General features: G+C 41.7%; 1 long non-coding RNA gene across 1 annotated transcript; it reads right to left on the bottom strand.

Moving 5' to 3' along the window:
* Positions 1 to 43409: 43409 nt before the first annotated feature.
* Positions 43410 to 58450, bottom strand: LOC120987185. The gene is made up of 3 exons (XR_005775948.1): positions 58439 to 58450; positions 49454 to 49461; positions 43410 to 43554 (listed from the first exon to the last, which is right to left on the bottom strand). It is a non-coding gene; the product is annotated as an uncharacterized LOC120987185 (long non-coding RNA).
* Between the last annotated feature and the right edge of the window lie 13639 nt (positions 58451 to 72089).

Here is a 72089-nt window from a genome sequence, read left to right as displayed (position 1 = left end):
GGCCCATCCCAAAAAGGGAGTGGCCTCAAGAAAATACAAAGCATCAATATAAACATAAACAAACATAATAGAATAACAATAATCGCTAGGATAAGAGAACTGCCTTACATGTTGTAGTCTAATCCTGTAGTAGATAATTAAATAGTTGACGCCTGAAAAAAATAAACAGTAAATCAGTCCAGATCAAAAAATATTACAAATGCATAATCTCATATTCCCTATTTAGGCCTTCCTGGATGCAGTGTATCCAGCATGTGGATCCAAAAGGCTTCTCTTTGTGGGAGGATTTTCTTAATATCACCCCCTCTGCGTGGTCTAATCACCTGTTCCAGTACCTGGAACTTTAGCTGGGCTATGGCGTGTCTGCATTTATCAAAGTGATTTGGTATAGGTAACAAGTTTTTTGTCCTGATAGTTGACTTATGTTTATTAATTCTGTCTCTCACTGCCTGCATTGTCTCTCCAATGTATAGCAGACCACAAGGGCATTTAATGAGATAGATAACGTTAGAAGATTCACATGTAAAGAAACCCTTTACTTCAAATGAACGTCCATTATGTGGATGATAAAATATAGGGCCCTTGATGATGTGCGAACATTGGAGACAATGCAGGCAGGCAGGGGCGTAGCTATAGGGGGTGCAGAGGTAGCAGTCGCTACCCGGCCCAGGAGCCTGAGGGGGCCAAAAGGTATTATAGAAAGTGCATGCTGGTCAAGTTACACTTGAAGGGGTTAGGTCAAGAATTTGACATGGGAGGAGTGCTGTTTCAATTTTTGCCTCAGGGAGCACAAAGGCTATGTGCTCCCCTGCTCCTGGCCACAAATCACTGAGGGAAGGGGGGCCCAAGCTGAACTCTCGCACCAGGGCCCATGAGCCTTCAGCTACGCCCCGCCTGGGAACGTGCCTTTGCGTGGTGTTGACAATACACTCTGGCGTAATATACGTTGGGTGCCCCCTATATCTGCATTAACTAGCATATCCCTATAGCTAGGGTTCTTTCTATTGCAAATTAAAGGTGGGCTTTTGAACTCCAAAACCTCCGGATAGGCTTTACCCAATAAATGCCAGTGTTTTCTGACAATATCATCAATCTGTTTATTAAAAGGGTGGAATTTATGTATAAATGCTACCCTAGCGGTGTCTAGGGTGAATTGTCATTTCAGATTGGTCAGCACCACTACTGGCTAGGATATGTGGGGGATATCCTCGTTCCTTAAATCTTATGGTCATTTCTTCAAGTCTCTGGTTCTGTATAGACGGATCCGAGACAATCCGTTTCACTCGCTGATATTGGGATTTAGGTATTGATTTCTTTAGAGAGGGGTGATGTGCACTCATATAGTGCAAGATGCTATTTCTATCTGATTCCATCCTGTAAAGATCAGTGGATAGCTGACCCTCTTGGTTTTTCATAACCATCATATCCAAAAATCTAACCCTGTCCCTGTCACATGACATGGTGAACTGTAAACCTTCACAACATGTATTTAAGTAGTCAATGAAAGTCAACAGGGTCTCACGTGGCCCCGCCCATATGCAAAAAATATCATCAATGAACCTTTTCCAAATATAAGGACTATACTCTAACTTATTATTCAATTATTTAATTATTCATTATTCATTATTTCTTTATTTTCCTTGTATTATCTCTGCAAACCCCGCCCCCCGAACATGCGTTCCACCAAGCGTTCCACCGGGAGGAAGTGCACCGGATCGCTCCATCACTCCACATTAATACTTGTCTTCGGCCATGTCCCCATAGCTCGCACTTCCTAACTATAAGCGCTCCACTAGATTATACCCTAACTGATCTGACTGCATTTTATTATTATTTTTTTATTTCTTTATTATCTCCGGTCTCATTTGATCACTCTATTTCCGCCCTTTGGAACGCAGTCTGCGTTCCACCGACCGGAAGTGACACCCCACCACTTCCGGTTTCGGTCTTTTTTGCGCCAAATTCTTAATTGATCTGTGTATTTATAGACCTGACATGCCAAAAGTACCACTGTATCATACTTGCTCCTGATGAAGGGGAAACCTTGATCCCCGAAACGCGTTGAGCCATATATTATACAATAAAGGGGATTTGATCAGAAGCGCTGTGCCTCGCTGCCATCATTCACTGAGATTCTACACACGATCCTGGCCAGGGGGGAACCATCACTGGTGTTATGTGCTTATCCTGCTGACGACCCCCCAGTGAAGTAAGTGCCTCACTGGATGTTTCCCATCCATTTTATTTCTTGTTTTTAACCTCTTGTTTTTAATCTCCTGCTGATACCGTAGCGGGAAGTGAACTTTATCTGTCTATCGGTTTCAATCTACCTTGTACTTTTTAATCTACCATGTACTTTTATTTCACTTTATATTGTGTACTACTGTACCACCAAGACATTACATTCTCTACCCACTCCTAGCTTGGTTTGGCGCTTTCGTATGTTTCTCCATCTCCCTTGGTCAGTTGAACTCCGTTCAATTGACCTCCCCCCCTTGTGTATCTCATTTTTACATAGAGTGCCTTCATTGGACACTTCCTTAGCTGCCTTCCTTGCGTTACTCGGACCTACTGTACCACCACTGTCTGTGCCTACTTTCACACACTCTGGGGATTTTTCCAAATCCTTGAGTGGCTGAATAAACTTCCCTTTTTTCCATTTTTTTCTTCCTAATGATTTTGGCAGAGCTATATGTAGGCCTTATACTACACCATTACCATTTACCTGCTGCTGTCTGTCCTGATGAGTTTGGTCGAGCTATGTGTAGGCCCTATACTATACCATTACCATTTACATGCTGCTGTCTGTCCTGATGATTTGGGCCGAGCTATGTGTAGGCCTTATAAAACACCATTACCATTTACCTGCTGCTGCTGTCTGTCCTGATCCTGATGAGTTTGACCCTGGACTAAAGAGACCTTACTGCAACCTTATCGTTAAAAATGACACGAAAACAAAACAATATTAAAAAACGGAAGCACACGTTAGAACTGACAAAAAATATTTATTTACAAACATGGCTCTAAGGCAACTTTTTTAGTTGGTCATAAAGGTCCAACATCTCCTGCATTTGTTTGCGGTGCAGCACCTCCAACTTCCACATCTGCTTCCAAATCTGCTTCCACATCTCGTGCATGCCGGCTTCGTGCTCCTGCTGCATCTGTCTAAATATATATTTTTTCATTAATCATTACTGATTAATATAAAAATTACTTGCAATTCAGATTAAGAGATATGGATACAGAATTATATTGCTATGTGCACATTTACCCTCCTGGCGGGGGCTGGTGATAACCTCCTCCTCTTCATCGTCATCATGAGCTGGGGGTGGGAATCTGGCTGCTGGGGGGGTCCAGCTTCTTCCACCTCCACCTCTTCACCCACATCAGGTGGGGGTGGCGCATCATGCTGCTGGGAGGGTCCGGCCTGCTCTCCCTCCTCTCCCTCCTCCACGGTGGACAACACCACCACCTCCAGATCCTCTGTCGAAGGCCTGCGGCGGACGGAGGGAACAGGAACCCCTGTAATCACACAATGTTCAGAATTTAGACAAACAACTCAGAACTCATAACAAATGCAAATTAAGTGGGGGAAGTATCTAATGTAATGATGGACGGGGCCTTTTACTGGAATACAGAATGATGATTGCAGTTTATGTATATATACACACACATACAGTATATATATTTATGTGTGTGTGAAACGCACAAAATCAGCCGGTTCCATCATATATCTGTACCTCGCTGTGCATATAAATTCATACATATATACTCATGGCGAGGTAGAGATTTGCATAACTGGATATATACATTACAGCGTGTTGGCGAGAGATACAAAAGTGAATGTAAGCATTGTACCTGGGCATATTCTGTCACGGATCTCTCTGATCCGCTCAGAGTTCCTCCTCTTAAGATCAGACTATTTCTTTAGTAAGGCCATCTTAGTGTGCCTGCCATTGAACTTCCTCCATAGCTCAAAATGGATCCCCCTCACGATCCTCTGCTTCTCAGACTGCACCCAGGTCCTGTCATAGCCTCGCTTCAACATGTGCTGCAGGATAAAGACGAAAGCATATGATCCAATTATTTTTAATACAAGTAATGAAAATAATGTCCTTAACAAAATATTAGATTTAATGTTACCGTTATAAGATCAGATTCTATTGTGATTGTATGTATGTGGAGTCTGAGCAATCGGATATTGGTCAGCTGAGCAGAGATGTACCTGTCTAGTGAAGTGACGGTACAGTATGGGGTGTAAAGCTGGTTCGCCTCCCTGTGGTGCACCCTGGGTAACTCTAAATGAACCAGCAAATACTGGCGGTCAGACAAAGAAAGCTTCTCCTGAGTCCTGATCAACAGGACACAAACTCTAATCTATAGAGTGTGTGTGTGTGTGTGTGGTATATAGTGTGCAGCAGGAAAATAGATGTGCAATGTGCATGTGAGAGATATTTCTCTGCTGTCCATACATACATGCTACAGACATAGTGCTGTGATGTCACAACAATACTTAGTGCATCAATCAGTAATATCTACTGAGACCTGATAAAATGTGAAGTTGTATGTATTGCGAAAAAACATTCGCATCATTAGCGATGATTTTCACAAACGCGAATATTTTAAAACACTCTATCTGCATATAAAGCGATTGTTCTGACATGCATGTGAAATGTAATCAAATGCACTGCTGTAATGTCAAATACCTTACAGTGGATCAGGAGTTATTACTCACTGTCGCGAAAATTGCTGCCAATCATGTTTTCTAATATCAAACTTCGAGTAGTTTGAAAACAGTTGGTAAACTAGGCCACACCCATTTTGCGCATGCGCAATACGCGATTATTACATTGCCGATTTTCACAATGAAGAAAATAATGAATGGAGATCGCGAATTCTTGAATACGCAAATATATTACGAATAATCGCGAATTGGGTGAAATATCACAAATTCTAATATAGCCCCTGCCGCTCATCACTCATAGCGTGGCCGCAGAGGAAATGAAAGCTGGCTGTGGTTACAGTGCAGATGCTGCGACCTGTTGGAATTCAGGAAAGCAGAGATAGTATAAAGATACTGCAGGAGTTGTTCCTTGCAACCATGCTGATTTATCAACTCTTTAGAAACTTGAGTCATTCTCAACGTTGGTGGACTGTAGCTGGCCTGAAGAAGCTATAATGGAGCCAAAGTGGATCTTCTGTATCAGTTGAACATATTTGATTTGGAGCTACTCCTAAAGGCTTATCTAAGTGGTCTCTAATGAAGGACGAACATTGGACGGGACGTTTCGCGAAATTTGCCATTCATCTGACAGAAAAGGCCTTTTATGCCACTGTATATACATAAGACAAGAACCATTCTTTGTTCTGGGTGGTGATGGATATGTGTGGGCTGGCATGAGGAAATTCAATTACACGTGGTCGTCACAGGTGTCGAATTCCTCCGAGATCCATACCTCATTAATTTTTTGAAATGTGAGGTCATCCACACTGTCATGAGCTAGGCGAGTGTGCTTATCGGTCACGATGCCCCCTGCTGCACTGAACGTCCTTTCGGACAAGACACTCGATGAGGGGCAAGCAAAGAGTTCCATGGCAAATCGTGCCAGCCCTGGCTACAGGTCAAGCCTGCACACCCAGTAGTCCAGGGGTTCCTCGCTTTTCAGAGTGTCCGCATCGGCCGTTAACCAGATGTAGTCGGACACCTGTCGGACTCGGCGTTCTGTGTGGCTGGATCCGGAGGGTGGCTGTCAATGGGTTGGCGGCAAGAGCCAATACATCTTCAAACCGCCCTCTTCTTGCAGGCGCGGTAGGATTGGTACCCGCACCTGTTTCGCTGTGGGTGGAAATTCCTCTGCCAGCGCCCACAACAGCAGAATGCAGCATATCTCGCAGCAAGGCATGGAAATGCTGCATTCTGCCAGCCCTCTGTGATGCTGGCAACAAGTCCGCCATTTTGTGTTTGTACGTATGTAGGTACGTTGCCACCCAGTACTGGTTCTTGCCCTTTATGATTTTTATATGGGGGTCCCTTTTCAAACACCGGAGCATGAAGACCCCCATTTTCACTAAATTGGAAGCGGTGGAGCACCCTGGCTCCTGCTCATCACCCAGGAGAATGTCATCCTCGGTCTTCTCCCTCAAGCCACGGACAACACCAGGCATCCCCGAAAAGTTTAAAGTCCCCCTCAAAGCCTACTCTTCTTGCTCCTCCTCCTCCCCCCCCCCCCAACCACCATCCTCCTCTGACTCCTCTTCAGACTCCCGCTGACTTGTCTCAAAAGGAGTAGCCCCCCTTGGAATTAATTCAGCATTGCGACTTCCTCATCTTCCAGCTCCTGCTCATCAACGGCTTGATCAATGACACAACGCAATGCACGCTCCAGAAAGAAGGTGTAAGGTACGATGTCACTGATGGCGCCCTGGCTGTGACTGACCAGTTTGGTGATCTCATCAAATGGCTGCAGAAGTCTGCATGCGTCGCGCCACTGGCACGGTGAAAACAAACCAAACTCCCCAGAATCTATCCTGCTGCAGAGTTCGTATAGGTAGTCGTTAACGGCACGTTGCTGCTGGAGCAGCCTATCAAGTATATACAAGGTGGAGTTCCAGCGCATTGGGCTGTCACAAATCAGACGTCTAATGGGCAGGTGGTGCCGCCGCTGAACATTAGCAAGGCTAGCCATGGCCGTGTAAGATCTTGGCCTGCGCAAGACGTCCTGGACCCCGGGGTATTTGGCAACAAATCACTGCACTACTAAGTTCAGGACATGTGCCTGTCAAGCATGTAACCCGTGGCACCCGTGTGGAAGCCAAGAGCCACACCGGTCCTGCGCTGCTTTCACCTCTGCGGTCACCAGGCCGATCAGTGGCTAACTGTACTCAATTTGACAGTTGGTAAAGTGGTGTGCGACAATGGTGCCAATCTGCTGAGCGCGCTGAAATAGGGCAAAATGAGAAGGCTGCAATATCTCTGTCTGAGCTTAGCAACATCCCTAGCAACCAATAGGAAAGTTGCCTACCCCTTACTATATAGGAGGAGTTCTGAGAGAGAGAGCAGTGACATTGCTGTGCTCTGTGCTTTCATCTGGATCCTATTCCTTATCCAATTACATTAGATAGTTAGTTACCTCATATATATTACAGACAGTTAGTGGGAGATAGTCAGTGTAGGCTAGATACTGATATAGTGTAGCTGATAGGTTCCAGTGCAGGGTGTTAGGTAGTGTGATAGGAATTACTGTTTCTCTTCTGTCCATACATACATGCTACAGACATAGTGCTAGAATGAATTCCAGAATTCGCGAATTTATTGTGAATATTATGCAAAAAATTTGTGAAATATCGCAAAAATGAATATTGTCTACGCCGCTCATCACTAATGCCCTATAATTTATGCTGTAAATCGCTACAGCTTGCACAGTAAATTTAAATACAATTGAATGTGTTTGCAGAGAATAATTGTATTAATGGCAGAATAACTTTTTCTTATTCTACTTAAAAGATTTAATATATATTGAATGCAGGGGCGTAGCTAAAGGCTCATAGGCCCTGGTCTAACAGTTCAGCTTGGGCCCCCCCTTCCCTCAGTGCTTTGCGGCCAGTGGCAGGGAAGTATATAGCCTTCATGCTGACTGAGGAAATAATTTAAACGGCGCGACATCCCCCAACCCTCCCCCGCCATGCCAAATTCTTCCCTCCAGCCAGAGGTGTAACTTGACCTGCATGCGCATTCTATAATCCCAGTGTCTTCTTATGTGGCACAAGGGTCTTTAGTCCCTCTTAGGCTCCTGGGACCAGTAGCGACTGCCACCTCTGCACCCCCTATAGCAATGCCTCTGATTGGATGTAAAATTGTATGTACTAATGATTTAAAAATATACCCAGAAGAAAAAAGATAAAAAAGAAAAAACATCACAGAGCAACATTACTGGAGTACAGTGAGAAAATATACAAATATAAACTAATCCCACATCCACTGGGTAAGGATCTGATTGGTCAGGGTCTGACTGCTGGGACCATCATCAGTTATGAGATTGGAGGTCCCAATTTCCCAAATGAGTGGAGCAGTGGTCAAGCTTGCACTTATTAATTCTCTATAGGATGGACCGATGCAGACATCATTAAACTCAGCTATCTCTGTAAATTTCATAGAGAATAGGATTTTTTTTGGGGGGGGGACTTATTACACAATAAATACACAAATACTGGTGCCAGAATGTACAGAATTTGTATATTTTCAATATGTTCATGCAAGTCCCATTTTGTGGCTTTTTGACTTTTTTAGTCGCTTTCACCACTTTACAAAATGGGGCTTCACTTGACCTGACAAATTTACACCAGAAACAGCTGTAACTTATAATGCAAATCTATCTCATAACAAGCATACATTTACTGTACTTTTCTGGTGCACAGAGTGAGAGAAGGTGCACCACTTAAAGGGGTTGTCTCACCTGGAACATTGTTGGCACATCACTAGGATATGCCACCAATGTCAGAAAGAGATAGGTACGGCTCCCAGACGTGGAACCCTCATCTGTCTCTAGAACAAAGATTCCAAAGAGAACAATATTGCACCTCGCATGCTCGACCTCCCTCTATTCATTTGTATGGGAGTGACAAAAATAGCCAGGCACTTTCCAGCAGTTCCATAGAAGCGAATTGGACTGGGAATGGGACTTCTAAAAATAGCCAAGCATGCCACTCGGAAATTTCCGCGCCCCCCATAGCAATGAAGGGAGGGCTGCCGGGCATGCGCAGTGGGCTTTCCCAAATTTTGGGACTCCCATTTTATAGATAGGTGTGGGACCTGAACCTATCTGACATTGGTAGCATATCCTAGCAATTTTCCACCAATGTTTCAGGTGAGACATCCCCTTTAATACATTTAGTGCATCTTACTCCAGTGCACTTCTGATTAAAGGGGTTTTGCATGCCATATATATATTGATGACCTATCTTCCGAATAGTAAATGAAAAAAGGTAACGGCAGCATCTCCAGTGAATTCTTTATTGGACGGACTTCACAGAAATTGTACCATGAAAACAGACAGCAACATTTTGGCTACATCATAGCCTTTGTCAAGGCTTGACAAAGGCTATGATGTAGCCGAAACATTGCTGTCTGTTTTGATGTTACACTTTCTGTGAAGTCCGTCCAATAAAGAATTCACTGGAGATGCTGCCGTTACCTTTTTTCATTTACTGTTCGGTGGACTGCTGAGGATCTGCGGTCGCGGTTCGGCTGTTGCATTCTGGTGTGGTCATCTGTGTCCGTGGGTGCTGCTCTACAACTGCTATTTCTACTATCTTCCGAATAGGTCATCAATATCTGATTAGCGAGGGTCCACACCCCTGCCGATGAGCTGTTTTAAGAGTTCCATGTGATCACTGCTTCCTGTTCATTACACTGCACGTCGTCTCGAAAGTGCAGTTTAATGACAAGTACTTGCTCCATTCACTTGAATGAAGCCACTACTTATAATTAAGCTGAGCTGCTGCCCCAAAGGAGATGATGCGTAGTGTAATGAAGAGAAAGCAGCATTCGCAGTGAGTGCCGCCTCCTCTTCAAGCAGCTGATGGGTGGGGGCACCGGGTGTCGGACCCCGCCGCTCTGATATTGATGACCTATTCTAGTCATAGGTTGGTCATATATATATATATGGCCTGCACGAGCCTTTTAGGATTTGCATACCAAATGACAGTTTAATTAAATTCCCCCTATATCTGACAAATAATGGCATATCATGGTTAATAATTTGTAGACTAAATATAGAAAACACATTTAAAAGGGTTCTTTCAAGAGGTCAGCCCCTCCTCACTACAAAGCTGTGCCAGGGAACAAGTTGGGTGGGGCCATTCACTTTTTGCAGTGGTAATGAAGTATCACACATACGCTTTCAAATTATTAGGCAATCATGTAATTGTGCAAACTCTGTCATAGCAGGATAGATTCTTTATAGTAGCAACTGGCTATGACTCATAAAAAAGGGCCTAGTGGAGGACCCCTCTATGATTTCCACACGCCCCAATAGGCAGTATGGTTAATGGATTATTCACATAGGATAACCCCTTTAAAATGTTGTTATTTTGGGAAATGTACACAGTAGGACAATCTTCTCACCATATATAATTTAGAAGCTAATTATTCAGCTCTCATGAAGTAGACATATGGATTAACAAGTGTTGCATTGATCTAGTTTAACTACTATATGTACACAGTCACTTACAGCACAGCATTAGAGAGATAAGAAGAAAAACTACAAAAGAAGACAGACGTGTTACTATATTGTTCAACATTGCTTACTGGCTTTTTGTTCGATTATGGAAATGCACTTTCCAATTCCTAATACTGACATTTGTAGCAACAGTCAGAATCGGCTCATACTTTTATCTCAGAGGAACAGAAAACTAGAAATGAGAGCAGAAATCAGTGAGAAAAAAAAATTAAGTAATGGTCCTTTTTTCTGTAAAAAATTTGAAAGTAGGACAATTTCTTTGTAAGGGGGTAATTTTGAACAGCCCTTTGTTGTGCATCTGAGGGCACATGAGGCACTAGCTTAGCTAACTAGACATACTGTACATAATATGTTGCCATGTTGTGTTGTGCACTGTAAACATGCCTTTTTTTATAGGTGTTATACCTTTACCAGGAGTGTTAACCAACACAAGCTCCATAACTAGGTGAAGCCAAGTATATTAGGAGGCATTATGACTCACTTTAAGATATGTTCTGCAGTGAGCCTAACTTAAAGCGTGCCTGAGTCAAAATAAAGTTTGCAAAATGGCTGTGCTTCTTTGTACAATCATAAATGTGAAGGGACAGTTGTTTGGGCTTCCCTATTTTTTCAGCCATATTAGTCCCTGTTTTATCTGCACATCTAGAAGCATTTCACTCAGAAGTAGGGGGCATATCTTTGTCAGTAGTGTACTGCTGTGACGTCCTTTCCTTTCCACTATGTTTGTTTTCAGCTATTATCTCTATTAAACAAAATTGTGTTAAAGTATAGTGACTCTTTAAGCTGGCCATACACATTAGGTAAATAGTCGAACATGCCAATTTCAGCTGGACCACACAATCATGTAATGTGCATGGGAGTAACACAACTCTACCATTACAGAAGATGTTAAAAGAGATAATGATCAGGAAGTTGGATATCAATTATATGATCCTTTTTTTCCGTGAGGCAAAAAGCTGCAGTTAGAGGTGTCTGAGAGCAACTTTCTCTTGGCTCCCTATTTCCAACACATACATGCTCGGCCAAGCAAAGTACACATGATATAGTAGCTGTTGGTTGTATGAGCATGGGTTACACAAGCAAGGGAGGTAATTACCACAGTGATGTCACAGTGCAGGTATGTAAAACACAGTGATGTCACAGTGCAGGTATGTAAAACACAGTGATGTCACAGTACATGGATAATAAACACAGTGATGTTACATTACAGTATAATGCACACTGTGATGTCACAATGCAGGAATAATAAACAAAGTGATCTCACAGTACAGGAATAATAAATAGTGTGGAGCAAGCACCAAAGTGCTTGTGTGCTCTGGCCGAACACATCGGTATGCTCGTGTGTTCTACCGAGCACCCGAGCACAATGGAAATCAATGGGAGAACCCCAGGCACCCCCTGCTTGGAAGAGAAGAGAGTATCTGGTTCACAAAAAAAAGTTAGAAATCGATTGAAATCCCCTCAAAATGGTTTGGAAGCAGCATTAAGGGGATAGCTGCATGCGACTTAGACGCCTATTATGTACAACATGCAATAGACAACTACACAAAGGCTATATGCCAAAAGTCAGGTATGTGCAAGCCATCAATCAATCCATGAGACAGATAACAGCCAGCATACCTTACAATGGCAGCCATGTGCACTCTGAGATATTCCAAACCAACTCTCATCTGACTGAGAACCAGTAAACCTGTCACAGGGTTCCAAAGGTCCCCCATTTCCCGCAGACAGGTTGCTTAGCTTTGGGAATGAGGATCTGTGTTTGACCTCATTCCCAGGGCAGCTTTACTAGCTGGGTGGTTCCCTGCTCCTAGTCTGCCTTGAGCGCCGAGCTGATCACTCGGTGCTCGACTGGTTGGTCTGTCGGTCATGTGACGCTGGCCACGTCACATGACCCTCACTCCCCACTATAAATACAGGCAGCCTGCTGGCTACAGGTTGCCTGTTAATTTCTAGGTTCCTGGCTATTTGTTGGACTACTGAATACTTACCTGATCCTGTTCCCTGACAATCCTCTGCCTGCTCCTCCTGTACTGCGCATCCGTCCTGGTATTGTGACCTCGGCTCCCACCTGACTACTCTCTTAGGACTCCTCTTGTACTTCACTGCTCTCCTGGTATTTGACCCCGGCTTCTCCTGACTATTCTTTGCTTAATCCTTTGTACTGCGTAGCTTTCTTGGTTCTGACCCGGTCCGTTCATGTTCCATATTTTGTCTTGTCTGTCTTCCCTGCACATATCCTAAGTTAGGGACTGTCGTCCAGTTGTCCCCTGTCATCAGGACTCGTGAGGCAAGTAGGCAGGGCCAGGGGTGAGGGTGGAGCGCAGTGGTCACTATCCTTCCCCCTGTGTGTGTGTAGACGTGACCGTTACAAAACCTCAAAGGTATTTTGCATCTGTTGGATGGCTTGGGTGGACCTGCACACCTAGATCTATATCATTAGGGCGACAAAAAGTTTTCTTATTGTCCTAACATAATATTCAATAACCTTTCTATACAGTTTTGTCATGTAAAAACTCATTTGCATAAACATGGGCATATGGGAAAGACATGCAAATGGGCAGAATCCGCCTTGTTTTTCAGCTGTCATAAGACTATGAAAACCAATAGACGGCACTATTGAGTTATGAACAGCGCCATCTATTGGTTTCACAGTCTTATGACAACAGACTAATGGATGCCGTTGTTCATAACTCAATAGCGCCATCTATTGGTTTCATAGTCTTCTGACAAGAATATTAGATAGAGGTGGGACGAATCCAATTTTTTTCAAATCCGAATCCGAAAAGGTTCTCGAATATATCGAATCTTTTGAATCTTGAATGCTGCGAATCCTGTACATAATTGTGTGAACGGTGTAAGAAACAAAGTCAGACCGCGTCAGTTTGTCTGAACCTCCGCCTCCACCCCCCAGTCACGGTCGCACCCTATATGACCGCGATCGTTACGCCCCTGCTCCTATCACTACAGAACATACAGGGTAATACAGCGCCACATACATCTTACATCCAGTGACGTCTCCTTTGATGTAGATGTTCTCTTTCCTCATCTTCTCCTTTCAGACCTTCAGACCAGACCACCATCTTTCAGCCATTTTTCGTCTCTGCAGTTTGACAAAAAAAAATGCTTAGTTTACTACTTTTCCATCATCCTCCCATCTTCTGGACAAATCATCCTAACACCCCCAATACTGTGCCGCTGTGCTCCCCAATATTATACTGCAGAAACAGATAATACCCCTGATAATACTAGTACCACACAGAGCCCCGCATATAAAATACCCCTTCTTTGTGGCCTCAGTAGATGCCCCCATAGTGCCCCCCCCCAATAATGTGCTAATAAGAAGTGGCCCCACAGTGCCACCCAATAATGTGCCAGTAAGTGTCCACATAGATGACCCCCTAATCATGTGCCAGTATCAAGTGCCTCTCTCCTCCCCCCCATGTGCCAGTATCACAGTGCCATCTCCCCCCAATGTGCCAGTATCATAGTGCCACCCCCCCAATGTGCCAGTATTATAGTGCCATCTCCCCCCATAATGTGCCAGTATCATAGTGCCATCTCCCCCCAATGTGCCAGTATCATAGTGCCATCTACCCCCTACTGTGCCAGTATTATAGTGCCATCTCCCCCCATAATGTGCCAGTATCATAGTGCCATCTCCCCCCATAATGTGCCAGTATCATAGTGCCACCTTCCCCCATAATGTGCCAGTATCATAGTGCCATCTCCCCCTATAATGTGCCAGTATCATAGTGCCATCTCCCCCATAATGTGCCAGTATTATAGTGCCACCTCCCCCCATAATGTGCCAGTATCATAGTGCCATCTCCCCCCATAATGTGCCAGTATCATAGTGCCATCTCCCCTCATAATGTGCCAGTATCATAGTGCCATCTCCCCTCATAATGTGCCAGTATCATAGTGCCTCCCCCTCCCAATGTGCCAGTAGTATCAGTGCCATCTCCCCCTATAATGTGCCAGTATCATAGTGCCATCTCCCCCATAATGTGCCAGTATTATAGTGCCACCTCCCCCCATAATGTGCCAGTATCATAGTGCCATCTCCCCCCATAATGTACCAGTATCACAGTGCCTCCCCCCCAATGTGCCAGTAGTATCATAGTGCCTCTCACCTCTCCCCCTCGCCAATGTGCCAGTAACAGATAAAAAAAAATAAAAAAACACTTTTACTTACCTCCTCTGTGATGCAGGCCTCCTCTGGCCTGTGTCCCGCGCTGTACGGCTCAGGCGGCGCGATGACGTCATCCGATAGGCTGCGGGCCTTGTGCTGGCAGCCTATCAGAGGAACAGTGAAAGGAAATGCCTCTCCCTCCCCTGTCGCAGCAGCGAAGCGCTCATCTTCTGCTGTGCCCTGCTTCCGCCATCACCAGTCTGGGCACCACCGGGATTCGTCGGATTCGTATCCAGTAAATTACGTCGGGATTCGAGTCCACAAATCCCACGAATCCAGCAAGATTCGAGGGATTCGTGGATTTGACGAATCCCCCGTCCCATCTCTAATATTAGACTATGAGTTGTATGACAAGCTTATTAGTGTAGTCTTTTGCATGGAAAATTTGCAATAAAAATTAGTGATTAGAATATTCGCGATCTACACTGAGTTATTACCCAGCTTTTCCAGTGTCAGATTTTATCACTGAGTTATTATCCAGCTTTCCTAGTGTCAAATATCATCACTGAGTTATTATCCAGCTTTTCAGTGTCAGATATTATCACTGACTTACTACCCAGCTTTCCCAGTGCCAGATATCTTCACTGAGTTATTACCCAGCTTTCCCAGTGTCAGATTTTATCACTGAGTTATTACCCAGCTTTGCCAGTGTCAGATATCATCACTGAGTTATTACCCAGCTTTCCCAGTGTCAGATATATTCACTGAGTTATTACCCAACTTTCCCAGTGTCAGATTTGTATCACTGAGCTACAACCCAGCTTTCCCAGTGTCAAATTTTATCACTGAGTTATTACCCAGCTTTCCCAATGTCAGATTTTATCACTGAGTAATTACCCAGCTTTCCCAGTGTCAGATATCATCCTAGTGTAGATCGCGAATATTCTCATTGCAAATTTGTATTGCGAATTTTCCATGCAAAAGGCTACACTAATAAGTTTGTCATAAGACTCATAGTCTAATATTCTTGTCAGAAGACTATGAAACCAATAGATGGTGCTATTGAGTTATGAACAGCGCCATCTATTGGTTTCATAGTCTTCTGACAAAACTATTAGTCTGTTGTCATAAGACTGTGAAACCAATAGATGGCGCTGTTCATAACTCAATAGCGCCATCTATTGGTTTTCATAGTTTTATGACAGCTGAAAAACAAGGCAGATTCTGCTCATTTGCATGTCTTTCCCATATGCCCATGTTTATGAAAATGAGTTTTTACATCACAAAACTATATAGAAAGGTTATTGAATACAATGTTTGGACAATCAGAAAACATTTAGTCTTTTTTTTTGTAAATTACCCTCCCATTTCACCCCCTAGCCACCCATGATGCATCCTCCCCTCACCACCTCCCCCTGGTGACACCAGGGGAGAGATGGGGAGGGCTGGAGAAAAAGAAGGAAGCTCTAGGCACTCCAGTCTCCCCAGATTCTAAGCCATTTTTCCTCACTATTCCTCTGCTTATACAAAATATATTCATATCTCTTGTTTGTATTTATCAGATTTAACCATATATTCATACTGGGAGGATCTCGCGAAAACCAGGAGCGAGTGATCAGCAATGTGGCAAGAAACATTATCTTGTAGAGAAGATTTTTTTTATATTGCTGACACCCCACCTTAGCAAGATCGCCCAGTACCCAACATTCAGCAGTGAAAGGAATCAATACATTCAGTTTTACCTCTATGTAATCATGAATAGTCTCCCAATATTGTTTCAGCTCTTGATACAGCCAAAACATATGTAAATAATCAGCGTCAGGAATATCACACCTCGGGCAGTTGGAATCACTTCTGATACCACATCTCTGAAGCCAAAGGGGAGTAACATAAAGTCTATGTAAGATATTAAAGTGCACCATAACGTGATTAAAATTATGTGAAACCACTTTCAAGTCATGTACTACCTTTTCCTGATCATCCAAGCAAGTCTTTGCACATTGATTTTGCCAAGCCCTCTGTCCTGGAGAGCAGGTATCTTCAAATCGTGCTCTAATTACATTTTTATAAAAAATTTTAAGATTTATGTTTTTCCAGTATTTTTATTGTAAATCTCTTATCTTTAATAAAGAAAAAAAATAAAAAATAAAACATTTTGTCTCCCTAATGATATTGATCTAGGTGTGCAGGTCCACCCAAGCCATCCAACAGATCTGAAGTAACTCTGAGGCTTACTGTCTCTCAGTCAGATGAGAGGTGGTTTGGAATGTCTCATAGTGCGCAAGGCTGCCCTTGTAAGGAATGCTGATTAAGCCTGTCATCTGTCTCATTGATAGATTGATGGCTTGCATATACCTAGCTTTTGGCATATAGTCTTTGTGTGGTTGTCTATTGTATATCGTAGATAATAGGAGTCCAAGACGCATCCAGCCATCCTCTTAATGCTGTTTCCAAACCATTTTGATGGGGTTTCCATCAATTTCTAACCTTTTTTTGTAAACCAGACACCCTCTCTTCTTCAGAGCAGGGGGTGCCTGGTTTGATGCTCGGGTCTCCCATTGACTTTCATTGTATTAAATTGTACTCGAGCACCCAAAGTATTCGGCCAAACACTCGGATCTGCCGAGCATAGCGATGCTCGAACCGAACAGCAGTTCGGCCGAGGATGCTCGCTCAACACTAATAATAAACGCAGTGATGTCACAGTACAGGGATAATAAACAATTATGTCACAGTACAGAGATAATAAACGTCATGATGTCTCAGTATGGGGTTTATAAACACAGTGATGTCACAATATGGAGATAATAAATGCAGTGATGTCATTGTACAGGTATAAAAAAAAAGACAATGCAGCAGTACCCTGCTAACCAGATAAAGTACAACAATGCCATAGTCACAAAAATTATTACAGTGCTAATGCTACGCTTATTTATAAAGTGAGATGCTTGGCCAATGCATTTTGTACAAAACCATCTGAGCCTGTCTGCCGTACGTCAAGGCGATCTCTGTAAGACGGGTCCTAACACTAAATACTACCTGTTATGTGCCATAATGGCCGCCATAAAGTTCAGGAAGTGTTGGATCCACATGCATGCTGGGTCCACTCTGCCTTTTACCATTTTTGGTGCCATAATGGCCTCCATTACAAGGGATGCAGGTACCAACATGCATGCCGAGCCCACTCTATACCTTTCCTTGTGCCAGACAGCTTCCAATGAATGTAGTGAGAGCAGGCCACAGCTTTATACTAAAACTAATTAAAATCAGCCTATGGGACAGACAGGCTAATCAGGAGTGCACGACTCGCTGGAGTACCTGCATCCCTTGTAAGTAATGGAGGCCATTATGGCACCAAAAATGGTAAAAGGCAGAGTGGACCCAGCATGCATGTGGATTCAACACTTCCTGAACTTTATGGCGGCCATTATGGCACATAACAGGTAGTATTTAGTGTTAGGACCCGTCTTACAGAGATCGCCTTGACGTATGGCAGACGGGCTCAGATGGTTTTGTACAAAATGCATTTGCCAAGCATCTCACTTTATAAATAAGCGTAGCATTAGCACTATAATCATTTTTGTGACTATGGCATTATTGTACTTTATCTGATTTGCAGGGCGCTGTTGCATTGTCTTTTTTTCTCTAGGTTTTTGCCATGGCAGCGTGCACCTGCGCACTGGGAGGTGCTAACTAACCCCCTTTTCTTTGCAATTGTACAGGTATATACATATTGGTGTCACAGGACAGGTATTATAAACACAGTGGTGTTACAGTACAAGGATAATAAATTCAGTGATGCCACACTACAGGGGTAATATAATACAATAATGAAAAAAATAATTGCTGTGCAGGTACACGTATCATAAATTATGTGTGTCACATCGAAGATGAGATAACAAATAGTGAAATATATTTACTGTACATAGATAATGAAGATACTGATGTCAAAGCACAGGGGTAATAACCAATGTGAAGTGAAGTATTATAGGAATAAAAGTCATATTGATATCTGGTGGCATGAATGATTCACATAGTAATGTCACAGTTCAGGAAACAAGCACACAGTGATATCATAGTACAGTTATCCCTCAAGTTACAATATTAATTGGTTCCAGGATGACCATTGTATGTTGAAACCATTGTAAGTTGAGTAATTGGTTCTAAAGCCCTAAGATATCATCCAAGATAAGAGAAAATGAAGATTTAAGAAAAATAAGCAGATAACTAAGACAGATAAAATAAGTCCTTACATATAACAGTCAGGAATAGCTGCTAACTAGCAAATAATACAACTATTTTACCAGAGAAGTGGCCTTGATTGGTTGAATCCGAGTCTGAGACATTGTATGTTGAGTCTGGTTTTCACTTATGATGGCCCAGAAAAGACCATTGTATGTAGAAAATATTGTATCCTGAGGCCATTGTATCTTGAGGGATCACTGTACATAGATAATAAATACTGTTAAGTCACCTTAAAAGGTTTCCTATTGCAATAGTGTTGTCATAGTATGGTAATTGTGTGCACACTGATGTCAGAGAAAAGGGACCATGTACAGAACTATGATAATGAATAAGATTATATTTGTACCAGTTAATGTAGGGGCGTTGCTAAAGGCTCAGAGGCCCTAGTGTAAGAGTGCAGCTTGGGCCCCCCTTCCCTCAGTGCTTTGTGGCAAGGGGCAGGGGGGCACCTAGCATTTCTGCTGCCTGAGGCAAAAATTTTAATTGCTCCCCCTGCCCCCCGTCCCCGCCAAATTCTCAACCTAACCCCTTTTCTCCAGCCTTACTGTTCAAAGACTTACTTAGATACAGCGATACATACATACAGGGTAATACAGCACCACATACCTCTTACATCCAGTCCTGTCTCCTCTGATGTAAACATTCTTTTTCCTCATCTTCTCCTTTCAGACCAGATCACCATTATTATTTCTTTCAGCCATCTCTTGTCTCTGCAGAGTTTGACAGACATCTTAGTTTACTAGTTTTCATACATCCTCCTACCTTCTCAACACACCATCCTGCCAACCCCAATACTCTGCCCCCTGTGCTCCCTAATACTATAGTGCAGAAACAGATAGGCTCCTTGAAAATATTAGTACCACACAGACAGTGCCCCCTTCAATAATTATTGGCACACAGTGCCCTAAACAATAGCAGAACCCAGCGAACAGTGCCCCTGATATTAATAGTGTTGTAAACACAGTGTCCTCCAAAAATAATTGTGCTAAGCTGATACCGTGCCAGGGTACCTCCTAATGTAATAGTGCTCCCAAAAGTCCCACTAATAGAAATAATTATCTTCCAGAGTGTTGACAGTGCCCCCAATAGTAATAATGCTGCCATTGTGCTCATACTAGTAATTAGGTTACCCATAGCCCCCCAGCAGTAATAATTCTCCTTATAATATTTGCCAGTAAAAGATACCCTTATAATGTATGCCAATACAAAAATACCTCCTTATAATGTGTGCCAGTACAAAACACCCCCTTATAATGTGTGCCAGTATCACACTTCAGATCAGACCCCCATATCAGAACTCAAATTAGAACCCCATATCAGACCTCAAATCAGACCCCCATATCACACCTCAGATAAGAACTCCATATCAGATCCTCAGATCAGACTCCCATATCAGATCCTTAAATCAGATCCCCATATTAGATCTCAAATCAGACTACCCCCATATCAGATGCTCAAATCAGACTTCCCATATCAAACTTCAGATCAGACCCCCATATCAGATCCTGAGATCAGACCCCCATATCAGATCCTTAGATCAGACCCCCATATTAGATCCCCAGATCAAACCCTCAGATCAAACCCACATCAGACCTCCATATTAGACCCCCCTAATTTCAGTACTCAGGTTAGACCGAAAATAAATTAATTAACTTACCTCTCCTGCTCTGCCGCTACTCGACAGGTCCGGCATTCTCTCCTGCAGTCATGCTACCGGCCCATTCTGCACTGTAACCTGACTGGGTACATCATCAGGTCATAGTGTGCGCACTACATCCTGATGCTGTACACAGTTAGGACAGTGCAGCACAGCCTGGAAAAGACCAGGGAGGGTGAGTACAGCGCTTCACTCGCCTCTTTGTGTGCCTCCTGCATACTAGTGAGTGCTTCCATAATGGAAGCACTCACTAGTATTCGCATTATAAGATGCACACGACCCCACAAAAAAAAATAGAACATGTCCTATTCTTGTCCATTTTATGGACAAGGATAGGACAGTTTTATAGAGAGCAGGACGTTCCGTTACGCAAAATGCAGAACACACATGGCTGGTATACTTGTTTTGCAAATCCACAATTTGCGGACAGCAAATACTGCAACAGCTGTGTGCATGAGCCCTTACTGTATCCATCCCTACAAAACTATACACAGTATATATCTGCTCAGCTCCTCCTGCTCTTTCACATGCTGCCCACAGATAGGACTGTAATTTAGGACGCCTCCGCATCAGGTGAATCAGGTCTGCCTTAATGGCTCATGCACACGAATGTATTTTCTTTCTTTAAGGACCACATGTCGAACCATTCATTTCAATAGGTCCGCAAAAAAAATGGAAGTTACTCTGTGTGCATTCCGTTTCCGTATGTCTGTATTTCCGTTCTGCAAAAAAATAGAACATGTCCTATTATTATCCGCATTACGGACAAGGATAGAACTGTTCTTGCGGATTCGTTTTTTGCAGACTGCAAAATACATACGGTCCTGTGCATGAGCCATAACTGTCAGACGTCTAGAACCACAGTGATTACGTCTTCCCCCATATTCTTCAAGAGCTTTGACATACACTGAACAAAACTATAAACGCAACACTTTCCGTTTTGCTCCCATTTTGCATGAGCTGAACTCAAAGATCTGAAACATTTTCTACATACACAAAAGACCCATTACTCTCAAATATTGTTCACAAATCTGTTTAAATCTGTGTAAGTGAGCACTTCTCCTTTGCCAAGATAATCCATCCCACCTCACAGGTGTGGCATATCAAGGTGCTGATTAGACAGCATGATTATTGCACAGGTGTGCCTTAGACTGCCCACAATAAAAGGACACATATATTATCGTAAATTATATTTAAAGTAGTATGCACAGTGAAATGTCACAATAGCAATGTCGATATGTTTGTCCATTGTCACCTTTAACCACTTCCAGATCAGGGTATTTAACCCCCTTCCTGACCAGTCACATTTTTCTGTTGTTCAAAACATGCCACTTTGAAAGCCAAAACTTTTTTTGTTCTGTACTATAAACAATTTTTTTTCCTTTTTTTGGTCATACTTAGGCCTCTTTCCTACGGGCGTCATGTTTTTGGCCCGGATAAGATGGGGGTGCGTCACGTCACGGGAATATGCGCGCAAGCGCGCAAGTGCAAAGCATTGTAATGCGCTTTGCATGCGTGTGAGAAAAATCGGCATGTTTGGTACCCAAACCCGAACTTCTTCACAGAAGTTTGGGTTTGGGTTAGGTGATGTGTAGATTGTATTATTTTCCCTTATAACATTGTTATAAGGGAAAATAATAGAATTCTTAATACAGAATGCAAAGTACAATAGGGCTGGAGGGGTTAAAAAAATAAAAATAAAAATTTAACTCACCTTAATCCACTTGTTCGCGCAGCCCGGCTTCTCTTCTGTCTTCTTCTTTGAGGAATAGGACCTTTGATGACATCACTGCGCTCATCACATGGTCCATCACATGATCTTTTACCATGGTAATCATGTGACGGACCATGTGATGAGCGTAGTGATAGAAACATAGAAACATAGAATGTGTCGGCAGATAAGAACCATTTGGCCCATCTAGTCTGCCCAATATACTGAATACTATGGATAGCCCCCGGCCCTATCTTATATGAAGGATGGCCTTATGCCTATCCCATGCATGCTTAAACCCCTTCACTGTATTTGCAGCTACCACTTCTGCAGGAAGGCTATTCCATGCATCCACTACTCTCTCAGTAAAGTAATACTTCCTTATATTACTTTTAAACCTTTGCCCCTCTAATTTAAAACTGTGTCCTCTTGTGGTAGTTTTTCTTCTTTTAAATATGCTCTCTTCCTTTACCGAGTTGATTCCCTTTATGTATTTAAAAGTTTCTATCATATCCCCTCTGTCTCTTCTTTCTTCCAAGCTATACATATTAAGGTCCTTTAACCTTTCCTGGTAAGTTTTATCCTGCAATCCATGTACTAGTTTAGTAGCTCTTCTCTGAACTCTCTCTAGAGTATCTATATCCTTCTGGAGATATGGCCTCCAGTACTGCGCACAATACTCCAAGTGAGGTCTCACCAGTGTTCTGTACAGCGGCATAAGCACTTCACTCTTTCTACTGCTTATACCTCTCCCTATACATCCAAGCATTCTGCTGGCATTTCGTGCTGCTCTATTACATTGTCTTCCCACCTTTAAGTCTTCTGAAATAATTACTCCTAAATCCCTTTCCTCAGATACTGAGGTCAGGACTGTGTCAAATATTCTATATTCTGCCCTTGGGTTTTTACGCCCCAGGTGCATTATCTTGCACTTATCCACATTAAATTTCAGTTTCCAGAGTTCTGACCATTCTTCTAGTTTTCCTAAATCCTTTTCCATTTGGCGTTTCCCTCCAGGAACATCAACTCTGTTACATATCTTTGTGTCATCAGCAAAAAGACAAACCTTACCAGCGAGGCCTTTTGCAATATCACTTATGAAGATATTAAACAAAATCGGTCCCAGTACAGATCCCTGTGGAACCCCACTGGTAACATTACCTTGTTTTGAATGTTCTCCATTGACTACAACCCTCTGTTGTCTCTGTTGTCTGTGTGATGTCACCACAGGTCCTTTTCCTGTGCACAGCAAAGATGAAGACAGAAGAGAAGCGGATTAGTGGATTAAGATGAGTTACACTTTTTAACCCCTCCAGCCCTATTGTACTATGCATTCTGTATTAAGAATGCTATTATTTTCCCTAACTATGTTATAAGGGAAAATAATAATGATCGGGTCTCCATCCCGATCGTTTCCTAGCAACCGTGCGTGAAAATCGCACCGCATCCGCACTTGCTTGCGGATGCTTGCAATTTTCCTGTGTCCCTATTCACTTCTATGGGGCCTGCGTTGCGTGGAAAACACACAAAGAGGAGCATGCTGCGATTTTCACGCAACGCACAAGTGATGCGTGAAAATTACTGCTCATCTGCACAGCCCCATAGAAATGAATGGGTCCGGATTCAGTGCAGGTGCAATGCGTTCACCTCACGCATTGCACCCGTGCAGAAATCTCGCCCGTGTGAAAGGGGCCTTAGGGATTTAGTTTTGTAATTTTTCTGTATTTTTGCTTTTATTTTTTATAACCAGAAAAACTAAAAAAGGGGAAAATTGTCTTTTTCAAGTATTTTTTAATATTTTGTTAATAGCACAACTTGCCACTATACTATATATATATATATATATATATATATATATTTAATATCCTTATCCATAACAGTAGTTTTGATATATGGGATGTATGGGTCATAGTGACTGGGGGGCCGTGCTAAAAGCTGTGGTTTGGCATGTAGTGACTGTAGGATACTGGAGGTTTTTGTGTTTTAATTTCTCTTACCTATCTTCCTTCAGCCATAACTTTTTTATATTTTTATTCACATAGCTGCATGAGGGCTTACTTTTTGAGGCACAAGTTGTACTTTCTAATACCACCATTAATTATGGCATACAATGTAGTGGAAAGCGGTAATAAAAATTCCAAATGGGATGGAATTGGAAAAAAAAGGCAATTCTTCCATCGCTTCACAAGTTTTGTTCTTATGACAGACCATTTACCGCAATACTGACCCATGCCCTTCATTCTCTGGGTCAGTATGATTACAACGATACCCCATATGTAGAGGTTATTTATGCCTAAATAGTGTAAAAATAAACTTTTTATAGTTATATCTACTGAGCGGTGTGAGAGCTCATTTTTTGCGGGACAATCTGTAGGTTTTATTGATACCATTTTGGAGTGTGTGTGACTTTTTGATCACATTTTATTAAATTTTTTGGGGTAAGAGAAGCAATGAAAAAAAATTGCAAATTGTCCATTTTGACCATTTTTCCGTTATGCCATTTGCTGTATTGGAAATTTGTATTTTTATTTTAATGGTAGGGGCGTTTTCGGTCACGGATACCCATGATGTTTATATTTTTTATTATTTAGGTATTTTTTTTATTATAGTTTTTAATATTTTATATATTTTTTAACCGTTTTTTTTTTACTTTTTAGTAATGATTTTAAAGCTTATAAGTTAATATTTTTTTATTTTTTTTTTATTTTGAACAATCATGGATTTAAAAAATGTATTTATTACTGACTTATTTCTTATGATGGCCAAAATAAGAATTGCAGCTTCAATGCATTCAGCCTCTTTAGCGAGACTGAGTGCATAGAAACCAATTACCGACATCGCAGTGAAACCAATTACCGGCATTCTCATTGGCTGCAGAGGATGCTAGTAAGAAGCCTGGATGGACATCCCGGCATCCAAAGGCTTTAATTACCATGGTAATTAGCTGTGGGTCTCTGCTGTTTGAAACGGCAGAGACCTGCCGGTCATGACGCCTGCCGCAAGTGAGAGTGGGCGCCATGTTTGCCTATTGCTCCAGCGCCGTACATGTACGCGGCTGGTAGCAAAAGGGTTAATTTTGCATTTATTTTTATTAATTTTTTTAAATGTATTTATTTTTTAAAATTTGAAAGACCTTTCGGGGCATTTAACTTTTCACTTTTTTCATTTGCTGATTTATCCTGTAACTGGGGCTGAAATATTAGTGGACAAACATAATCAACAGTCGACAAGTGGTTAAATTTCCCCCCCTTCCTACTTCTATTCTTCTTGAGACTGGGTTCTTATCAATATGAACTCCTTTATGCTACTAACCTTCCATCCAGATCCAAAATTTAATGAACCCTATGCATGTACGCTACTCGACTATTCTATCAATTCTATTAAAAATATACCCCAGAGTATACATTCACTATTGAGATTACCTTTTATTTGCAAACTACTTGTGCTTCTGTACGATGGACAGAATTAAATACAATCCATTACTTTCTCATGCGTTTGGTTCTGAACACAGATCACAACCTTACTGTATCTATAATGTCTTATTGGCTCCTTTACTTTCAGAGCTTTGCTTGTTGATGTGAAAAGTTATAATTTGTCATGCTCTGCAAGCTTATTTACTATTTTGAAAAATGTTATAAAACTTTAATAAAAAATAAAAGTGAAAAAATAGGCAAAGAAGTATCTCACAGAGAAAGAGAACCATCTCTCTGGTTGCATAATATCTTTCCATGTAGCATTGTCACTAGGGCTGAAACGATTACTCGATTGAATCGAGTAATTCCACACCAAAAAATCCTGCAATTTTTTGCATTGAGAATTCGTTTGTGTTATGTGACCACGGAGCGGAAGTGAAGCGCTTGCTATTACTCACCGCTCCATGGTCACTCGCCGGCCCGCACCGCGCTGCACTGGATCCTAACACATCGTCAGGACATAGTGCATGTAAGCGTGCACTATGACCTGACGCTGTGTGACGTCAGGATGACAGTGCAGCACTGAGAGAAGAAGATTAAGGAGCTGTGGAGCGGACCCCCTACAGGAGAGGTAAGTATTTTATTTCACTGGCCCTGGGGACATGGTTAGAAGGGGGAGATGGTGGCATTGGGGGCAAGCTGGTGGCACTGGGGGGCACCTGATGGCACTGGGGGAACCTGGTGGCTCTGGGGGGGCAAGATGGTGGCGCTGACGGGGAAAGCTAGTGGCACTGGGGGACAACTGATGGCACTGGGGTACAGCTGATGGCACTGGGGGACAGCTGATGGCACTGGGAGGGAAGCTTGTGGCATTGAGGGGAAGCTGGTGGCACTGACGGGGCAGCTGATGGCAGTAGGGGGAGCCTGATGGCACTGGGGGAAGCTGATGGCACTGGGGGGCACCTGGTGGCTCTGGGGGGGCAAGATGGTGGCGCTGGGGAAGCAAGCTAGTGGCACTGGGGGACAGCTGATGGCACTGGGAGGGAAGCTTGTAGCATTGAGGGGAAGCTGGTGGCACTGACGGGGCAGCTGATGGCAGTAGGGGGAGCCTGATGGCAGTAGGGGGAGCCTGATGGCACTGGGGGCAGCTGATGGCACTGGGGGGGGCAGCTGGTGGCACTTAGGGGTAGATGATGGCACTGGGGGAAGCTGGTGGCACTGAGGGGGCAGCTGATGGCATGGGGGAAGCTGATGGCATTGAGGGGGCAGATGATGGCACTAGGGGGAGCCTGATGCCACTGGGTGGAAGCTGAGGGGGCACTGGGGGGGCAGCTGGTGTCACTGAGGGGGCACTGGGGGGGCAGCTGAGCTGGTGGCACTGGGGGGGCAGCTGATTGCATTGGGAGGGGCAGATGTTGGCATGGGGGAATCTGATGGCACGGGGAGAGATTAGTTTTTTGTTATTAGAGTACTCGATTAATCTTTGGATTTATCTATAGAATACTCGATTACAAAAATAGTGGATAGCTTCAGCCCTAATTGTCACTAGGTCACTTCTAAATGGTTGGTCTCCTTATGGTGAGTCAGTATCTCTCCTATGCTACTTATAAATAAAATAGCCATGGCATTAATGGGGGTATTCGTTAGCCCAAGGCTGTCATTATAACCCATCACCCCTCTGAATGTGTCACTGGTTGCTGCTAGGGACACAGAGGGAACTCCTGCCGTCTATCTTACCACCAGGTGCCCCAATTACTATTGCTTATGGCATCCGCAAGGTACTGACCTCCAAGGACTTTCTTGCTGTATAGTGACAACATGGCAACAGGGCATAGAAGAGCTATCAGGTGCCTGCAGTGCTTGCATGCAAGTTGAGTTAAGAGCTCAAGTCATTAACTACCATCTGCAGATCTAGTCATGTGATGGTCATATAGATAAATGGCTTGTGTTATAACAGCCCTGATAACTGCACTGCAAAGAACCATGCACCTGTGTGCCATTTGCAAGACAAGGACTCACAGTAAACAATGAAGGGTCCTGTGGAATGGAACATGGATCCTGAAGACGTGATACAGAAGATATATTGGAAAATTGTAGAATGGTTCATTATACTTTGAATAACCTTTATTTGCAGACATCGGGAAAAATCAGAAAATATTATTTTTTTCCCAGAAGTAATGTTTTCACCTCACCCCAGAAATTAAACTTACATAGTCCTCACTGTTATATTCAAGAATCCTTTGGTATATACCCCTGTGGATTCTGGAATTGGAACAAATAGGCAGTGGCATGCCTGGGGGGCAGGGGGGACCGCCCCGGGTGCCAGCCCTCAGGGGGGTGCCAGAAGCAATGAGCGCTGCCATCAATACAGATGGAAGCGCTCATTGCTGGAACGCTAACGCCCTCATACTGCGGCGGGGCACGGAAGCGCATAGTTCCCTGCCCTGCCGCCAATCACCACCATAGGCTTCAGGGCTAGTAGGCCTGAGGCCTATGCAGCAGTGAAATCCCAGCGAAGGAGTGTGTGATGACGTCATTGCGTGCCTGTGCCGGGATGCAGCAGCACAGTGAAGTGTGCGCGCCTTCCTCTGCGAACAAGTGCCTGGACATAGGTGAGTATTTAGCTTTTAGTTTATTTTTATGTTATTTTTTTTATTTTATTATGTTCCAACTTTGGGGGACACGGGGGGGGACAGGAGAGCATATGGGGGGAAAATATTATGGTGGGATACAGTGTGGGGGCAAATTATTATGGGAGGGATTACTATGTGGGGGCAATAATTATGGGAGGGATTACTATGTGGGAGGGAAATTACTATATGGCGCAATATGGGGGAAACTACTGTGTGGGGCAAATTACTATATGGGGCAGTGTGGGGGGAAATTACTGTGTAGGGGAAACTACTGTGTGGGGGCAGTGTGGGGAAACTACTGTGTGGGGGCAGTGTGGGGGAAACTACTGTGTGGGGGCAGTGTGGGGGAAAATACTGTGTGGGGCAGTGTGGGGGAAAATACTGTGTGGGGCAGTGTGGGGGAAAATACTGTGTGGGGCAGTGTGGGGGAAAATACTGTGTGGGGGCAGCGTGGGAGAAATACTGTGTGGGGGCAGTGTGGGGGAAAATACTGTGTGGGGGCAATGTGGGGGCAGTGTGAGGGACACTACTGTGTGGGGGCAGTGTGGGGGAAATTACTGTATGGGAAAAATTACTGTGTGGGGGCAGTGTGGGGGGAAATTACTGTGTGGGTGCAGTGTGGGGAAATTACTGTGTGAGTGCAGTATGGGGGAAATTACTGTGTGGAGGCAGTGTGGGGGACACTGCTGTGTGGGGGAAATTACTGTATGGGGCAGTGTGGGGGAAATTACTGTATGGGACAGTGTGGGAGAAATTACTGTCTAGGGTCAGTGTGGGGGAAATTACTGTGGGGGCAGTGCGGGGGAAACTACTGTATGGGGGCAGTGTGGGGGACGCTACTGTGTGGGGGCAGTGTGGGGGACGCTACTGTGTGGGGGCAGTGTGGGGGAAATTACTATATGGGGGAAATTACTGAGTGGGTGCAGTGTGGGGGACACTACTGTGTGGGGGCAGTGTGGGGTAAATTACTGTGTGGGGCAGTATGGGATAAATTACTGTGTGGGGCAATGTGAGGGTCACTATTGTGTGGGGCAGTGTGGGGGAAATTACTGCATTGGGGAAATTACTGTGTGGGGCAGTGTGGGGGAAATTACTCTGTTGGGCAAATTACTATATGGGGGCAGTGTGAGGTAAACTACTGTGTGGGGGCAGTGTGTGGGAAATTACTGTGTGGGGTAAATTACTGTATGGGGGAAATTACTGTATGGGGGCATTGTGGGGGGAATTACTGTATGGTGGCAGTGTGGGGGAAATTACTGTGGGGGGCAGTGGGAGGGAAATTACTGTGGGGGGCAGTGGGAGGGAAATTACCGTATAGGGGCAGTGTGGGGGAAATTACCATATGGGGCAGTGTAAGGGAAACTACTGTATAGGGCTGTGTGGGGCAAATTACTATATTGGGGCAGTGTGGGGGAAATTACTATGTGTGAGAAATTACTATATGGGGGCAGTGTGGGGGAAATTACTGTGTGGGGGAAAATTATTATGGGGGATTACTATGTGGGGGCAGTGTGGGGGAGTTACAATTGGGGAGGCACTGTAGGGAAATTCTATTATTTCTGGGGACACTATACAGGGATTATTACCTGGATCACAATTACAGGGGGTTATTATTATTACTGGGGCACTCTAGGGGACAATATAACTGCTGTAGACACTATAGGGACATTTGGGGTAATTTATCAAACTAGTGTAAAGTAGAACTGGCTTAGTTGCCCATAGCAGCCAATCAGATTCCACCTTTCATATTTGACAGCTCTTTTGGAAATCCAGTTCTACGTTAGACCAGTTTGATAAATGACCCCAATTATGTCTACTGGGGTCACTATTTTTTTTAGCAGTATAGTACCTGGGGCATTGGGGGTACAACGGGCACAGTATTGGGGGTCAAAGCAGGATGACACTGTGGGGACACCAGGATGGGGAGAGGGGTTTATGGAAAAATTGAGAAATCTAACGTGTCTGTGTTACAAATAGTGTTGATCACGAATATTCGAATTGCGAATTTTAATCGCGAATATCGGCACTTCGAGAATTCGCGAATATTTAGAATATCCCAAAATATATTCGTAATCGCGAATATTGAAATTTTTTTTTTAAATACCAGTTCATGCAAATTTTATGCGAATCTTCGCAATCAAGAAAATAATGCCTGGAGATCACGAATTCAGGAATTCTCGAATATATGGCGAATATTCGCCCAAATATTCACGAAATATTGCGAATTCGAATATTGCCCTTGCCGCTCATCACTAGTTGCAAACTCTGTAGAGACGAGATGCGGCTGAAAGAATTTGTCATGGCGGTCTAACGGAGGAGAAGAGGAAAGAGAAGCTCTACATGACGGGAGATGTCCCTGTATGTAAGAGGTATGTGGTCAAGTATTGGGGGGGGAGTGCCAGAAAAAGGACCCGCCCCGGGTGCCAAACACCCTAGGCACGCCACTGCAAATAGATAAATGTATTTTTGGGGTGGACCCCTTCTAGCTGTTTTTTTTAATTTTTCCTGGATGATTACTTTAAGTAGCAAACATCTGTAAAAGACTGTGGCCCTGACTTATCTTACCTTCACTCCAGAATTCTGGCATTAAAAAGTCGTAAAATGAGGCTTTTGTGACTTTTTTGCTTTAATTTAATTTAAGCGCTTGTGGTTAGCTATGTTAATGAGTTTCACTCCAGATGCATCATTGCAACTTTAAAAAAAGTTGCAAATAAGGCGCAATCTCACTCCAGTAGGATTGTGGAGTAGGAAAACTGGAGTAGCTTCTCCAGACAGAAGTGTTAGGTTTAATGACAAATTTATGAAACAACCTGTAACATTTGATGTGGCATAAAGTACTCCAACATAGACTCAAACAAAACTGACTCCAAATATTCTTTTCATGATAAATTCTCCCCATATCTACTAAATTATCATGTTCAAAATAAGTATTAATTAATGATCAGACTTGAAGTATGAAACTAAGAGGATTCATAAAAGTGGAGAGAATAGCATCCCAGATGTACTAATTCTGTAGATGGCGTAAGCTTAGAGAAGCTGTCTAGACCTGCACCAGATTTATCACAGGGGCTCAGGCTGGGTGATAAATGTGGTGCAGGGATATTCTTTTCTCTAATTCTATACCAACTAAATGGTTGGCCTACATTGAGACAGATTTTTACGCCATAATTGTGATGGAATTTTGGTGCAAAATAGCGCATCTTGGGCACCACCTCCTTTTCACTACACTTCATCCCCTTAATGAGCATGTCAGAAAAAAGTGTAGAAACCCACAATGTGCCAATTTATTCCACTTTTAGTGGTTGGTGCAGCGTAATTCTGAGGCAATGTGTGCGTATTCTGTGGTTCCAGACAATCCTAGTGTCTGCATAGAGAGCAATAGTTAAAGTTAGCAAATCATTAGCAGATAACAGATTTGCCTAGAACATTGCAAAATTTCCCCTTTAAGCTGTTTTTACTGTTAATTTCTTCAGTGCTTGGTTATGATATATTGCGCTATTGCACAGGGCGAGTAGTCACATAAATCGCCACGAGAGGCTGGAAGATAAATGGACTGTGCGTAAAATTCATTTTCCCACAGTGTAGGCCTCTTTCCAATTTATTAAATGCAGAGAAATTTCAGGAATGGAAGTGATTATCTGTAAATACATGGTGTTATATTTATCCATGTTAGACTGTGGTGACAGAAGCAGTAAAACGAAAAAATGTGAATCACAGAAAATATGTGATTTGGTAAAGTCGGGTTATTTATTCTAATTTCTATTCTGGATGAAAATCTGTTCTAACATGTTTAACACTGACCAACATAATTGTAAGTGAAAGTTTCTCGGAAAATTACCTTGTAATACATGATAAATGCCACTTTTATTATAGAAAAGATGGAAGAGTAAAGAAGAGGACAGGAGGGAAGGAATGGGAAATAATAAAAATTGAAGCAAATAGAAAAAGAAGAGGAAGCTGTAAGGGTGGAAAGAAGAGGTACATAATACTAGAGTAAGAGGCAAGGATGGAAAGAAAGACAGTAGGAGAGAGGATAGGAGAAAAGATGGAAAGAGATGGAACGAAAATGGAGAAAAGAGTAGAGATTGAAAAGAAAAGCAGGAGGAGAGAAAATACAGGAAGGGAATATATCAGAAGAGAAAGGAAAATAAAAGAAGAGGAGGAAAAGGCCAGATTAGAGAATGGAAAGGAGAAAGAGAGTAAATATAAGAGAAGAAAAGAGGAGCGGAATGAACATAAGAGAAATGAAAATGGAAGAAGAAAAGATAAAGAAAAGAAAAAAGATTAGCTAGATATGGGAACAAAGTAGAGAAGAGGGTAAAATAATAGAAGATGACAGAAGACAAGGTAATAGATATAAGAGGAAAAGAGTTGAGAGGAAAGGAGAAGAAAGGGATAAAGAAAGAGGAAATTAGAAGAAAAGATCACAAAAGGAAGAATAAAAATAGACTTAATAAAGGGGATTGAAGAGAAGACAACAATCTACTACAACAATCTATTTTTAGCTAAGATTTGTATTCCTTATAGATTAAAAGGGAAATTGTCAAGTCCGTTATGCCGCCCTGTCTTGCTCCACCCATCCCACCCTCCAGGTACTTATACTGTAGATAGATTTCTACCTATATACAGTAATAAGAAGAAACCTATCAAGTGGCTGGAGGACCGGGGTAGTATGCATATCATGAATATTATCTGACTCCTCGCTGACCATTAACATCTTGTTGGCTAATCCTGATCTATGTCTCTATTAGTTTAGCAGATTGGGATATTTGCCCATTCAACAAGACAAAACTGCTCCAACTCTTCAAGTTTGATGGGTTGCGTTGGTGTACAGGAGTTGTCATGAAACAGGTTCTCAATTGGATTGAGGACTGGGCTCTGAAATGGACATTCCAAAACATTTTAAAATGTTTCCCCTTAAACAAATCTAGTATAGCTTTAGGGTCATTGATCTGCTAGAAGGTGAGTCTCTAATCTCTGTCAGACTAACACAGTTTTTACTCAATAATCACCCTGTATTAATGCCATCCATCTTTTCTTCAGTCCTAGCCAGTTTTCCATACTTGCAGATGAAAAGCATCCAAAGAGCATAATGCTACCACCGCCATGTTTCGATGTGGGATGGTGTTCTTAGGGTGATGGGAAGACTGCATCACATATAGCACTTCCCCTGATGACCAAAAATAGTTTAGTTTTAGTTGTATCTCACCAGAGAAACTTCTTCCATGTGTTTGGAAAGCCTGCCACATGCTGTTTGATGAACTCCAAAAGTGTTTTCTTTATGCAAAGGCTTTTTCTCTGTGGCATATACGGCTTATAATGTTACTATAGACAGATACTTCCATCTCTGCTATGGATCTTTGGAACTCCCTCAGGCCTCAGTGATAGGTGTCTTTATTGAATCTCTGATTTATGTCCTACATGCACAGTCCTTGACTTTTAGGGGCAACTTTCTTTTTTTATGTTGGTAATTGTGCCATGTTCTTTCTATTTTGTTATAATAGACTCCATAGGATGATCAAAGTATGGAATATTTTTGTAATAAAAAACCCTGATCTATACAAAACAATCAATAATCACCTTCCTCTTCCTCTTCTATAAGTAGGCTCATGCATGGACCCCCAGAGACAGGCAGACAACAATCGGAACAAACTAGAGAGGAATGAATCGATTTTGTGTTGAAAGGCAACTTTTCTTTGTGGTAACTATGCCCTGCAACTATGCCACTAAAAACTCGCTCTGATGCCACACTACTGGCCAGGCAGCAAAGTTTTCTTAGGCAAACTCGGACAGTTGCGGCCACAATTCAAGTTTTACTGCTCAATAGTCCAGGATATCTTGGATCTGGGGTGACAGGGTGCAGCCCAAGTATGCCTCCACCTGCTGGTTCAGGTTCTGCTTCATGTGTTGCTCCTGCTGGGTGAAGAAAAGTGATCATTAAAGACTCAAGATTTAAGATGCTGCTGATGGAGCTGCTGCTGTCTATGCCCCTCCACCCCCCTCCAGCAGTCATGGCAGTGGAGCGTGAGCTGAGGGTCTCCTGGTTAGACCTTCGTGCGGATGGGCGATAGCGTGCATAGACAGCTACTAGAGATGAGCACATTTTTCTAAAATTCGATTAGCCGGTTCGCCAAAAAAAATAAATAAAAAAAAAATCGTTTTGATCTGAATATATTTGTGGCGAATTTCGTAAAAAAATTGCTATTTCCTGACTGCAGAGAGCCTTTATAGTGGTGTAGAACACTGTGCCTTGCAGTAACACGCATAGGGAGTCTGCTGTGGTAGTGAAACAATACTGTGAGTCAGTATGACATTCAAATGACAGGCGTCGCTCTTAGAATCACTGCACACTTCAATTATTTGGGAAGTCACGAGGCCAAAACTGATCAAATAACTCAAGTATGAACTCAGCATTACAGGTCAATGTTAGCTGCAAAAAGAAGCACACTTCTTTCTTTTACACCGTTGTCAGCTGATTCCACATAGATGTTATCCAGACCCCCCCTGGAAAGAGTGGAGAGGGTGTCAGCAGTAAGTTTGCGTTGATGTCACTGATTATTTTGCCCTTCCTAAGATCTGTCAGAACAATAACCCCCAAAAAACAGATCCTGTCTGTGGAGCAAACGAGGTGCAGAACAGCGTAACACCGCCGTGCCCTGCACATGTGGTATGCTAGAGGGGCACTGTGAATTGTCCCTGCAGTGGAGGCTGAGGACACGGTGGAACAATTCATTATTATTAAAATAATGTTCTTGGCGAGACTTTTGATTGCTAGGGTTTGTTTTTCTCGAAATACTCCAAGTATTACTTTATGGGTTAACCTGGTTAATAAGATCAAGAGATATGAAAACATTTTATATAAGCAGAGAAATACTAAGGAAAAATGGATTTGGGGAGAATGGAAGTTTTAAGGTTTTCCTGCCTACACTCTCTCATTATTCTCCCCTTTTTCGCTTATTGATTGGGAGAAGATGAGAGACGCATCAAAAGGGAGAAGGTTGGTTGGGTATGAACAGGGGGAGGGTTTATTAGGGGGAAAATAATATAATAATGTTTTGTTTTTGGTGAATTGTATTGTTTGAATGTCTAATAAATTAGAGATGAATCCTTCTGAAGATTAATGCAAGTGCGGTATTGGCTGCTCATCGAGCCAGATACTTCTGGGGGAACCTGCCTGGCATTAAGAGGCCTCTAGTAGCTACAGACAATGAGAAGACAAAGCTTCAAGATTGCTTGGAGCCCGGAAGAGTCACGAAGTTCATCAAGATTCAAACCATAACTACTAGCCCCTGGTCTCTTCGTCAAGGAAAACATCACGAGTTCTCAGTCTTAATGGATGGGAAGAAGGACACCCTATGGTGCACGGAGATGGAGAGGGTCTTCATATTCTCCCCGCACTATACGGACGCCTCAGAAATGAACTGTTGCTCCCGACAGAAGCTCCTGGGAAGGTCATGGAGTGTCCCGGTAATCCTGCATCTATTCACCCCGCTGAAGGGCTATTCTTAAACTGTGTAGAAGCCACACAGGGCCCCCACGCTGCAGATTTATCATGGAGTCACCGGATTTTATAATGTGACATTATTATATAAAGGAAAAAAAATGAAGCCTCTTCATCACCCATCTCCCAAGTGTGATCAGCTACATCATCATCATCGAGTACTGTCTGCACGTCACTGAGTCAGGAGCCTGATCGCTTGCAACACCAGCTCCCACACCACTCTCCTCATCACTACTTGCCTGCCTAGTGGAGGAAGCGGTGGATTTCTCCTCAACATCTTGGCTTGCCAGTAGCTGTCTACTAGAAGCTCGTCCATACTGTATAGTGGAGTTGAGCTCACAGCATACAATACTTCTCTGGCAGAGGGAACAGAAAAGGACAGAGGCAGGTTGAGGACAGGTGAGGGCACAGGGCCTGCTCACAGGCCATGCCAACTAAGGGTTGTGTCTGACAAACCCACTGACTCTTGGCTGGGGGTGTCTGATGTCACTTGCGACATAGTTGAAGATCGAGTCAACCATTCAAGAAGCGCTAGGTTGATGGTCAAGACACGACCGCTTGCTGACACTAGGAGTTCAGACCTCTGAATGGCCCTTATTTTTTTCCACTTGCCACAAAAGGCTTTAGAACATATAACTGCACCGTTAAACGGCAAATTTTTTTGCCACTAATACACGCCAAAAAGGGCTTTAGAACATATAACTGCACTGCTGAATGGCAAATAGGCCCTTATTTTTTTCCACTTGCCACAAAATACTTTAGAACATATAACTGCACCGCTGAATGACAAATAATATATATTTTTTTGCCACTAATACCTGTCAAAAAGGGCTTTAGAACATATAACTGCACGCTGAGTGGCAAATATATTTTTTTCTTTTTCCACTAATACACGCCACAAACAGCTTTACAACAGAAAACTGCACTGCTGAGCGGCAAATATATTTTTTCTTTTTCCATTAATACACGCCAAAAAGGGCTTTAGAACATATAACTTCACCACTGAGCGACAACTGTATTTTTTCTTTTTCCACTAATTCACGCCACAACAGGCTTTACAACAGATAACTGCACCGCTGAGTGGCAAATATACTTTTGCCACTAATACACGACAAAAAGGGCTGTCATTTTAGCACTTCACCACACAACGGCTAATAAGCCCCTTTTTTCCCACTAATACAAGCCCAAAAATAATTTAGAACATATAACTGCACCGCACAAAGGCAAATAATACGAAGAGATATTTCCTTGTAATAAACCCTGTTAATGACTGTATCAATCAGCACTTGCACCCTAAAAAGAACAGTTTGCTGGAATTACAGAGCTGTATAATGGCAATTTGGATCATTCCCCAGTCAGTGTTGCAAGGTATATTAGGATTGTTCCTATTACCCAGGCTGTAACCTCCCCTACTGAACCCTTTACAACATAAAAGCTGTGGAATGATTCCTCCCTATCCTTTCCCTACACCTTGAATAATCTTTCCCTGCACTTGTAAATCGTTTTTTTTGGCACAATGAAGTCTTTTCTAACACTGTCCCTAGCCCTGCTGACGTCTCTCCCTGTACTAAGTACACTAGTAAATGGCAGAATCTAAGATGGCTGACGCTATTTGTAGGGCTGTGACATCACAGGGCTGGCTGGTTGCTGATTGGCTGCATGCATGGCATTATGGGTGATCCCACCTTCCCCGCGTTCCTTTCTCCATGTCCTCACATGTGCAGCAGCCATTTTAGAAAAAAATGTGATTCATTACCACGAAGCGCAAGGAAATTCAGCTTCGGTGCAAATCAAATTTTTCCTGAAATTCGGATCGAATTCCACTTCGTCAGCTTTGATTCTCTCATCTCTAGCAGCTACCAACCGACTACAAAGGAGGTCTTAATAGTAGTTGAGTTTTTAATTCCTCCCAGAAGGTGTATAAAATGCCCCCATTTTGGACCTCTGCCGAATGGTGATAATGTGGCTGTCACTACGCAAGCAACTCAGCATGCATCTGGCAATTTGCATAAGGGACTTGGAGGGACTCTCTGCCTCCATCTCCACTGCATACTGCCACTGTGTCTCGGGGTCATCTGCGTCACCTTCTAGCTCCTGCTCCTCTCCTGTCGCTTGGGCAGATAAACCATCTAGTTATTTATAGAGTTGCTGGGAATTTATGTCCTCCTCCTCCTGTGCCAGTTCAGCATCCATCAAGGCTCAGGTGGCCTTGAGATGTAGGTGGCATGTCTTCTGTCCCCTCCAGGATGTGAAGGAGTGGAATGACATCAGTAGTCCTGCCGACTGACAAATAAAGTGGCCTCCTCAAAGGGCCTGAGCAAATGGCAGGTGTCACGCATGAGCTGCCACTGTCTAACATCAAAGTTACACTGGGGAGTAGTCCTGTTTGTCTGCATCATCAAGAAATTTGTCACGGGTTTCCTCTGCTCATACAGTCGGTCCAACATGTGAAGCGTGGAGTTCCAACGTGTGGAAATGTTGCATATGAAGCAATGTAGGGGAATACCATTATGCCTTTGCAGCTCAATGAGAGCATGTTTTGCACGGTAAGAGAGGCTGAAGTGCATGCATAGTTTCCTTGACACTTTCACAACGTCTTGCTGTTATATGGAAGACTTCAGGAACCGGATAACAACCAGATTGAAGATGTGTGCCATGCAGGGTGGGTGGATCAGCCCCCCCGACGCTGAACAGACAGAATGTTCTTCCTGTTATCAGTGACCATGGCTTCTATCTCCAGTTGGTGAGGAGACAGCGAGGATTCGATTTGTTGGTTGATGACGTGGAGCAGTTCCTCCCTGGTGTGACTCCATTCACCCAGGCTGACCAGGGTCAGAACTGTGACAACGTCATGCTTTGCATAGGTGATATGGAAGTGGACCACTTTGAGCTGTGCCTACAGTGAAAGATGAGGACAAGGTGGAGGATTAGGAGGCAGAGGAGGACATTGGCAAAATCCCACGATTACAACGCGGAGGCGGCATTGCCACCACCTAGCCAAGTTGCTGGTGCACCTGACCCAGAACCACATTTACCCAGTGGGCTGTAGCCCCTCAACAGTTTGGAGTTGGATTCTGGCTAACCAGGAGCAATGCCTTGGTGACTACTCAAACAAAACAATAGCTGATCTTAGAGAGACCAGCTACACTCCACAGTTTTTTTTTTTTTTTGTAGCTGTTCTCCCTAAGATCAGCTATAGTTTTGTTTGAGTAGTCTCCAAGGCATTGCTGCTGGTTTGCCAGAATCCTGCTGCACACTCATGAGGGGCAACAACCTGAAACAGCTGTCTGTGCATGGATAACTGGCTTAGGTCTTCCCCTGTCTTATCATTAAGGCTTGTAAAAGAGCTGGATCTTGACATAGGGGCTACTTAATATGGTGGATCTGGTAATGTCTGTAATGGGGACACCCCTTTGCTTGGTTTTCCTTGCTTTGAAGGATAACTGTCTTTAACTGGGTTGAAGACCCATAACTGGGGCTCCATGGTTATTTTGCTTATTACTGTTTCACAGGGAGCTTTGCACTTTGGATTGCTGTGTTGAGACTCTTAAATGAGGCTCCACCATGTTTTTTGTAGCTGGTCTCCCTAAGATCAGCTATTGTTTTGTTTGTACAGTTTCCCCAGGTGACGCATGTGTTTACACAGGGCAGTGTTTGCCAACATTAGCACCCTGACTGCACATCACCTTCTGCCCACATATCCTGCATACACCAAGCTAACTTCCTCCAGCGACTTGATAAAAAATTCCAACACTTCAGAGTATGGCATTTTAGCCCCACCATGCTGGGCTGACTGCCTGCTGCTGCCTTTATGAACCCATACGCCACTAGCTATTTCCTGACAGGTAGGCTCCTGAGTAGCAGGCGGTCTACCCCGGGCGGATTTGGCTCCAGATCTCCCACTGCTTCCACCCTGCTGCTGTCTCACAGGCCAACTTCCACCCTCACCCCCTGATGTTGATGTCCCCTCTTCACACGTCTCCCACATGCAATTGGCTACATCATCATTCACTACTGTCTGTTCATACACCAGTATTGTGTGAGATAGGTTTTTATATAAAATGTATAAATCCTGTATTTCTCATTCTTGATCACTAGAGGGAAGCTCTACATTTCTTTCTTCTAAAATCACTGTAGGGAGGAGGATGGAAGTTCGTTTGCAACTTTTTAATGTACCTATAAACTCAGGATTGAAGTTGGTGAACCACTCGCATCTAGTTAAAGAGCCAATTAACTTTCCTTAAGGCCTCCTGCACATGGGTCTGCAAAAAACAGAACACATACGGAAATGCATCCGTATGTCTTCCATTTCCGTTCCGTTTTTTGCGGAACCATCTATTGAAAATGTTATGCCCAGCCCAATTTTATCTATGTAATTACTGTATACTGTATAAGCCATACGGAAAAACGGACCGGAATAACGGAACAGAAACGGAAACACAACGGAAACAAAAAACAGAACAACGGATATGGGAAAAACGGACCGCAAAACACTGAAAAAGCCATACGGTCGTGTGCAGGAGGCCTAAGGAACACCCCTTTTGTCTACCTTATACCTACTATATAAGTGAATGTATCTTTAACCCCTTAAGGACTCGGCCCTATTTCACCTTCTGGACTTGGCCATTTTTTGCTAATCTGACCAGTGTCACTTTAAGAATTAATGGAAAATAGAGATACAATTTCAAAATTTCCCTTTTTTGGCAGATTTATCATTTTAATAATTTTTTTCCAGTTACAAAGCAAGGGTTAACAGCCAAACCAAACTCAATATTTATGACCCTGATTCTCTAGTTTACAGAAACACCCCATATGTGGTCGTAAACTACTGTACGGGCACACGGCAGGGCGCAGAAGGAAAGGAATGCCATACGGTTTTTGGAAGGCAGATTTTGCTGGACTGTTTTTTTTTACACCATGTCCCATTTGAAGCCCCCCTGATGCAGACCTAGAGTAGAAACTCCATAAAAGTGACCCCATCTAAGAAACTACACCCTTCAAGGTATTCAAAACAGATTTTACAAACGTCGTTAACCCTTTAGGTGTTCCACAAGAGTTATTGGCAAATAGAGATGATATTTCAGATTTTCAATTTTTGGGCAAATTTTCCATTTTAATCCATTTTTCCCAGTAACAAGTAGCAATGGTTAACAGCCAAACAAAACTCAATATTTATGGCCCTGATTCTGTAGCCCTCCTGATGCACCCCTAGAGTAGAAACTCCAAAAAAGTGGCCCCATTTTAGAAACTACGGGATAGGGTGGCAGTATTGTTGGTACTAGTTTAGGGTACATATGATTTTTGGTTGCTCTATATTACACTATTTGTGAGGCAAGATAACAAGAAATAGCTGTTTTGGCACAGTTTTTATTTTTTGTTATTTACAACATTCATCTGACAGGTTAGATCATGTGATATTTTTATAGACCAGGTTATCACGGATGCGGCGATACCTAATATGTATACTTTTTTTTATTTATGTGAGTTTTACACAATGATTTCTTTTTTGAAGCAAAAAAAATCATGTTTTAATGTTTCCATAGTCTGAGAGCCATAATTTTTTCAGTTTTTGGGCGATTACCTTGGGTAGGGTATGATTTTTGCGGGATGAGATGACGGTTTTATTGGCACTATTTTGGGGTGCATATGACTTTTTGATTACTTGCTATTACACTTTTTGTGATGTAAGGTGACAAAAAATTGTTTATTTAGCACAGTTTTATTTTTTATTTTTTACGATGTTCATCTGAGGGGTTAGGTCATGTGATATTTTTATAGAGCCAATCGATACGAACGCGGCGATACAAAATATGTATACTTTTTTTTATTTATGTAAGTTTTACACAATAACAGCTTTTTTAAAACAAAAAAAATGATGTTTTAGTGTCTCCATATTCTGAGCCATAGTTTTTTTTATGTTTTGGGCGATTGTCTCAGGTAGGGGCTCATTTTTTGCGGGATGAGGTGTCGGTTAGATTGGTAGTATTGTGGTGGGCAAACGCCTTTTTGATCGCTTGCCGTTGCACTTTTTGTGATGTAAGGTGACAAAAAAATGGTTTATTTAGCACAGTTTATATTTTTTATTTTTTACGGTGTTCATCTGAGGGGTTAGGTCATGTGATATGTTTATAGAGCCGGTCGATACGGACGCGGCAATACCTAATATGTATACCTTTTTTTCCCCCTATTATTTACCAATTTTTTTTTTACTTTATTTGGGGAAAATGACGTTTTGGTTTATTTTTACTTGAAACTTTTAATTTTTTTTTGAGGAAAACTTAATTTTTTCAACTTTTTTTTTTTCACTTTATTTTTTGTCCCACTTTGGGACTTGAACTTTTGGGGGTCTAATCCTTTGCAATGCATTCCAATACTTCTGTAAGCAGACATAGGGATTTTTTCTCTTTTACACAGTGTGCATAAAAACAGTATATATTACCTTCCCAACCCTACCTGTTGCTTAGTCCACTCCTAAGAGGGGGCGGTGGGGGGGTAGAGGAAAACAACAGCCAAAAAAAAGAAAGAAAAAAGAATACCACGCAGCTCTCCCAGTCCCCTTCCCCCACCCCCCCAACTCCCTCCCCACCGGGCCATTTGCTCAATTTTAGAACAGATGATCCAGCTTCTATTCACAAGGGAGTAAAAATCTTCCTGTGTAGTTCGGTGTTCCTTCTGCTACTGTTTAATAAACTGACAAATTTGCAATATTTAAAATAGGCTTGTACGCTTGATGCTAAATGTGTTTGATCTGCCGTTGACGTTAAAACCACTGTAACTGCTTCTTTTCCCTTTGTCAAACATAACATTGTCAAGAGTCATTTTAAGTCTGAAAAGTGTGTCCAAAATTGTCTTCATCTGCAATTTTATATTAGAACAAGACTCAAACTGCGTTACACCCCATCAAGCTGTACATCTCACTGACAACATTCAAACTTTTTATTTATTTTTATTTCAAAGTGATGTTTTCCAGTCTACATCATTTAGAACCTCTTTGAGCCGTTTTAAATTTGAAGAACACTAGTGGCTAATATATATTTTGTAAATATATGTTAAATTTGTATATATATATATATATATATATATATATATTGTAAAATAAAATATGGTGACCTCACTTGCTAAAGGTCCAGACTCCATACCCTCAATGTATTTTTCATGGAGGCCCTTTTTTTTTCCTTGCAGATTTTGTGGCATGTTAACTCTTTGGATACTGGAGTTTTTTTTTTTGCGTTTTTCTTCACTGTCTTCCTTGAGCCATAACTTTTATTTTTTTTTTCTCTTTACATATACATATAAGGGCTTTTTTTTTTTAGGGACAAGTGGAATTGGAGGAAAAAGCTATTCCTCCACCGTTTTATGGGTTTGGCCATAAGTTGTTCCCTTTTTCGGCAAAACTGACCTGTGCCCTTCATTCTCTGTGTCGGTATGATTACAAGGATATCACATATGTATAGGTTTTATATGTCTAAATACTGTAAAAAATATATATGAAAACACCATATTCTGTCCCCCATAACTTTTTTATAGTTATGGCTACTGAGCTGAGTGGAGGTTTATTCATTGTGAGGCAATCTTTAGTTTTTATTGTTACCATTTTGGAGTATGTGTGACTTTTTGATCACATTTTATACATTTTTTTGGGGTAAGAGAGGCCATGAAAAAATTGCAAATTGGCCATTTTGACCCCTTTTTCCATTATTTCCACTAGCCATATTTTACTAGTACAGGCGTTATCAGATGCGGTGATGCCCATGATGTTTTTATATTTTATTATTTATGTATTTTAATTCTAAAAAAAGGGGGGTTATTAAAATGTTATATTTAAAAAAATAATAATTATATATATTTTTAAAAGTATTTTACTTTTTTATGTTTCTGTAGCCAGTCTAGGAGGCTACCATGTTCACTTTTTTTTTTTTTTTTATAAATATTACCATACTGCAAATAGCAGCATAGTAATATGTTAATTACTGATTTCTTATGTTGGCCAACATAGGAATTGCAGCTCTTATGCACTGAATCTCTTCAGAAAGACAGTGCCTATTAGACTGAATTACTGGCATCCCTAATCGCCGCACAGGGATGCCGGTACTAACCCAGAAGCACATGCTTCCAGGTTTTTCACTCTTTAGATGCCGTGATCTTGGCATCTAAGTGTACAATCACACATTCAGGATTCACAGGTGTTCGCAGGCAAATCGGTGCGGTCAATCCGCATCAATTGGTGTGGATTTGCATGCGGATTTGGTGCAGATTTTCCACATGCGGCTTTTACTAAGTGATTGGAGAAAATTTGGTCAGGAAAAATAAAATAAATTGACATGCTGCAGATTTTAAAATTCGCACCCCAGGTCAAGATCTGCGCAGAAAAAATCTGCATCGTGTGCATTGAGAATTTCAAATTCTCATAGAATACAATGTACTTGACCTACGGTGCGGATTTTCCGCACGCAAATCCGCACTGAAAATCTCCACACAATCTTGATCGTAAATACTGTACAGGTAGCACTACTGTGTCAAGTCTCCTGGATGGGTGCTCTCAGCCAACAGATTCACCCAATCTATTTGAACCACTGAGGAAGGGGCCACTTAGAGCCCCGAAACACGTTTGGTTTGGATCCTCCTGTACAGCACAAAGATCACTGCAATCTTTAGCCTTTTTTACATTCATGGAAAAAGATCGCAAACATATTCCAAGTTCGTGATATCCTAAGAACTGGAAATTCATATGAAGTCACTGGTGCCAGTTGGGAAAATATTCGTTTAAAGTGGATGTGGATAAAGATAAAGATTACTGCAATCGAGACTTCTTCGACATTACAGTAGAAACCAACACTTCCGATACACTACATATCTCTGGTGAAACTTTCGACACTCACGTGAGTAAGCAAGTCTATACACCGCAGTCTATACACCGAAATCCGCCCGTGATCGACCTGGCTTGTGAGTAAACGCACCGTATAGAGGTTAACTAAAGTAATTGTGTTGGTTGGGAAGTCGATTGTCCATTGTTGACTCGAATATTGCTATTTAAGATTTAATCGATTGATACGGTTCTAAGAACATTGGAATATTGACGGTGGACATCCGCAGAATTTTTATGCGAATATTTTTTGCGAACATTGTTACCATTGTGGAAACGCATGAAATTCTATGTGATAAGAAATTCTATGCGATTACATACGAAACATTTTTTAATAAACTATATACAAGGTATACCTCACCCATTTTATAGGCAAGGACAATTCTATATTATCTCAGGGATACAGGATTTTTCTAATTTCTTTCTCTTGGCTTTCTGTGCCAGAAACATCCAGAGAAACAATTAGACAGTTTTTTGACATTAACAGATGACAGATTTATTAAAACACCTACTGTAAAGGTTACCTGTTATATGACAGATGAACTTTAATGTTGTTAAATATAAAATAATGCACCTATGGCTCCATATACTGTACTATACATGGAATAAAACTGAGGACAACAGAATAAGGCTACTTTGACATTTACGCTTTTGCTGGATCCGTCATGGATCAGAAAAAAAACTTCTGTAAGAATTATAAACCCATTTGCATACGTAATGAAAAAAGATCTGGTTGTATTATCTCTAAAATAGCCATGACGGATCCGGCACTAAAACCATTGTAAATCAAAGGGTGCTGGATCCATTTTCTTTTGTGTCCGAGAAAACGGATCCGGCACCATTGACTTACATTGTGTTTCATGCCGGCTCCGTCATGGCTATTTTATGAATTCAATGTATGGCTTGGTGAATGGTGTCTGAACCAAGGGTTTGGCTTTGTGTCTCATGATAGCTCTTGTTGGAATGGAAAAGAACTGTACAAGAAAGATGGTTTGCATCTTTCTCTCAAGGGAACGAATGTCCTCGGTGAACAGTTCCAAGTATTTGCTAAGAAGCATTTAAACTAGGAAAGGGGGGCAAAAGAGTGATAATCCAGCAGTCCGACTGCCTCCCGGAACAATGCCAGAAGAGGCCAGTAGCACAAAGGTTAAGAAATGACAAGCTCAGAGTCTTGTCTACAAATGCTTGCAGTCTAGGGAATAAGATCAATGAGCTTGAGGCTATAATGGCATATGAGAATATAGATGTAGTGGCTGTTACTGAGACGTGGTTCAAGGGGAGTAATGACTGGGATATATCAATACCAGGGTTCTCTCTATACAGGAAAGACAGAGAAGGCAAGAAGGGGGGAGGGGTGGCCCTGTATGTGAAAGATAGCATAAAATCGAATTTGATACAAGTTAGCGAGAACAATTTAGAGTCAGTTTGGGTTACCTTGCAGCTTGATAATCATAAGGTAACTTGTGTAGGTGTTATATATAGACCACCTACCCAAGTCAAAGAATTAGATGATCTACTAGTTGAGGAAATAGCTAAAATGACATTGAAGGGGGAAGTTATCATTATGGGAGACTTCAATCTTCCAGATGTAAACTGGAAAACCAAAATAGCTAGTTCTGCCAAGAGTACAGATATTCTAAATTCCCTACTGGGATTATCTCTACAGCAAGTAGTGGAGGAGCCAACCCGGAAGGAGGCCATTTTAGATTTAGTATTCACAAATGGGAATTTGGTATCTGATATTACTGTAGGGGAAAGCTTGGGATCTAGTGATCACCAGTCAGTGTGGTTTACTATAAGTACAGTGACTGAGTCACACCACACAAAAAGAAATGTTTTAGATTTTAGAAAAACTGACTTTTCTAAAATTAGATTAGTGGTATACGAGTCCCTATCAGACTGGAACAGTTTCATTGGAGTCCAGGAGAAATGGGACTACTTAAAAGTGGCACTATTGAAGGCAACAGAAGATTGCATTAGGCTTGTCAGTAAAAGCAAAAAAAGGAAGAGACCACTGTGGTACTCAGCAGAAGTGGCCAAAATCATTAAAAACAAAAAGATAGCATTTAGGAATTATAAAAACAAAACAAAACGAGGATGACAGACAAATTTATAAGATTAGGCAGAGAGAGGCCAAACAAGTTATAAGAGCTTCTAAAGCACAGGCAGAAGAGAAATTAGCTCAGTCAGGGAAAAAAGGCGATAAGGCATTCTTCAGATACATAAATGAAAAAAGGAAACTAAAACAAGGAATTACCAAATTAAAAACTAAAGAAGGAAGGTATATGGAAGAAGATAAAGAACTAGCTGACTGCCTCAATGAATACTTCTGTTCAGTTTTTACAAAGGAAAATGAAGGAGAAGGACCTCAGTTGGGAAAGAAGACTAATGAATCTTTTGACGCATGTGTCTTTCAGAGGAAGAGGTTCTAAGTCAACTGTCTAAAATTAATACAAATAAGTCACAGGGGCCTGATGGGATACACCCAAAGCTATTAAAAGAGCTCAGCGGTGAACTAGCAAAACCATTAACAGATTTATTTAACCAATCACTGGCAACAGGAGTCATCCCAGAAGATTGGAAATTAGCAAATGTTGTGCCCATTCACAAGAAAGGTAGTAGGGAGGAATCGGGCAACTATAGGCCAGTAAGCCTGACATCAATAGTGGGGAAATTAATGGAAACCATACTTAAGGAGAGGATTGTGGAACATCTAAAATCCCATGGATTGAAAGATGAAAAACAGCATGGGTTTACTTCAGGGAGATCATGTCAAACTAATCTTATTGATTTTTTTGATTGGGTGACTAAAATAATAGATGGAGGAGGTGCAGTAGACATCGCTTATCTAGACTTTAGTAAGGCTTTTGATACTGTCCCACATAGAAGGCTTATCAATAAAGTGCAGTCATTGGGCTTGGACTCCCATATTGTTGAATGGATTAGGCAGTGGCTGAGGGACAGGCAACAGAGGGTTGTAGTCAATGGAGTATATTCAGACCAAGGTCTTGTTACCAGTGGGGTACCTCAGGGATCTGTTCTGGGACCCATATTGTTTAATATCTTTATCAGCGAAATTGCAGAAGGCCTCAATGGTAAGGTGTGTCTTTTTGCTGATGACACAAAGATTTGTAACAGGGTTGATGTTCCTGGAGGAATACACCAAATGGAAAAGGACTTAGGAAAACTAGAGGAATGGTCAAAAATCTGGCAACTAAAATTTAATGTTGATAAGTGCAAGATAATGCACCTGGGACGTAAAAACCCAAGAGCAGAATATAAAATCAGTGATACAGTCCTAACCTCAGTATCTGAGGAAAGGGATTTAGGGATCATTATTTCAGAAGACTTAAAGGTAGGCAGACAATGTCACAGAGCAGCAGGAAATGCTAGCAGAATGCTTGGGTGTATAGCAAGAGGCATTACCAGTAGAAAGAGGGAGGTGCTCATGCCGCTCTACAGAGCACTAGTGAGACCTCATTTGGAGTATTGTGCTCAGTACTGGAGACCATATCTCCAGAAGGATATTGATACTTTGGAGAGAGTTCAGAGAAGAGCTACTAAACTAGTACATGGATTGCAGGATAAAACTTACCAGGAAAGATTAAAGGACCTTAACATGTATAGCTTGGAAGAAAGACGAGACAGAGGGGATATGATAGAAACTTTTAAATACATAAGGGGAATCAACAAGGTAAAAGAGGAAAGAATATTTAAAAGAAGAAAAACTGCTACAAGAGGACATAGTTTTAAATTAGAGGGGCAAAGGTTTAAAAGTAATATCAGGAAGTATTACTTTACTGAGAGAGTAGTGGATGCATGGAATAGCCTTCCTGCAGAAGTGGTAGCTGCAAATACAGTGGAGGAGTTTAAGCATGCATGGGATAGGCATAAGGCCATCCTTCATATAAGATAGGGCCAGGGGCTATCCATAGTATTTAGTATATTGGGCAGACTAGATGGGCCAAATGGTTCTTATCTGCCGACACATTCTATGTTTCTATGTTTCTATGTTTAGAAATAATACAACCGGATCCATTCATTATGTATGCAAATGGGTTTATAGTTCTTACAGAAGTGTTTTTGCTGATCCATGACGGATCCAGCAAAAACGTAAATGTCAAAGTAGCCTTATTCTGTTGTCCCCAGTTTTATTCTATGTATAGTACAGTATATGGAGCCATAGGTGCATTATTTTATATTTAACAACATTAAAGTTCATCTGTCATATAACAGGTAACCTTTACAGTAGGTGTTTTAATAAATCTGTCATCTGTTAATGTCTTTCTCTGCATCCCATGACGCACTCAAAAACGCTACTTGCAGCTTTTTTCTGTCCAGCATGGGAAAGCAACCAAACAGAATAAAATGCATTCTGGTGCATTCAGTTTCGTTACGTTTTGTCAACATTGACAATGAATGAATGAAGACAAAACTGAAGCTTTTTTTCTCCGGTATTGAGATCCCCATCTGTGCTTTTTACCGGAAAGGAAAAGCACAGATGTGAAAGTAGTGTAAGAAAAGGCTTGCATATTCTGATTACATGGAAGGTAAGCATCAGTACTCAATGTCAAGCAGCAGGTTCAAAAGCAAATAAGATCCTGTTTAAAAAGAGATAAAAACCCATGATTCCAATGTAATGATACCCCTTTATAAAACCCTCGTAAGGCCACATCTTGAATAAATTTAGTTTTGGGTTCCAAATCCTATAACAATATAGGAGGCCTGGAGAGGGTTCAAAAACTAGATCATTAAATGGGAATGAAGGTCTTACTCAGCTTGGAAAAAGACACCTTAGAGGTAATCTTATTTACAGGTACAAATACATGTGTGGTCAGTACAAAGAACTGGGAAGGATTTATTAATTCCAAGGACTTTTAAGATTTATCATGTGCGGAGGAAAGGTGAATTACACATCAGTACAGGATTCTTTACAATTAACATTATTATAAACCGTATATTTAATTTCTCTACATATAACAGTGAATGAACTGCTTTATAGAAAGCTCTACAACCTCCCTAAAGTACTTAGAGGTAACGTGTATTCCATTTTGCACTACCTATACTCATAATTCTGTTTTTAGATATTTAAACTATTATAGATAATTGAAGGAAAAAGGCGGCTCTCACCTGCTTCTCCTGCCAGAGCACGGATAGGAAGCCTGGACGCGGCTGATGCAAAACTGAAGAAAAGAGAGAAAATCCAGCTCTTGATAGCAGGGAATCCTTTATTTACAGCGGTATAAAAACTTCCACATACGCAGGGCAGTCAAATCTGCGTTTTGGACCTTTACATGCTGGTCCTTACTTTATACCGCTGTAAAAAAAGGATTCCCTGCTATCAAGAGCTGGATTTTCTCTCTTTTCTTCATTTAAATTATCAATCATTATTGAAGGATTTTTTTTTTTTTTACATTAAGCCACACAAATTATTTTTATTATCCTTTCTCTATATTTTAATATTCAGTCCAACAGAAAATGATAGACTGTAACAAAAAAAGACTTTTACCGTAGACTTACCATAAAATACCATTTGTGGTTTACAGGTGGATGGAGGAGTTTTCACTGTAATGGATCTGAATTTTCATATCTGATTGTTTATTCAGTGTTTATTGTTAAAGAGGTATTTCGGCTGTGTGAAGTATTTGGGGATAACTATTAAATTGGTATGAGTCCTACTGCTGTGACCCCCACAAATCAGAACAATAGGGACCACGTACCAATTGGAACCGCTGAAATCAATGGAGTTCCCGCTCGGGCATTCAAACTGCAGCTCCATTCATTTCTACAGGAGTTCAACGCTCAGCTATCTCCAGAATTCCCAAAGAAAATAATGGAGCGGCAGGGCTCATGTCTGACCACCTGCTCCATTCATTTCAGGGGGCTCTACAGGATACAGGTCCCCATTCTTGTGATCATGGGGGTCCCAGCGGTAGGACCTCTACCGATCTGTTATCTTATATCCTGTGGATAGGGGATAATTTCAAACAACCAGAATATCCCTTTAATAGCATGTCATGCCAGTACCATGTGGCTCTACACTGGGGGTATTTATTACTCCATAGTGTCAATATCTTCTGAAAAAGATGATTGTAGCGATTTGCAAGTTCGGCGTACGGGTTATCTAAGAATTCTGTAATGGATTCCGTTACCAGAGACCATAACTGAATTCTATGATGGCATGCACCACGGAAGCCTATAAGAGGTATTGCATTTCGTCATAATAGAATTTCATAATAGAAGTCTATGGCCAGCATAGACTTCTATTATGATGGAATGCAATACGGAATGCCTCTTATAGGCTTCCGTGGTGCATTCCATCATAGAATTCAGTTATGGTCCGTGGTAACGGAATCCATTACAGAATTCTTAGATAACCCGTATGCCGAACTTGCAAATCGAAAGTTCGCTAACACTAGCTATAGCTAAAGTATAATGTTCATGCTCTTGTGTACTGTATACCTTGCAAATGCCTGTTTAGATGATGCACAAAGTATGGACTGTCCATATGGACCTTAGCTTCTTTCTCCATCCGGATGTTCCTAATGTAATACAGTCTAATGTGCAGCTTAGATTTCACATCATGGCTCTGGCTTTTCCAAGGCAGACTGGATGGAGTCTCATCACAATGCACTAGCTCTGCTCTGGTTCCTAAGGTCAGCCAGTGCTACAGCTCAGTGACATGGAACTAAGTGTGAGGTAAGGGAGAGACTTATGGAGCCTAGGATAAGGCAAAAATAACATTTTCAGGAGCACTCTAAGCATGGGAGGGACATGCAGAGCAGGGGCATAGCTATAGCTATATCTGTGCCATATGAGCTACAGCATAGATTCCATTTGAGAATAATGGGAGGCAGAATACACATGTTTTTTCCTCTGGATTTTGGCATGCAGCATGTGATGAAAATTTGAACATCTGAACATGCTCTTAGGTTAATTTGAAATTTAGATTTTGAGCCCTATTGAGGACAGCTACTGATATACTTATTTAATTATTTAACAATGTCAAGATAATAATGTCTTGTGTGGTATCTAAGTCTAGATAGGTTTTTCAGAGGACTTCAGAAGCTTTCATGAGTTTAATGAAGACCACACATGGCTTTTTCTGATGCCTATGTGCATTTTTATTTATTTGCCAAGATAAAATATCAAGAAGAATATTTATAAAGGCCGGCATAATAATCGCCAGTTTCGATTTCCCTGCACATCCGGAAGATTTGGCAAATTTATGCAGAGGTGCAGGTCTCTCAAAAATTTGGTGCATCCTCCCGCTTGCTGAGCAACAGACTAAAGTCTACAGCAGACTCCTAGCTGCCATAGATTTCTGTCTTAATTCACGCCATAAAACTGGCATTAATAAAGATGAATGTCCCTGCCCTCACCATGCCCCCTTTTTTGGGCAATTCAGAAAAGTGGCATGTAGCAAAATTTCCAACTTATTTTTTGCCACAATAGCATAAATAACATAATAAATGTGCCCCCACGTCTTTAAAAACTATGGCAACCATTGCTCTAATTTTTTGAATTGTTCATTTATTTCTAAATGCAAAATTAAGTACCTTTCTGAACAGTTTTCGTGAAAAAAGTTCCTAGTATTTTGATGCTGCAGAGTCTGTGTAACTTTTCACATATCTGGTTGTCCTGCTTCTTCTGACTGTGTTTGCTCTCTCATTCTGATAGTGGAGAGAATAGCAGGGAGGAGACAAAGATGGCACAATTGGAGAGTGGAAAGTCGAGAAACCAGCCACATTTTTTATGGGCAACAGATCTCACAGGTTAATTTGCATGAGAGTGTAAATAGGGAGTACAGACATCAGTCATCAGAGGGAGATGGAGAGATTATCCAAACTGTGTAGCAGTGTATAGAAAGAGAAAACGATCTATATCAGATTCCACAGGGGCAGGTAGATCATCATAAATTAAGCTGTATTGATACATGAGGGCTAGTAATAGCAATATCATCATGAATGCACAAACCTTATAACCCGCTTTTATTACTGGACGGGTGCCTATAGTATATAATTCAGGGGATACCATATCTTCTTATGGAGAGCACCTAAATTTTGCCCCTAATGCCACCAGATGTAAGGTACAATAGCTATCCAATGGGCCAGAACTTCATCTACATATAGCTGTTTCAGAATTACTGCCCCACATCAGTGCAGAGTAGAAAATACTGGCTCAACTGGGTGAGAGGCTTAGGTCAGGATTTGGAGGATACTACATCTCCTTATGGAGAGTGCCTAAACCACATGAGGAGTCTTATAGGTCAGGCAATGCTCCTATGGAATTCTGGAAATAAGGTATGCAAATGAGCTCTTAGCAATCTCTGCCTGTAATGTCACCAGAGGTCAAACATTGACTTATAGGATAGGTATCTTGCATCTGGTGGTATTAGAGGCAGAGCTTGCTAAGAGATCATTTTTATATCTTCTTACCATAGTATTTAATCTGATGGATTTCCCCCAAAAAATCAGTTGGTTTTAGAACAGACAGAAACATTTTTCTCCATACGGCCAAACTAGAAATGAGGCAACATAGCTTAAGGACAGCACACAAAAAGAGTGTGAAATGACGACATTGTGGTAGAGCAATGGGGGTAAAGTTTCAAATTTCATGCTTCATTTTTAGTGGGACACCAATTATAAAGTTATGCGAACAATATTTGTAGAAGAACCTTGTCCACGTCAATTACAGGCATCTAAGGTACTAGTAGTAACCTGCAGATACTTCACGATTTACTGTTAATGCATTGAGTCAGCTCTTTAGGCCATTTTACTCCATTGTTCAGAAAGAATATAAACTCAATTTGGAACAGTTTTATGGGTAGTTAAATACATCTTAAACTTTAAAGTTTAAGAGCAATACCATCTAGCTTGAGAATAATGTGCACTTTGGCAGGATTTAATGAATCAATGGTTTACAATGCAAAAGAAAAGAGATTACAAGTGCGTGGGGGTTTTGAAAGGTCCCTCGTGGACTGTAGTGAGGGTAAAATCTTTCCTTGTGCCGTACGTTAAGGGTTATATTGAGTTCAGGATTACTCCACACCATGGTATTTGCATAAATGCAGCATTACTTTCAACATTTCTGTGAAAGTCTTAAAAGCATGACATACAAAGAATAAAGGTAACTCTGGTGACCTGAAGGATTCAGAAGGGGATCACATGTATTAGAAAAAAAATATATATACATCTTTTATGAATCACAGTAAGCTAAGAATGTAGAATAGGAATATTACCGGTGAGGAAAATTAGTCAGTGAGAAAAAGCAATTAACAAGATGAAAAATTAGCTGAATTTCAAATAGAGGTAAAAGTTATTCATACTTGGTGACTCCTTCTCAGATGGGATAATTCCTATGCAATTTACTTTTCTTGCTTTTCAAACTAGCTTTGATATTTCCACAAAGTCCTGAATTACTCTTCTTCTTTCATGACCAAATAGTTGGGTCATTTCATTCTCCTTGGCTAATTTCCAGTTCACCATTAGGGAGTTCCTAAAAAAGAAGCAGGTTGTTTCAGATTTATTCATTTGTCACATCCGGAGAAATTTTATTTAAATGGTGAAGTGAATAATTCTGTAGCTTCTGTAGAGTATTCTTGTTCTGATGAGGTGGTATTTATGCTGCGACGGTTTGGTCATATGGCATTATTGGATCCGTTCCGTGCACAGGGGACCGCAATCCGGGACGGATTGAGACCCGTTCAACTTGAATGGGTTTGTGATCCGCCCGCACCGCAAAAAATAGAACGAGTTCTATTTGTTTAGTGCGGAGGCATGGACAGAAACACCACTGAAGAACTCCGTAGGGCTTCCGTGGGGTTCTGATCCATGCTTCCGCTCCGCATCTCCGTGATTGAGGACCCATTCAAGTGGATGGGTCCGCATCCGTGATGTATTGAGGACCTGCCGTATGCATGCCGCAATACGGCCACGGACCCACAACGGCCGTGTGCAAGAGGCCTAAGGCAGATGTTAACTCAGCATTCATGCTTTTTCAGGTGAACCCAATAGTTTACAACTTGAAGGGCAGTATTTTTTATGATAAGTGCCTACCAATGAGATATTTTGAGACCTTTTAAAAAAAAAACGGTGGGTGGAAGAAGAGGAATCGGTTGTAGGTGGTATTATGCATTATCTTCAGGAATTCCTTTGTGTTGGGCCTTATGATTCAGATTCTTACTGTAGATCTTTACATTTTTTGAAATGGCTAATTTATTGGGGCAGCAACTGAAGCAGCTAACTTACCGATTGATGAGGCAGTTATAAATGGTGTATAATAAATATTGTACGTATATACATATGCTGTCCAGGGCTCCTTGATATTTGAGTGCCCCTCCCTTTTATATAGCTATAAAAAAGGGTGGGTGTCCAATCATTATTAGTTATTTGTGAGAACATAAATGCCCATTGGCATTTAACTATTATTTTCCTTAGGTGACCAATTAATTTTTTGGATTATTGGTCATTCCTATGTACATTGGGTTGTAATGACCGGCGTCACGCACAGGGAGGAAAAAGGGAAAGCCCTGCCCAAGGGAGAGGGAAAGGTGGTGACCCCTAACTCACCTTGCGGCTGGCACCTGACTGCCCTGACGTCCCTAGACGGGTTCCTCACCCGTGCGGCGATCACGTGCCTAAACCCTGGCTTTCCCTAAAATGAGCCCTAGATAGTGAACGGGCCGGTGGGATCGCTAGTCCGCACCACTGTCACTAAGAGGGAAACACCAGGGAGAGGACAGACAAAACAGACAAACACATACACCCAGGTGGGCGACCACAATAGACCACAAAGGTCCAACAGGGATCCGGAGGGTAGCGTTCTGGACCAACTAACAGAGAACGCAGCAACACAGCTCCAGAGGGTCAGAATAGATGTCCAGGCAGAAAGCTCTATATCTGGCAACCAGAGAAGTGTGAGAGGGGAATATAAGGAGGTTTGGGAGTGCTGGACAAGGAACAGCTGAGGAGAAGGAGCTACGGATCCCTGAGTGAGCCAAAAGGGTTTGCAAAGCAAACCCAGAAAGCTACCATAAGGAAACAGTCCTATCTTACATAGAGTGTGCAGCCAACCGCTGCGACTTCCTGACCCCGGGTATAACGGAGTCAGGCGTGGTTCTTGACACCCTCGTGACAGTACCCCCCTCTCTACGAGGGGCCTCCGGACACTCAGGACCAGGTCTCTCAGGATGAGAGGCATGAAAAACCCGAACTAGCCTGTCGGCATTTACCTCAGACGCAGGAACCCACATTCTTTCCTCGGGACCGTAACCTCTCCAATGCACCAGATATTGAAGAGAGCGGCGGACCCGACGAGAATTAACAATTTTGGATATCTGAAATTCTAGATTACCATCCACGACAACAGGAGGGGGTGGCAGCGATGACGGTACTAGAGGTGGAGCATATTTTTTGAGTAACGACTTATGAAAAACATTATGGATTTTAAAAGTCTGAGGTAACTCCAGGCGAAAAGCCACGGGGTTGATGATGGCTACAATTTTGTAAGGGCCAATAAACCTAGGACCCAGTTTCCAAGAGGGAACCTTCAATTTAATATTCCTAGTAGACAACCACACATAGTCATTCACTCCTAGGTCCGGACCTGGCGACCGTCTCTTATCAGCCATGCATTTGTATTTACCTCCCATATTTTTCAAGTTAGCTTGCACCTTCTGCCATACCGATGAAAGAGATGACGAAAACCGTTCCTCTTCGGGAACCCCAGAAGACCCCCCCTCTTTGAAAGTACAGAATTGGGGATGAAAACCATATGCACCAAGAAATGGTGACTTGCCAGTGGATTCCTGACGACGATTATTTATGGCAAACTCAGCTAACGGTAAATATGATGACCACAACTCTTGGTTTTCAGACACAAAACATCTTAGATATGTCTCAAGGTTTTGGTTGGTACGCTCAGTCTGTCCATTCGACTGAGGATGGAAAGCTGAGGAAAAGGACAAGTGTACCCCCAAACGGGAACAAAAAGCTTTCCAAAATTTAGAAATAAACTGGGTACCCCGATCGGAAACAACATCGGAGGGGACCCCGTGAAGCCTTACGATTTCACTGACGAATACCTGAGCAAGAGTCTTAGCATTAGGTAGTGCGGGTAACGCAATGAAGTGTACCATTTTGCTAAACCTGTCCACTACTACCAAAATAACTGTTTTACCCGCAGACAAAGGTAAGTCAGTGATAAAATCTATTGACAGATGTGTCCACGGTCTATTGGGAATGACGAGTGGTAATAGAGACCCTGCAGGACGTGTATGTGAAACTTTTGCGCGCGCACAGGTAGAACAAGAAGACACAAAATCCAATACATCCTGACGCAACCTTGGCCACCAAAACGACGAGACAATAGCTCCAAGGTTGCTTTACTACCCGGGTGCCCAGCAAGTGCCGAATTATGATGTTCCTTTAATAATTCGAAACGTAGGTTCAACGGTACAAACAATTTCTCTGAGGGGAAAGAGACCGGGGCGTCCCCCTGGGCCTCTAACACCTTCCCCTCCAGAACAGAATGTACCGCAGAAACAACCACTCCTCTTTGAAGAATGGGCACCAGATCACTCACATTACCCCCTCCAGGCAAACAACGAGATAGTGCATCAGCCTTGGTATTCTTTGCCCCAGGACGATAGGTAATCACAAAGTTAAACCTGGTAAAAAAAATAGCGACCACCTAGCCTGTCTAGGGGTGAGACGCTTAGCTGATTCGAGGTACAGAAGATTTTTGTGGTCCGTAATCACAGTGACGGGGTGGACTGCCCCCTCTAAAAAGTGATGCCACTCCTCAAATGCAAGTTTAATAGCTAATAGTTCCCTATTGCCAATATCGTAGTTCTTTTCTGCTGCAGATAGTTTTTTAGAAAAGAAAGCACAAGGACGCCATTTGCCAGGAGACGGACCCTGAGACAGCACCGCCCCCACTCCCACCTCTGACGCATCGACTTCAACAATAAAAGGCTGAGACACATCAGGTTGGATTAGTACAGGTGCCGAGGTAAACCTCTCTTTTAGAGAGGAAAAAGCAATTTTAGCGGCGTCAGACCATTTAGAAAAATCAGTCCCCTTCCTAGTCATGTCAGTAAGGGGTTTTACAATAAGTGAATAATTTTTAATGAATTTCCTATAGAAATTCACGAAGCCCAAGAACCGTTGTAGTGCTTTGAGGTTCTCAGAAAGATCCCAATCTAAAATTGCCTGGACCTTCCTAGGATCCATACGGAAACCTGAAGCAGATAAAAAATAAACCTAGGAATTGTATCTCCTGAACGGCGAAGACACATTTTTCAATTTTAGCATATAATTTATTCGTCCGTAGGACCTGCAGTACTTGTCTGACATGCACCTCATGTGTTCTCAGATCAGACGAATAAATTAAAATATCATCTAGGTATATTACCACAAACCTGCCGATTAGATGACTAAAAATGTAATTAACGAAACGTTGAAAGACGGCAGGAGCATTGGTCAGACCGAAAGGCATAACTAGATTTTCATAATGCCCCTCAGGGGTGTTAAAAGCTGTCTTCCACTCATCCCCCTCCTTAATACAAATCAGATTGTAGGCCCCCCTAAGATCAAGTTTGGAGAACCACCTAGCACCCGCAATCTGGTTAAACAGGTCAGGAATGAGAGGAAGAGGGTATGGGTCTCGGATGGTTATCCGATATAATTCGCGAAAATCTAGGCAAGGACGCAGGCCCCCCATCTTTCTTTTTAACGAAGAAAAACCCTGCAGCCACGGGTGAAGAAGAAGGTCTGATGTGTCCCTTAGCCAAGCTCTCGGAGATATAAACTTTCATGGCTTGTCTCTCTGGACCCGAAAGATTCTATAACCTGGTCTTGGGTAATTTTGCGCTGGGAATAAGGTTAACCGGGCAATCATAAGGACGATGAGGTGGTAACTTCTGACAACCCTTTTCAGAAAAAACGTCCTCAAAATCCGAAATAAATGTAGGTAGGGTAGTTATGGAGGCGACTAAGCAATTGCTATTTAAACAATTTTCTCTGCACTGCTCACTCCACTCCAATATCTCCCTGGCCTGCCAATCCACCACTGGATTGTGCGCTACCAACCAGGGAAGACCCAGCACTACCGGAGTGGGAAGCCCCTCCAGAACATAACATGAAAGCATCTCGTTATGGTGGTCCCCTACCCGAAGGTGTAAATTATGAACAATGTGGGTGAGGTTTCTCTGAGACAGAGGAGCAGAATCAATAGTGAATATGGGAATAGGTCTCTGTAACGTACAGAGAGACAAACCCATAGTGCGGGCAAAATGGGCATCTATCAAATTTACCCCTGCTCCACTCTCTAGAAAGAAAGAAATAGTCTCTATCTTATCACCAAAAACAATAACCGCTGGCAACACAAATTGCGATGTACGTATGGAGGAAACGTATACCCCCCGGCTGACATCCTCCACACAGCCTGGGGTTAGTAGTTTTCCGACGGTCTTTTGTTTCTGAGGAAAGAAGGACAGACATTAATGAAATGACCCCTCTCCCCACAAAAAAAAAAACCCACGCCTACGGCGAGCTTTAGGAGGACGGACCTGACGAGTAGTTCCTCCTAGCTGCGTAGGCTCGTCTAAGTCCGTACAGACTAACTGCTGCTTAGGAGGGGTTACCAATTGCTCTGTTTTTTTCATCCTGTCCCTAAGGCGTCTATCTATTCGGATAGAAAGGGACATAACCGCATCAAGGGAAAAGGGGGTCTCATATAATGCAAGCGCATCCTTAACCCTTTCGGATAACCCAGAGCAGAACTGACTCCTGAGAGCCGGGTCGTTCCATTGAGTATCCGTAGGAATTCAGAGCAATACTCCTCTACCGGCTGCTCTCCTTGTAAGAGTCTCCGTAATCTTGATTCAGCCAGTGCGACTCGGTCAGGGTCGTCATATATGAGACCCAAGGCCCCGAAAAACTCTTCCACTGACCGAAGAGCCTGGGAATCAGTAGGTAAAGAGAACGCCCAGGACTGCGGGTCCCCCTGCAGCAGGGAAATAACAACCCCCACCCGCTGTTCTTCATTACCAGAGGAGTAAGGGCGCAGTTTAAAATATAATTTACAGGCCTCACGGAATGTCAAAAACTTGTCCCTTCCCGAAGAAAATCTGTCAGGGAGAGGGACCTTGGGTTCCACAACAACCTGGTTACCTGGTTACCAGTAGCAACCGCTGGGCTTGCGGTCAGTTGTAATTGCTGCTGTTGCTGGAGGACCGACGCCTTCAATCCTGCCACCTCCAAAGACAGGCCATGAAATTGTTTAGACAGAGCAGCAATTTGATCCATACTGGATTCTAAGTAGGTAAAAATTTATTTATATTTTTTTACCTACACAAAATAAGGGCCAGATATAATGTAATGACCGGCGTCACGCACAGGGAGGAAAAAGGGAAAGCCCTGCCCAAGGGAGAGGGAAAGGTGGTGACCCCTAACTCACCTTGTGGCTGGCACCTGACTGCCCTGACGTCCCTAGACGGGTTGCTCACCATAAGGAAACAGCCCTATCTTACATAGAGCGTGCAGCCAACCGCTGCGACTTCCTGACCCCGGGTATAACGGAGTCAGGTGTGGTTCTTGACACCCTCGTGACATGGGTGCAGAAAATAACAGCGCAAAGGAGTTACTCAGAAAATCTGTTATTTGATCCTTATGCTTTTCTTATTTTATGGTGGGGTTTTAAGTGGCATGCAATGGAGGAATGTAATTGCAGAAATTAAGAAGTTGTCCTTGTTATGGACAGCTCTCAAACTTAAAATTTTAGACCTTGCTGGTAATGACATTGATAAAGTCAGGACTCCAGAAGGAGGAATTTTGGCTCTTATAAAATGTATGTTTCCCTCAACTGTTATTGCATTTTCAGATGAAGGTCCTAGTTTAGAATGGTATGGTAAAGAATGCATTTTTATTGATATAATAATGAGGAAGATAACCAGGGCCATGGAAAAGTCTCAGGGATCTTGAAGGTCATTGAAGGGCTTTATAGAAGGGAAAAGGTTTATATGTCAGATGTTGGAATTTATATTTTAATCTTGAAATTCAGAATATGATTGAGCATTGACTGTAGGAGGCATGACTCTGAGTCATGGCTTGTAAGGTTTTGTTGCCCAGCTTGGGCTATTTGCACTTGAACCACAAGTTTAGAAACTTTGAGTTTGTTATGGTTGTTAATTATATATTAATGTATTTACTACAATATTTGATTGTTACCCTAAATTAACATTTCAGACAATATTTATCTGTTAATGTGTCTTGTGTCATTATTTGAATAGGTTAATTGGTATTAGTTTAAGGGTTTAGAATACGACTTACTTGTATTACCATGCTAGAGGGCCTCCCAGAGCGGCATTTAGCTTGGGAGGCACATGGTAACACAGTCCCTGCCATACTCTGCGGTATGAGCTGGTTCCAAAATCTGCCTGGCCATTGCTATGCTGGACCCTGTGTATCTGGATGGGTCATTCTTGGCCAGTAGCATTAAGAAGACTTATTTCTAATTGGTGAACAGGTTACAGTGGTGGGAATCATTTTTTTATTGTGTGCAGTGGTGATATTTCTTTCTTGGGGTGTTGTCTCCCAGCTTGGGCTGGGTGGACCTTGTCCATGAGTTTAATACAAGTTATTTGGTTTTAAGTGTTGTTTTAAATCATTTATTAAATAGGTTTTCCTAGAGTTTTTTACCGATGACCTATCCCCTGGATAAGTCATCAGTATCTGATCTGCAGGGTCTGCACCCAGGACCCTTGTCGATCAGGTGTTTGAGAAGAAGCAGAACTCGCAGGAGGGTTGCAGCCTTCTCCAACTTTTCATTGGCCATATGACATAACATTCATTGGTCACGTGGCCTAGGCACAGCTCAGCCCAATCGAAGTGAATGGGGCTGAGCTGCGATACCAAACACAGCCACAGCATGCACCATTGCCTTTTCAAACAGCTGACTGGCAGGGTCCTGGGTGTCAAACCCCCACAGATCAGATACTGTAAAAAAAAAAAAACTCTCTGAAACCCCTTTAATGTTTATTAACAATATTTCAATAATTGTTACCCTAAATAAAAATTTGCAGCCAATATTTATCTAAGTTTATGTGTCTTGTGTCATTATTGTGTTAACATATGATTTTTAGCCTTTTTAACCCATAGTTACAGCATTCTTCCTTTATGTCATTACAATGTAGTGCAGCTCTAATTTCTGAATGAACTACCGTGAAATGCTACACCTGTGGAAAAAAAATGCATAAAAATCTAATTTTCCATGGCTGTGTGATGCTTCTGTACTTCAGTAAATTGTGTGTAGGTTTGAAATGGCGAAAATAACTTGCACATAAGATAAATTAAATGAGTCTTTTAAATGGAGAACACTTCATAGGTGAGCATAGAGAAATCCATTTATTTCACAACTCAGGACTTCATTATAGATATTGTCTTCCATTAATGCATGATAAATGAATATATTTCTGCTTGAAATCAGGGGCACCAGCCATGTTTTTGAACCATGGTTGATTACTTCATTTTTTACAATCTATAGCCAGCATGCATAAATGGGTTTTCTATATGTTATGGAAACCAATTGTATGTCTGTGTACTTGCTGTTCATCATTATGTATACTGGAACAGAGGCTGTCAGGGATATTTTGCAATTATTCTCTCATTCTCTGCCTTTGTGTGGGCCAGTTGTACTATCGGGGCATTCGTTATCAAGAATCCATAGAAGCAACTGAAATAGGTATGTTTATGCTCTGGGGGAAGCTAACAAAAAAGTAGATGCACATATACGGTACATATAACATATAAATGGATATGTTATGCAGACTTATAGGTTCCAAGGTTGATGTAAATATAATTCAATACAGAGGTCACATAAAAAGCCATCCCAGGGCCGGCTGTATACACAGTGTGGTCCTCAGAGTGCCTGATGAAGGGCGATTATTAAGCCTGAAACGTTGCAACTGACATGCCACCTATTCCGGCTGAAATAACATGAAATAAAATCATTAATTATCACTACTTAAGGAGTGCTGTCTAAATATTTGTGACATTTACAGTTCTGGAGGTGGAGCTTTAGAACACAACCTGGACGTGCACCCACCCTTGCCATTCTACGAATAGAGTGCTGTGGAATATTTACCTGTAAATACATAAAAAGCCATCCCATTATTTATAAAATGTCCATAGTTGTACCTTACATTTAGGAATGTTTTAACTCCTTCAGGACCCTGTGATTTTCCATTTTTGCATTTCTGTTTTTCACTCCCTGTCTTCCCAGAGCCATAACTTTTATATTTTTCCTTTCACATAGCTATATGAGGATTTGTTCTTTGTGGGAGTCATTTTACTTTTTAATGGCCCATTTACTATTGCATACAGTGAGGTAGAAAGCTTAAAAAAAAATCTAAATGGAGTGAAATTGAAAAAAAAAAAATGCAATTCCACCACAGTTTTATTTTTTTCGTTGGTCACTATGCGATAAAACTGACCAGTTACTGTCATTCTCTGGGTCAGTATGATTATGGCGATACAACGTTTATATAGTTTTGACTGTGTTTTACTTGAAAAAGCAAAAAACATTATTATTCTGATCCGCATAACTTTTTTTTAGAGCTATGTCTATAGAGCTGTATGACGGCTAATTTTTTGTCCTTTTTATTGATAACATTTTGGATTGTGTATGACTTTTTGATCACATTTTATAAAAAAAAATTTGGGCAGGTAAAATGATGAAAAAATTGTGAATTAGCCATTTTGTTTTTTTCCTCTCATTACCATGGTATGTGATAAATATTTGAAGGTTTTAATACTAAGGAAATTTTTGGACATGGCGATGACTATGTTATCAAATTTTTTATAGTTTATTTTTTAGTTTATTTTTATTCTAGGGAAAGGGGGCGATTTGATTTTTTTTAATATATTTTAATATTTTTTTAAACTTTTTTTAAGTCATTAGAGTGTCCTCTTGTATTCTGTTGCCAAATTGCATGTACTTAATTAAACACTTTATTGAACAACATTATTTTAAAAATTTAAAAACAATACAGGGAAAATGGTGACATCACTGAAAAGGAGACACAATGGCACCCCCGGACGAAGGATCGCCGAAATGCGGGTCAGGGCTGGCACCATCCTGGAGGAGACACATCATGGGTAATTGATTTTGGCATTAACAACTGTTTACAGAACTTACACTTCTATCATTTTTATTGTCTTCAGTTGCCATGAATAATTGCCATTGTGTCTCCTTTCCAGTGATGTTGCCATTTCCCCTGCATTGTTTTTAACTTTTTAAAATAATGTTGTTCAAGTATTTAACCACTTAAGGACCACAGGTTTATACCCCCCTAAAGACCAGGCCCTTTTTTACATATCGGCACTCCACAACTTTAGCGGTTTATTGCTCGGTCATGCAACTTACCACCCAAATGAATTTTACCTCCTTTTCTTCTCACTAATAGAGCTTTCATTTGGTGGTATTTCATTGCTGCTGACATTTTTAATTTTTTTGTTATTAATCGAAATTTAACGATTTTTTTGCAAAAAAATGACATTTTTCACTTTCAGTTCCAAAATTTTGCAAAAAAAACAACATCCATATATAAATTTTTCTCAAAATTTATTGTTCTACATGTCTTTGATAAAAAAAAAATGTTTGGGTAAAAAAAAAATGGTTTGGGTAAAAGTTATAGCGTTTACAACCTATGGTACAAAAATGTGAATTTCCGCTTTTTGAAGCAGCTCTGACTTTCTGAGCACCTGTCATGTTTCCTGAGGTTCTGCAATGCCCAGACTGTAGAAACACCCCACAAATGACCCCATTTCGGAAAGAAGACACCCTAAGGTATTCGCTGATGGGCATAGTGAGTTCATAGAACTTTTTATTTTTTGTCACAAGTTAGTGGAAAATGATGATTTTTATTTTATTTATTTTTTTTCTTACAAAGTCTCATATTCCACTAACTTGTGACAAAAAATAAAAACTTCTATGAACTCACTATGCCCATCAGCGAATACCTTGGGGTGTCTTCTTTCCAAAATGGGGTCACTTGTGAGGTAGTTATACTGCCCTGGCATTCTAGGGGCCCAAATGTGTGGTAAGTAGTTTGAAATCAAAATGTGTAAAAAATGACCGGTGAAATCCGAAAGGTGCTCTTTGGAATGTGGGCCCCTTTGCCCACCTAGGCTGCAAAAAAGTGCCACACATGTGGTATCGCCGTACTCAGGAGAAGTTGGGGAATGTGTTTTGGGGTGTCATTTTACATATACCCATGCTGGGTGAGAGAAATATCTTGGTCAAATGCCAACTTTGTATAAAAAAATGGGAAAAGTTGTATTTTGCCAAGATATTTCTCTCACCCAGCATGGGTATATGTAAAATGACACCCCAAAACACATTCCCCAACTTATCCTGAATACGGAGATACCAGATGTGTGACACTTTTTTGCAGCCTAGGTGGGCAAAGGGGCCCATATTCCAAAGAGCACCTTTCGGATTTCACTTGTCATTTTTTACAGAATTTGATTTCAAACTTCTTACCACACATTTGGGCCCCTAGAATGCCAGGGCAGTATAACTACCCCACAAGTGACCCCATTTTGGAGATAAAACACCCCCAGGTATTTCGTGATGGGCATAGTGAGTTCATGGAAGTTTTTATTTTTTGTCACAAGTTAGTGGAATATGAGACTTTGTAAGGGAAAAAAAAAAAAAATCATCATTTTTTCCGCTAACTTGTGACAAAAAATATAAAATTCTAGGAACTCGCCATGCCCCTCACGGAATACCTTGGGGTGTCTTCTTTCCAAAATGGGGTCACTTGTGGGGTAGTTATACTGCCCTGGCATTTTCCAGGGGCCCTAATGTGTGGTAAGTAGGTAAATGACCTGTGAAATCCTAAAGGTGCTCTTTGGAATGTGGGCCCCTTTGCCCACCTAGGCTGCAAAAAAGTGCCACACATGTGGTATCGCCGTACTCAGGAGAAGTTGGGGAATGTGTCTTGGGGTGTCATTTTACATATACCCATGCTGGGTGAGAGAAATATCTTGGTCAAATGCCAACTTTGTATAAAAAATGGGAAAAGTTGTCTTTTGCCAAGATATTTCTCTCACCCAGCATGGGTATATGTAAAATGACACCCCAAAACACATTCCCCAACTTACCCTGAATACGGAGAGACCAGATGTGTGACACTTTTTTGCAGCCTAGGTGGGCAAAGGGGCCCATATTCCAAAGAGCACCTTTCGGATTTCACTGGTCATTTTTTACAGAATTTGATTTCAAACTTCTTACCACACATTTGGGCCCCTAGAATGCCAGGGCAGTATAACTACCCCACAAGTGACCCCATTTTGGAGAGAAGACACCCCTAGGTATTTCGTGATGGGCATAGTGAGTTCATGGAAGTTTTTATTTTTTGTCACAAGTTAGTGGAATATGAGACTTTGTAAGGGGAAAAAAAAAAAAATCATCATTTTCCGCTAACTTGTGACAAAAAATATAAAATTCTAGGAACTCGCCATGCCCCTCACGGAATACCTTGGGGTGTCTTCTTTCCAAAATGGGGTCACTTGTGGGGTAGTTATACTGCCCTGGCATTTTCCAGGGGCCCCAATGTGTGGTAAGTAGTTAAATGACCTGTGAAATCCTAAAGGTGCTCTTTGGAATGTGGGCCCCTTTGCCCACCTAGGCTGCAAAAAAGTGCCACACATGTGGTATCGCCGTACTCAGGAGAAGTTGGGGAATGTGTTTTGGGGTGTCATTTTACATTTACCCATGCTGGGTGAGAGAAATATCTTGGTCAAATGCCAACTTTGTATAAAAAAATGGGAAAAGTTGTATTTTGCCAAGATATTTCTCTCACCCAGCATGGGTATATGTAAAATGACACCCCAAAACACATTCCCCAACTTCTCCTGAATACGGAGATACCAGATGTGTGACATTTTTTTGCAGCCTAGGTGGGCAAAGGGGCCCATATTCCAAAGAGCACCTTTCGGATTTCACTGGTCATTTTTTACAGAATTTGATTTCAAACTTCTTACCACACATTTGGGCCCCTAGAATGCCAGGGCAGTATAACTACCCCACAAGTGACCCCATTTTGGAAAGAAGACACCCCCAGGTATTTCGTGATGGGCATAGTGAGTTCATGGAAGTTTTTATTTTTTGTCACAAGTTAGTGGAATATGAGACTTTGTAAGGGAAAAAAAAAATAAAAATCATCATTTTCCGCTAACTTGTGACAAAAAATATAAAATTCTAGGAACTCGCCATGCCCCTCACGGAATACCTTGGGGTGTCTTCTTTCCAAAATGGGGTCACTTGTGGGGTAGTTATACTGCCCTGGCATTTTCCAGGGGCCCTAATGTGTGGTAAGTAGTTAAATGACCTGTGAAATCCTAAAGGTGCTCTTTGGAATGTGGGCCCTTTTGCCCACCTAGGCTGCAAAAAAATGTCACACATGTGGTATCGCCGTATTCAGGAGAAGTTGGGCAATGTGTTTTGGGGTGTCTTTTTACATATACTCATGCTGGGTGAGAGAAATATCTCGGCAAAAGACAACTTTTCCCATTTTTTTATACAAAGTTGGCATTTGACCAAGATATTTATCTCACCCAGCATGGGTATATGTAAAATGACACCCCAAAACACATTGCCCAACTTCTCCTGAGTACGGCGATACCAGATGTGTGACACTTTTTTGCAGCCTAGATGCGCAAAGGGGCCCACATTCCTTTTATGAGGGCATTTTTAGACTTCTTCTCACGCTTTAGGGCCCCTAAAATGCCAGGGCAGTATAAATACCCTACCTGTGACCCCATTTTGGAAAGAAGACACCCCAAGGTATTCAATGAGGGGCATGGCGAGTTCATAGAAATTTTTTTTTTTTGGCACAAGTTAGCGGAAATTGATTTTATTTATTTTTTTCTCACAAAGTCTCCCTTTCCGCTAACTTGGGACAAAAATTTCAATCTTTCATGGACTCAATATGCCCCTCACGGAATACCTGGGGGTGTCTTCTTTCCGAAATGGGGTCACATGTGGGGTATTTATACTGCCCTGGCATTCTAGGGGCCCTAAAGCGTGAGAAGAAGTCTGGAATATAAATGTCTAAAAAATTTTACGCATTTGGATTCCATGAGGGGTATGGTGAGTTCATGTGAGATTTCATTTTTTGACACAAGTTAGTGGAATATGAGACTTTGTAAGAAAAAAATAATAATTTCCGCTAACTTGGGCCAAAAAAATGTCTGAATGGACAGAGGGGTGAAAATGTAAGGACAGAGGGGTGATCAATGACAGGGGGGTGATAAATGACAGGGGGTGATCAATGACAGGGGGGTGATCAATGACAGGGGGGTGATCAGGGAGTCTATATGGGGTGATCACCCCCCTGTCATTGATCACCCCCCCTATAAGGCTCCATTCAGATGTCCGTATGTGTTTTGCGGATCCGATCCATGTATCCGTGGATCCGTAAAAATCATACGGACATCTGAATGCAGCCTGACAGAGGGGGGTGATGGTAGAAGAAATGAAAAAATGCTCCAGCACCGCAATGGATGAAGTGAAGTCCCGGTCTTTATTGACACCAATATTCAGGCATGTACAGCAGTCATATAACTGGCACCCTCCGGTTCCCAAGATCCAAGATCTACGCGTTTCGAACAGTCGTGTTCTTATTCATGATCCCAAATGTCTGACATGTTCCCAGCTAAAAATACCATCCAGCATCTCCGCCCCCCTGAGGGAGTGTAGAGAGGTAGGGCGGGTAGCAAAATCAGTCAGGTGCATGCAAGACACCTGTGTGTGGCTATTCACATGTCACATAATTGCATCCCCAAAAGTGTTACAAACGAACATTGAAAAAATATATACTTAAGAAAAGTTAATATATATGTACAAATAACATAAAATCCCTTATAGTTTCAATTCCCACACAGAGATCCGAATAATATTCATAAACATTGCATTATAGATATAATAGAAATGTAGCATATTCAAACAAATGGACAACAGAGCAGATTATATATCCCCTTTGTTGCTTGCATCATGTTTTCTTATGGTTCTGTGTGTCCAGGAGTTGGTTTTCATCATCCGCACGATATGTGAGCCTGAAATAGGTGCGTTATCTCCGTCAGAGAAATCGCATAGTGTGAATTGGTACCATAATATGTGCTGAAACGACCCATTGGGCAAAATACATTCCAGAATTAATTATATGATACAACCACACTATGCCAATATATTCCAATAAGAGCTTTTAAACACATATGCTACAGGCAACAGTTAACAATTAATCCGCATAATTTTCAATTAGCATGCAACATATGGGGGTATGGAAATACCGCCATAGTTGAAACATTTGAAATCACAGTCACCTTTCTGTTCTACTTTAGATAATATTAGATCCTCCTGATAGCGATGTCATTATGTCAGGAGATTGTATTTAACCGTAATAGGGATCCATGTATGGAGTATGAAATATAACATATTCCTTTTCTCCATATATCATGATTGTAAAGTAAACCAGATCCTTTACATTATGCAATGTACAATATAAGTTTGAATACCATAAAATGCACCTGCGTGTGTATTATATTTTGCAATGTTCACATACATCAGGAATTGCAACCCAAATTCAGCAAGTTCCATGCATTCGACTCACATAGCGCAATATCTGGGGGCGGACAGAGAGTGTGTCCTACGCAATCTACAACCGGTAGATGCGAGCACCACAAATCGCAGGTGCGTTTTATGTTCAGATCTTAGTATCTCTTGAGATAGAAGTATACTTTGGGGGAATAAATGGAAAAGGGAGAAACTTCAGGGAATTAAAAATGGATATATGTGATATGTCCATATGTGAGAGATATAATTTATACTAAAGTGTAATAAAAACATAGCACAAACTAGGCTATGCTGCATGGGAACTCTAATATAAATTCATTAGTTCCTTTTTAAGATTAAGCCCGAAGGGACATCTTGTGTTGAGTCTCCAGATCCAGAAGGTTTCCCTAAGGAGAATTTTTTTGTTTTATATTCTCACCCCTCTTTGGCAATGTAACGCCCTCGAAAGCAAAAGTACTGAAGTTGTCCACACTATGTCCATGCACATTGATAAAGTGGTTAGCTGCATTCGAGACTCCTGTAGCTAATGGATTACAGATATAGTTTAGATGCTCTCGCAGTCTGTCCTTGAACTTTCTGCTCGTGCAACCAACATATATCAAATCACACGCTGTGCATGTGATAGTATAGACAACTCCAGTTGTACTACAATTAATATAGCTTTTAATTGGAAAGTTCTCTGTATGGGATGAGTTAGAAAATTCTTTGGTGTTTTTAGTGAAGTTACATGTTTTACATCTGGAGCCTCCGCACTTCGAGAAGCCAGTATATTTTAACCAGGTAGGTGGATCCTTGACATGAGTAGGGGTATACATGGAAGGTGAGAGTGTCCTGCCTAAAGTATTAGGTCTCCTTGATACTATACGGCATCCATCTTGTAGGACCTCTCTAAGGATATCATCCTCATATAAAATGGGGATGCATTTCTGAATAATCTTTTTTATTTCAGAGAATTGTCTGCTATAGGTCAGAACCAATGTCGGTATAGGCTTATTAACCTGAGTCTTTTCTGAAATAATGTGTTTTTTATTGTGATCATTGGCTCGCCTACTGTTTAAGGGGTTATTGTCCCTGGTCATAGATTTCATTTTTGTATTGGTTTTGAACCCAAGTAGATTTGTTCTGGGCTTATTTTTGGCAATTTTAAGACCCCTATGTAACATCCATTGTGGGTATCCTCGTTTTGTGAGGCGTCCCCAAATGTTTGCACATTCACTATAAAAAGTCACCTCTGTGCTACAATTTCTTTTTGCTCTTATAAATTCGCCCACTGGGATGCTTTTTATAGTGTGTAGTGGGTGATGACTATTTGCTTTTAAGATAGTGTTACCCGAGATCTCCTTGCGGAAAGTCTCAGTTAGAACTATCTGTCCCAATTTTCCAGTCAACCTTAAATCCAAAAAATTAATATTTTCATGATGATATATGCAAGTAAATCTCAAATTATATTGGTTCCGATTAACATAGTCCGTGAAGTCTGGTATGGCAGACACATCACCGCTCCATATAAGGAGCAGATCGTCGATGTATCTGCCATACCAGACAATAGACCCAGAGTAGGGGTTGTCCACTGAATATATATATTTTTCTTCCCAGAAGGCCATTGATAAGTTAGCTAGAGATGGTGAAAATTTGGCCCCCATCGAGACACCTGAAATCTGGACATAAAACGTCTCCTCAAATATGAAGTAATTGTGTGTTAGGAGATAAAACGTGATCTCCAACACATAATCAATTAACATATTTGAGAGATTGCTATATTTGTGTAAATTATATTCCAATGCCAAGAGAGCAAAGGAGTGGGGAATGGAGGGGTACAGCGCTACAACATCTAATGTTATCCACATGTATTTGTTAGACCACGTGCAATTGTGCATGTATCTCAACACATCCGTGGTATCTTTGATGTACCCTGGTAATCTTTTCACCAGAGGTTGCAGTATTGAATCCAACCATTCCCCAAGTCTCTCATTCAGGGATCCAATGCCTGAAACTATAGGCCGTAGGGGAGGTGGATTAACCCCTTTGTGTATCTTAGGAAGGGCATGGATTATAGGTGTTATTGGATATTGTACATTTAAAAATTCAAACTGTTTTTGTGTAATATAACCTTTCTCAAGGCCCTTGTTCAAGATGCAGCACAGTTTTTGTTTGTAATTTGTAAGGGGGTTATTTTTGAGTATATTATAGGTTGTGGTATCAGACAGAACCTCCAACATCTGGGAGTGATAACATTCTTTGTCAAGTACCACAACTGAACCTCCTTTATCCGCCATCTTGAACATGAGGTCTTTTTTGTCTTCCAATTGTTTTAAAGCAGTTTTCTGTCTGATATTCATATTACTTTCTCTGGCTGTGAAAACCATACTCTGTACCTTTAGTAGTTCCCCTTCAACTGCCTGCTGGAATATATCCATGCTATTTGTACGGAATTTGATGGGATAATAATTGCTATTAGAGGTCACAAAGTTATGTTGTGTAGTTTGTTCAAGTATGTCCCCATTAGCCATATTGAGATCCGTAAGGCACAGTAGCGACTGTTGTTCTTTAAACAACATATCACTATAGGGATTGTCATATATGATACTGTGTCTATTGGTAGTCGGATCTCCCTGTGGCAAGGGGGAATCATGAAAACATCTTTTCAGAGTAAGATTCCTGACAAACTTATTGACCTGCAAAATAGTAGAGAAGGGGTCAAAATTAGTACTGGGTACATAGTTTAAACCTAGTGAGAGTACATCTATCTGTTCAATAGTTAATTTCTGACTAGACAAGTTCACAACATCCAAAATTTGTACATTTTTACCATGTCCCGTATTTATTTGTTCTGAAGGCGAGTAGACATCTGGTGGGGTCTTTTTATGTTTACGGCCTCCCCTTCTGTATCGTTTTTTGACTGTCCAGGTTTGTCTCTACTATTTCTACTTCTTTGATAATAGGACGGTTTCATCTGATGTAGGTTCTGGGTACATAAGTAACCATTATCTTCTTCCCCCATTGATTCGCAAGACTCTGAGGTCTCTAGTTCAGAGTTACTAAAACTCACTT

Source organism: Bufo bufo, chromosome 1, assembly GCF_905171765.1.
Source record: "Bufo bufo chromosome 1, aBufBuf1.1, whole genome shotgun sequence".
Classification (NCBI taxonomy): domain Eukaryota; kingdom Metazoa; phylum Chordata; class Amphibia; order Anura; family Bufonidae; genus Bufo; species Bufo bufo.
The sequence above is the reverse complement of the archived record's forward strand: the minus strand, read 5'-3'. Positions and strand labels throughout refer to the sequence as shown.